Source organism: Uranotaenia lowii, unplaced genomic scaffold (genome assembly GCF_029784155.1).
Source record: "Uranotaenia lowii strain MFRU-FL unplaced genomic scaffold, ASM2978415v1 HiC_scaffold_182, whole genome shotgun sequence".
Taxonomy (NCBI): Eukaryota; Metazoa; Arthropoda; class Insecta; order Diptera; family Culicidae; genus Uranotaenia; species Uranotaenia lowii.
In genome coordinates, this window is record NW_026597877.1 from 1 (window position 1) to 64,749 (window position 64,749).

The following is a 64,749-nucleotide window of genomic DNA, read 5'->3' on the forward strand; positions in this document are numbered from 1 at the left end:
GAAAATCATTTCAATGTTGATATTGATACTTATCAAACATAAATTTTCTTTCGGCAATCTAACACCGGAAGGTATGCTGCAGCAATCGAGTGCATCATCAGTGAACGGGTGAGTTAGGAGAAAAGGATGCTGGATAGTTGGAAAAGGGTTTGCTAGGAGAGGGAGATGTGGCCAATCTATATCACACCCTTAGGGGGTCCACGGGAAATGCAAAATTGTGCAACTTCAGTCGTCATCATTCACATTTCCGGCACGCAGCAAACGAACGAATGAACGAACGTACGAGCAACAGTAGAGAGTTGTTGTGGAAAGTTTTTTTTCCTTCCCTCTGTACCATCCCTCATTCCGAGGTGGAGGATAAATGTGCTGCGTTTTTGTCATTTGAAGCGGTTAGTTTGTATTTATTCTCCTGCTGCTGCTGCTGTTGGCCATGTTGTGTTTTAGCAATGTAACAAATGTCACCGGGAGCATTTTCAAACGCTGAAGGGGAAAGGGGGGATGAAATTGGCGGCACACAATGTATGGTAACTTTTAGAATGCAACATTTTCGGTGTGGCTGTCGGGATGTGTACATGTGGTGAAACTTTTTGGGAAATGCTCTGCTCTGATGATGATTTTTTAACTTTTCTCTCTGATTTGGTTCCATAAAACTGACACAAAGTTGCAGATGAAGGATGCAAATTGAATTTATTATTCCACTTCCGATTGCAGCAAATCAAGGGGAAATTCATGCCGCATATGGATATAAACCGATTCCATATTGAATGGTGGCAAAACAACTCGCCATCAATAGGTTGGCCTAGAGATGATGTCCATTTGGCAGCCCACTTGTTTTCTGTTTTGTGGGCAAGGTGGCATTTGTCGGACTTCAACATCTTCTGAGATTTTGGTGGCCCACCTTGAACGCCCACTTTTGATTTGCGGGTGATTGATGAAGGTCATCTAGGTTGTTTACATTTCGGAAGCTTTCGAAAACAAACTTACTCTCGATGGTATTGCTTTAATGAATAATACACCCGATTCCTGACGTATTCTTTTTGTCTCTGGAAAAAAATTTATTGCTTCATAGAAAATGAAAATAATATTAAAAATAATGAAATAACTTTTGGTGATTCATATTCTTAGATTATTATAAAAACTGTGAAGACAAAGTTCTTCTATTTACATTTTTTTTAAATATCTACATATGTTCCCACCAAGAATGTGTCGATAAACCCACACTCGGCTGATCAAATTTGAATATTCAATTTTATCGCCACTTATAAGAAAAACAAACAAATCGTATTTGTTGTTTCCGTTAGCCGGTTGATAGGCTTATGTCATCTGCCTCACCAAATGCGGTTTTGTTTGTCGCGTGCTGGCATCGAGGCGTCATCACACCAACCATATCAACCATATTCGGTCTCTTGGTTCAATGCCATCATTTCTGTTTGGCCTTTCCGTTTGTCAGTTCGATTCCGCCAATAAACTCTATCGGTCATTATGTTTTGGTTTTTTTTGTTAGCTCCATCACACTAGCATCTGGACCCAAAGGGCCCCAGGTATTGTTCCAAACTGTCATATTGCAGATAATATCGTTAACAGCCGAGGTGATTTTGTTCCATAATCTTTGTGTCGGACAATCGGCGTTTGTTTGAGGCGCCCGGTCGCGATAAGAGACCCTATTGGTAGCTCGCACCCATTCATTCATCTATTGTTGCCACATCCTTGTTGTCATTCATGATGAATGGCAACAAGCACCCTGCTGTTCGAAACAGGATTTTGAGTTATTATTTATTTTTTGGGTAGTGCCTAGTATTACATTTTCATCTATCTCTCTAGCGCGCTTGAAAGGCGTTTCGGTGATTCGATCGCGCGCGGCTGATGGAGGGCCATTATTGTTGCAGTAAAAATTACGCGCTTTCAATGGTTTTGAAGAGAGAGTGATTTTTTTTCCCTCGTTGGTGCCATCGCCCGGCACAGGAAGCATAACGCAATCAATTATTAATAACGGTACACCGAGAGTGGTGAACATATCGCACAAGGGCCATCGAATTCGGACGTGACATGAGAGTGTTGGTACACTCATAAAATGGATGTCATGATTTAGTATCGTTTTTTATGTGCAGTGGAGAGTTTGGACCTGAAGAAAGCATTTAAGGTTGAGGAAAACCTTAGGATCGAGGTCTTCAGGATTTTTACAAAAAGACCGAAGAAGGTCTTCAAGACCGAGGAAGGTCTTTAAGACCGAGGGAGGTCTTCAAGACCGAGGAAGGTCCTCAAAACCGAGAAAAGTCTTTAAGACCGAGGAGGGTCTCCAAGACCGAGGAATGTCCTCAAGACCGAGGAAGGTCCTCAAGACCGAGGAGGGTCTTCAAGACCGAGGAAGGCCTTTAAGACCGGGGAAGGTCTTTAAGACCGGGGAAGGTCTTCAAGACCGAGGAAGGTCTTCAAGGCCGGGGAAGGTCTTCAAGACCAAGGAATGTCTTAAAGACCCGAGAAAGGTCTTCAAGACCGAGGAAGGTCTTCAAATACCGAGGAAGGTCTTCAAATACCGAGGAAGGTGTGCAAGGCCGAAGAAGGTCTTCAAGACCGATGAAGGTCTTCAAAACCATGGAAGGTCAGGTCAAGAAAGATCTTCAAGACCTAGGAAGGTCTTCAAGATCGAGAAAGGTCTTCAAGACCGAAAAAGGTCTACAAGACCAAGGAAGGTCTTCAAGACCGAGGAAGGTCCTCAAGACCAAGGAAGGTCTTCAAGACCGAGGAAGATCCTAAGGACCGAGGAAGGTCTTCAAGACCGAGGAATGTCCTCAAGACCGAGGAAGGTCTTCAAGGCCGAGGGAGGTCTTCAAGGCCGAGAAAGATCTTCAAGACCGAGAAAGGTCTTAAGGGCCGAGAAAGGTATTCAAGACCAAGGAATATCCTCAAGACCGAGGAAGGTCTTCAAGACCGAGGAAGGTCTTCAAGACCGAGGAAGGTCTTCAAGATCGAGGAAGGTCTTCAAGACCGAGGAAGGTCTTCAAGACCGAGGAAGGTCTTCAAGGCCGAGAAAAATCTTCAAGACCGAGAAAGGTCTTAATGGCCGAGAAAGGTCTTCCAGGCCGAAAAAGGTCTTCCAGGCCGAGAAAAGTCTTCCAGGCCGAGAAAGGTCTTCAAGGCCGAGAAAGGTCTTAAATACCGAGGAAGGTCTTCAAGACCGAGGAAGGTCTTCAAGTACGAGGAAGGTCTTCAAAACCGAGGAAGGTCTTCAAGACCGAGGAAGGTCCTCAAGACCGAGGAAGGTCTTCAAGACCGAGAAAGGTCTTCAAGACCGAAGAAGGTCTTCAAGACCGAGGAAGGTCTTCAAGACCGAGAAAGGTCTTCAAGACCGAGGAAGGTCTTCAAGACCGAGGAAGGTCTTCAAAACCGAGGAGGGTCTTCAAGACCGAGAAAGATCTTCAAGACCGAGAAAGGTCTTCAAGACCGAGGAGGGTCTTCAAGACCGAGGAAGGTCTTCAAGGCCGAGGGAGGTCTTCAAAGCCGAGGGAGGTCTTCAAGGCCGAGAAAGATCTTCAAGACCGAGAAAGGTCTGAGGGGCGAGAAAGGTCTTCAAGACCGAGGAATATCCTCAAGACCGAGGAAGGTCTTCAAGACCGAGAAAGGTCTTCAAGGCCGAGAAAGATCTTCAAGACCGAGAAAGGTCTTTATGGCCGAGAAAGGTCTTCCAGGCCGAAAAAGGTCTTCCAGGCCGAGAAAAGTCTTCCAGGCCGAGAAAGGTCATCAAGGCCGAGAAAGGTCTTCTAGGTCGAGAAAGGTCTTCAAGGTCGAGAAAGGTCTTAAATACCGAGGAAGGTCATCAAGACCGAGGAAGGTCTTCAAGACCGAGGAAGGTCTTCAAGACCGAGAAAGGTCTTCAAGACCGAGGAAAGTCTTCAAGACCGAGGAAAGTCTTCAAGGTCAAGAAAGGTCTTCAAGGTCAAGGAAGGTCTACAGAAGACTCAAAAGACTCAAAAGACTCAAAAGATTGAAAAGACTGAAAAGACTCAAAAGACTCAATAGACTCAAAAGACTCAAAAGACTCAAAAGACTCAAAAGACTCAATAGACTCAAAAGACTCAAAAGACTCAAAAGACTCGAAAGACTCGAAAGATTCAAAAGACTCAAAAGACTCAAAAGACTCAAAAGACTCAAAAGACTCAAAAGACTCAAAAGACTCAAAAGACTCAAAAGACTCAAAAGACTCAAAAGACTCAAAAGACTCAAAAGACTCAAAAGACTCAAAAGACTCAAAAGACTCAAAAGACTCAAAAGACTCAAAAGACTCAAAAGACTCAAAAGACTCAAAAGACTCAAAAGACACAAAAGACTCAAAAGACTCAAAAGACTCAAAAGACTCAAAAGACTCAAAAGACTCAAAAGACTCGAAAGACTCAAAAGACTCAAAAGACTCAAAAGACTTGAAAGACTCAAAAGACTCAAAAGACTCAAAAGACTCAAAAGACTCAAAAGACTCAAAAGACTCAAAAGACTCAAAAGACTCAAAAGACTCAAAAGACTCAAAAGACTCAAAAGACTCAAAAGACTCAAAAGACTCAAAAGACTCAAAAGACTCAAAAGACTCAAAAGACTCGAAAGACTCAAAAGTCTCAAAATACTCAAACAAAATTAAAAAAACTCTCAAAAATCTCATAAGACTCTAATAATTCAAAAAATCTCAAAAAACTTAAAAGTTTTAAAAGGACTCGTTTAAGACTTCTGGCATTGTACAATCTTTTCGTATGTGTTCCTGTTCAGTGTTCATGTTGCTTATCATACTATGATTAAAAGCTTAAAGTACCAGGTAGCATTTTTCAAATGCTATTCAACTTCTGGGTGTAACATGGATCGAACGAAAAAAAAAAGTCCACTTTATATTGTGAATTACTTTTACCATGTCCAGTGCGCACTCGAACGTGCTGTTGCCTGTAGATACAATCTTGCACTCGCTCGTTTGCCTGTTTGCAATCCTGCCAATGGTTTTGACGGTTATCTTCCATTCAATTTTTATTGCCAAAATAAAGTCCGACTGACCTTAACTTCGGTGGGTGTCGTTGCATTTTGACACTGGCTGTTTTTTTTTGTGCTTGTTGAACTTTAGAACAATTGAATCCTAGATTTGAATCAGTTTAAACTATTTGTCTGATGTTTACGATGGCTTTTTTTGCATTGAAAAAGTTTGCTTAAATTTGTTCAAAAAATACGGAAGACTTTGCAAGTTTAAAGCCATATGCCAAAAATCGCTCCAAGCTAGCATAATCAAAAGCATATGCATAATCCAGATTTGATGGGCGACAATGATGAGTTCAACTATTTCTACGCTGCAGCACGTAGTGCATCTTTCCGACTACCTTCTCTTGCAACAAGCCGTCTCAAGTTTTGTGCATCCAACGTGAAAAGTCAACTGTCAACCGGTACATTACCTTTCGAGGGTGGGAAGGGGGAAGCACGTTCCATATTTGGCCCACCCCCTTCTTCTCACTTCTTGCCCTCGACCAGGAATCTTGGTCTTATGAAGCAAAAGACGGGAAGACAGAAGAATACACCAAACCGCAGTCACGACGATCGAGGTTGGAAGCTCCAGCAGCAGCATCCCCGAAAAAAAAACCAGTCTGAGATGGTTCAAAAGAGCATGTCTGGTTGTGCTCGAAAATGTTACCACCCGGAGATGACTAGTGATTTTAAATGCCTTTTTCGAGATTCGCAGCCAGCATCCAGACCGTTCGTGGCTCACCTATGCTATGTGAATGTCTGCAATGTATGTTGCTGGTATCTACTTTAATACGGTCCATTCATCTCGAGCTGTTTTCTGAAGGGAGAACATTGGAATCTGGGCCAACTACTGGTTCCTTTTTTTGTACCACCTCTCAGTCTCGTGGATTATAGTAGGTAGTTGCTCCACATTCGGAGAGTCTACACCGGTACATTGGGTTGAGGTCAGGGCTGTTTTTGTGGCCAGTTGCTGCGAGGGTGCGAAATAGCCCAAAACAATTAGCCGTCCCTCCCCGAACCGAAAGTGTCTTCAATTTTCTCGAGATGAGAGGTCGAAGATGTGATGGTCTTTGGCCTGATTGCTGTACCTTTTCAATGGTGTTTTTTTTTCTCAATGTTCCCGGTCCTCCCGTTCGGATATATTTTTGTTAAGGCGTCCATCGGCAAATCGATTGGTCGGCGCGGAACTTGCAACATCTGGACACGAAAGGTCCAAATTGTGGTGCAAATTGTTCGATATACACGGAGTCATTTGAAGTCCAATTACAAACAGTTTGATCTCTCCTCCCCATCCCCGAGTGAAGTTATTTTCCTTTCATCTTCCTCTTACTACAACGCTTCATCGAAGAAAGGTGGATACTTTTCGATCTCAGCTGGATATGATGATGATGATGATTCCCCATCTGATGGGAAAGGAAAAATGAATTGGGTTCTATTAGTCGAAGCTGGATGCTGGAGGCCAGTAGTCGCGGGATGAATGACGATGACCGATGCCTTCCAAGCAGTGAAGAATCCAAGAAACGGGATCGTCTCGTTGTGAATGGATGAAAGTGTACGCGAGGGCAAGCTTCAATTATTCGTCCCAGGCAAGTCGAGCCTTTGTGAACATGTTTAAATAGAAGGTTAGCTCAGTCTCAGCTTGTTCTGTTGCATTGGGTCGATGAATTTTCCACGCCATGCTCGTTCAAGTCCCGTTTGAACTTCTTCGATACCTTCTTGCCGGATTGAGGACAATCTTCGATTAACAAGGTGTTTTGAACAGAGATCTTGTTGCGAGGTTTTTTTCCGATGTTTTTCCCATGGTTATTGTTTTTGCAATGCAACCTTTCTTATCTGGATGCTTGAACTTGTGTATCCCACGTTACAGAGCTTACATTGTTGTTCACTGGTTGAATTTGAATAATTTTTCTGAATTTCTTTTCAAATTTGAATATTTTCAAATTTGTAACATTTTTTAAAACAAAAGTACCGTCGTGTGGATGATTGGGGCTAAAAAAAATTTGTTTAAAAACGAAAAATGTTTATTAATATTGAAATATCAATTTCAAATTTTTACACAGCTGGCAAATAACTTTATGTTTTACAGTATACCTAAGCTAGTTCTCAGAAATTTTAAGTAATAATTCTGAAATACTTATTGTAAACTACAGGAGCATTGAATATTACATTTTTCACGAAGTTTAAAAGAAAAAAAACAGTAACTTAAATATTTTCGAATATGGGAAATATAGTCTTTTCTTGGTCATTTTCAGCCAAAATCAAGGTATTTGGTCGGTGAGTCACTATAAATTTTGATTTTTTGAAGATTTGTTATACATAGTCATAAATTTTCATCTGTTAAGTTATTCCAGTGGAACGGAATAGCAATTTTTACTTTAACGCATAAAAAAAATTTACCACCTGAAAAGATAAGTGATTTGCAATTTTTTAAACACAATTCTCAAATGTTGTTCTCCAAATGTAATATGAATTTATATTCATTTGTGAAAATCATAGAAAACTAATTCTAGTTAAATGAAATTTAGAGATACATGAATATCAACAGTCCTAAATTCTTTGATTGGTTTTCAACGCTTTTTTCAGACTTGTTTTTTTTTTTAAATAATGCCGCAATATTTGTATGCTCAGATGCATATAGATACGCACTTCAGAAAAAAATATTTTTTTTATTATATTACTCGTTTCTTCCTTTAAGATTTTTTTACGTAGATTAAATTCAATCAAATTTCAGCCGAACAATTTTTCAAAAGTGTTTAAATTATAAAATTTAGTTGAGAGTAAAAGTACTTGCACTAAAATTCGTTTATCTTCGGCTACATTTAATGTTCTATTGAATAATAATAAAAAACTACAGTCTACAGTAGAATAATTTAAAAAAAAGTATGGAAAGAACTAAACATGTTGAATTTCTAGCACTTCAGACTAGTTTGCTATTGATCATTTGCTATTCACTTCGGTATAAGATCAACAACACTGTTGTTTTAGTAAATTTTAGATCGATAAAAAGGAAGTGAGAGTATTATGCGAATCTCTTTATCATTGAGCTTTTTAATAAAATTTCTTTGTTTTAATAGCTCTCCAACGAGTTTGAGGAAATTTTTGGAAATTTTCGATAGCTTTTGATGAGATTGTCGAGTTTCCAGTTCAATTTACAAATTTTGAAAACTAACACTAATAGAATTGACATTTGTAAACTCTGATAGGACATTTGTTTAACACATTTATTAATTTCTAATATTTCTATTACTATTTCTATTAAACTTTGAAAACCTTGACTTGAAAGGTACTGTATTGCAAATTTTTAGAATTTTATGGCCAAGTTGAAAAAAATTTCATATCATATGACGGAGAAGCCAAAAATATTTTAATTTTGCATGTTGTATTTCTCACCGATTTGAAGTTGTGACGACTTAACTGAACTGTCTGTTCGAGAGCAATATGATATTGAAAATAATTGGAATCCCTGAACATGGTCTGGGAAAACTGCTTTCTACTGTTCGTACTCTCAAACGAAAACACAAAAACATTTAGGATCACAGCGAAACTTTTGGGTGTTTTCCTACAGACCACGGTGGGCGGCAACCCCTATTTGAGGTTAGATGGTTCTACCAATATAATCACTTATCTCGATATGTGAAAACTCTTTCATGTTCCAAAATTGATTTATTTGTTTCGATTTTAGTCCTTTTACATATTTATGTCATTCGCGACTTTTTATCTTTCTTGCAGTTTGCGGACAATTATTGTAAAACTTATCCGGTACAACTTTATTTGATGTTTCGTCTTAAGCTCGAACTCACGAACATCGGCTCAGGAAGCAACTGACTTGCCAACTGAGTTATATTACAACCAGTCGAAAATTGCATGATGTCTAGGAATTTGGGGGCTTAATCTCCAAATTAAATATAAAGAACATACTTTTATATGGGGCCAACTTAAAAATCATGTTTTGAGGTTCTGCAAATGCAATCTTTGAAAAATGTCAACTTTGCAAAGATTTAATTTTATTAAAATTCAGGGTTCTAAAATTTTTGCAAAAAAAGTACATTTTATGTTTTTTTTTCTGGACGTCAAAAAGGAACCACATTTGTATCAAAATTTAAAATCAATAAGCTATTTTCTAAAAAGCTTTTTTTTGTCCAAAAGTTTTCTATTCAACTGACCAAAATGTATGATTTGCAGGACTTTTTTTTGCATGTCGATGCCATCAAAAGATGCGGATTTTTGTGCACATATACTTTGCTGAACAAAGTATCATCGTGTGAAGAGCTGTTTACGATTCAATCCTTATTGAAAATCAAGATGAAGAATATGTTTTAATTTAATTTTTGAAATTCGACTAAAATTGACTTGAAAATCAAAACACTTGCAAAAAAAGACTCTGATGATTGCAGAAAATTGACAGAAGGCCTACGAAAAATTTAAGGTAAATCTGACAACGGGAAGGGTTTGCACAGAATCTCGAGTGTGAAAGGGATTCTGAGGTCTTGTGTTCTGAACAAGCATAAAAACTGTGTTTATATAATATTTTTTTCTTAACCAATTGATTGTTTATTTTTGTCAATTTTATTGAATTTTTTATCAATACTAACATTTTACTTGAAGACTGTAATATGATTAGCCGTTGAACAAAAAAGTTATTGTGTTTTGGCCGCAAATTGTCATATAACATGTTATTAGGATCTTTTGATGGCTTCGACATTCAAAAAATTTCACGCTTGGTATGCATTTTGGTCAGTTGAATAAAATATTATTGAGCAAAAAAATTTTTTTCTTCAGAAAATAGCTTACTGATTTTGAATTCATCTAGTTTTCTATCCAAACAAAATTGAAAAAAAAAATAAAATATACATTTTTAGTAAAAATCTTAGGACCCACATTTTTTTTAATCAAATCTTTGAAAAGTGGACTTTTCAAAAGATCGCGTTTGCGGGAACCTCAAAACATGATTTTTTTAGTTGGCCCCATAAAAACTTTTGTTCTTCCCACCCTTATCTATCATTTGAAGGTTGTGTCCTCAGATTCCCAGACATGATGCAATTTTGGTACAATTTTGGTACAGGTTGTTCAACCTGTATTGGTTCTGATATTACATGTTCTATTGATTTTGTTAGGAAACTTTTACCTTTAAAAACGGTGAGGATCATTAAATAAAATACAAACATTTGTATCTGTATCATCTCACTTTGTCAAAACTCGTTTGTGATTTTTATTTCACGAACATATCTCAAACATCTTATAAGTTGTGTCGAATGGAAACATTTAGTAAGGAACAAACACCAGTCTAACTTCAACACTCTACTGCATACGAAACCTTATCTACACTGCCGTCCAAAAGTTTGGGATCACCCCCTCAAAAACATGAAAATTTGGATCGACTAAATCTCAGTCATCTTACGATATTTTCCAATTATTTAATTTTAAATTCTAAGCTATATATCCAGGTAGAACTATAATTTTCCTTGCAGAATCTGATCAATTTTTCCAATTAAGATCATGTAAAATTTTAGTTTGCTTTAATGGCTTAGGGCAGGGGTGAGCAAACCGCGGCCCGCGGGCCGCATGTGGCCCGCGAGACCCTTGTGTGCGGCCCGCGAAGCATTTTTCAAATTTTTTTTGACCTTTTTCTACACTGAATAGTAAGGAAAAATTCAAATTGTTAACATCTTTCTGGCATTTTAAGCGTTTATTATGTTCTGTTCAAGGCTTAAATGCAATATTGTTTATTGGCATAACGTAATATTGGAGTGTTTTTTATTCAGCATACTTTTTTCTTTATTATTAAACTCTTACCACTTTGAGAGCAAAATACATTAAAGTGAGTCGAAAGAACAGCAAAAATCGGAACCTACACATGGTCGAAGGAATTTCTAAGCCGGTTTAGTGAAGTCATTACCTATTTTCATTTCAAGCAAGAATATAAAGTATAGAATGATAAAAAATATGCTCACGGTTAAAAGGTTTGTTCTGTTAGCATTCAAATACTGGAAAAAAAATAAACCAAAAACTTGTGATATATTTTTTATTTCTGAATATTGAAGAAAATTACGAAATTTGAATAATAAAGCCTGGATGAACGATTTTAGATTATTTATCAGCATGAATCAACCCACAAAAATTATTAGTTTTTTATAAAAACAATTGATATCTGAAATTCTGTTATCCCACCCAAAATATCTTTGACGATTATCTGTCATGCTTTTTTCAGAAAATTGATAGAAAATTTATCACAAAAATCGATAAGTTAAGTTATATCACTTATAATTCACAATCCACATTACCAGATTCAAAATATAGCTAAAGAAATCCTATCGCAATGATATCTAAACAAGATAAAAAGTAATAAAAATGTGAATAAAGATTCTAAAATCAAGAATATAGTTACAATACATTAAATTGAACATTTTTTTTGTGATTTCCGCCACCTTGCTGAACATCTGAATGCAATGATCCAATGCAGAACTTCAATGTAAAGAAACGAGTTTTTTAACGTTTGTAGGAAAAAAATCTAGGCTTTGAGGACAAGTTTTCATGGTGAAAAAATCACAGAAAGTCAAATAGCGATTCAACATCCAACGCTAAGAAGACTGTGATTTCTTAAAAATATATTTATCACACTGTTAGTTATCACTGTGGTAAGCTACACAATTTTTTTAAATGGAAGTGATAACGAATAGTATCATCGGTTTAAACAAGAATGTTGTAAGAACGAATATTCGCCAAGAAGTACTATTAAAAACTTGATAGAATTAAAAAAAGAGAAAGATTTATTGAGGTACCTATTCAATATCGGGTATTTGAAAAGCCGTGTTGAATTACTGTTTTTGAACACGTGAATTTGTTTTATTTTTTTTTCAGATTAACGCCAAAAATGTGTAGTTATGAAAAATGATGTAAATTTCTGATAATTATCACAAAAAAATTATTTTGAGTGCGGCCCGCCGATAAGATTTCAAATTTAAATTGGCCCGTTGATTCAAAAGGTTGCTCACCCCTGGCTTAGGGAATACCCAGGATGTTTTAGCGTTTCCCGGGACTTGGGAATTTCCGAATTATTTGTATTCCCGGGAATTCCCGGTCGGAAAATCTCGGGTAGGACACTCTAGGTGAGATTTCGAGGTTTTGGACTAAGTTTTCTTAATTTGGTACAACTAATCCACATTTTTGGCACAACTTGTTTGTAAATCAATGCCTATGAAGTTGCTGTGGAAATCACTTGAAACCTGATCGAGATGAATCAAATTTTCTTTTGCTTTTGTATGGATGCCCCCGTTTTAAAAGAGCGAAAAGTCACAAAGAAATTGATTAACTTGTCATGTTAGAACATGCACGTGCTTCACATTTTAGGAGTGTCACATGAAAATTGTATGAGTCATATCGTTTTATATATTAATTTTGTATTGAACCTCCTGTTTCAACTGTACAAAGGGTCATTCTGTATGGTAAATAATCTTTTTCGTCAAATCATACATAAAAATCAATTTTCATATACATTACCAATAAATTGTTCTTGTGGTATCGTATTCTTTGTTGATTTTATATGGGAGCCGTCTTTCAATGTAGTCGAATGGTCTTTGAACAGTTATTTGAACCATCCCTGGCTCAAAAAACTCTCTTATTTTTATGTATATAATTTTACTTTTTTATATTCATTTAATTTGTAATCTCAATATTAAATGAATTTAGCAAATCAAATTATTCAAAATATATTCTAAAATCTACTTAATAGTTGAAAATTTTGTTCCAATTTCTACTCGATATAACCAAACTATTTTAGAGCCTTGAATAATGTCTGATTATATTCAAGTTTAATAATTCAAAATTCAGTCATCTAGCGATTGGAAAAGCCTAAGTGAAATCAGTCAAACAGTCAGATCCTATGATAAATTAGTCATTAGTTCTTCTAATGTTCAGAATAACGTTCTTTAATTTGAAACTCGAAATCACAAGCTCACGAGTTCAAACTCGGATAAATTAGTAAAATTCTTTTTTAATATTTGATCTTTTGTTGGTAGGTTTTTTTTTTTAACTCAGCACATCTTTGACTTTGAACACGATTTAACTTAAATTTTTCAAAAACCACTTATAATTCGGAAACACTAAAAATAAGTTGATTACTAAGTAGCGAAAAAAAACATCTTTTCAGAAGTAAGCATCTGTAAGAAATTCTTATAGGTATTTATGTATGTACATTTCAAGCCTCCCAATAAACCATTCTGATCGGTCCCTGAACTCTTACGAGATAATAATTATATGGATTCCTTTAACCACGGTCGCAATATAGCTGAAGCGATCCCGCAAATCCAGTTCGGATGAAAAGAAGAGATTCTTACGTAAATTGATCGTCTACGATCTATGGAGGTAAGACCTCATCCTCCCATTTCCTTGTTGCGCGATTTAATCGTACACTTAACTGAACCAAATACCGTTCCGGCGAAGGAATGAAAAATGGAAGAATAACTAGATTGCCGTACTTATGTTGTTAATCTGGGCAGAAGATTTACTTATTTCGTTCCTCACCTTTGTCAGCGGTGGGCCGTTTTTTTTTAACAAGATGACTTCGAAAGTCTTTTTCAGATAGTTGGATACTTATTACAAAGTGACTGATGCGTATAACGGCGATAAGATAACTTTGTCATGTTTGAGAGAGTAAAATGTTTATTGTCTTGGTTATCTCGGAATCAGGTGAACCCTGTGTTTTGAAGAGCTTCATCAGGAAAGTATGCTAAATGAGATAACACTATCATCTGTAAATTTTTAGTAGCCACCTTTAGCTTGATTCAAGGGCTTTTTCCAAAACAAAGGTCATGCTCATGCAAGATCTAAGTTTAGTTTAATAAATTAAACTTGTTCCCATTGTTATTAGTTTTCTTAACCACAGGTTCATATCACCAAAAAATAAACTTTTTTGTTTTTACTCACCATTAGTTTTAAAAAAATTGATTTTCTACTTTAGAACGAAATATTTTTCTGTAAGGTATATTCAAGGTAAATTTTTGTGTATTAAACAAGCTAGATCCGAAAATACACCTTACTCTCGTTTGCACAATAATATGCATCTCTGAAACAATAATACTACGACTGAATCCGAACGGAAAACAAGCATAGAATCTAGCCGCAACTTCTATCGTAGGAATAGTTAACGAATAAGTGCAGCCACAAAAGGTAAATGGAATGCAAATAACCTGATCAAAATGCGCCGCAGCACACCCCCTCAAACTGCTGCTGGCTGGATAGTTCCTGCTTAAAGACTAAAATAGAGCTCGCTTCGAGTAAACCCGTAGAGTAAAAAGGAACGGCATGGGCAGAATAGTTGCGTTCACTTCATTGGCGTCAACTTACCTTTTATGGGAGGAACCGCTGCAAACTGCTTGCTTCTGCCACCGAAATTCCCCGCAATCGCAAAGCCCTTCAAACTGTCGAGGAATTTTTGGTTGCTCCAATGCTCTCGGGTTTCGCTTCACGTTTTTTTTGCGCTGCACTCTCACTCCCCGATATACCAACTATTATTATTTCGGTAGCCTGATTGCATTAACACCGGAAAATATGCTAGGCTCACTTGCCCCTCCTCAATTTTCCTCGTTTTCTGATTGCCCTTTTCAGCGGAAACACCCCTCTCTGTGAGGGTGTTGGAATTTTTAGAACGTCGTCGTCTTCTATTGAGATCGACCACACAGACTTGGTGAGGCTGCTACTGCTGCTGATGAACACTAATTAAATTGAAAACTTCTTGCACAAACTACTTATTATTCAAGCTCTTTTGCCTTCTTCACTTCTTTTTCTGGCCCTTCTTCTTGGATAGATTCAGGATCACCACCCAGTGATATGCACTGCACATAGAAAGACGCACGTAGACACATGTACTTTAGGATAGGGCTACGCTATAGTTAGGAGTTGGGCTGCTGTTCTTTTAGTTTGGTAGACTTCAGAGTGTCAGAAGTTTCCGTTGGAATGTGTTGAATTACTTTGGGTGGTATTTAGGGACTTATTGGTCAAAATCTGTGAAAATAAAAGTATTTGATATTCACATTGATTGGTGTATGTTTTGAAAATTAAACAACATCCATTAACCACTATTAACCACAATTTATTCAAAAATAAAAAAATATCTTCGTCTAAGAAACCTCAAAGGCTTCGAGTATTAATTTAAAGAGAAAGGTTGAATCTTGACAAGATCATACCAATTCAATGTCAAAGTTTAACATAGCTGTCGGTTAAAAAGAACCTCTTGTTTAAGCTATCTGTATATGTGTTCAATGTATGATAAAAAAAACAGCCTTGTAAGAGTTTTTCTTCGATTTTTTTTTATAAAATTGAATTAAAAATTGTGAAAATATTTTTTTTGAGAAAACTTTTAAAGTTTGACATGAAAATTGAATGTTATATATATTCATAGAGCTTAAATATCTCAAATATGAATCAATCTTTATCCAACGTGTTCAAATTAGAATCTATAATCTGATGGGCGAATAATGAGAGCCGGAACAATCCGAAGAAATTCTTAGCAAAGGCAATTCCAATCTGTGCTTTCATGGCCGGAACATTCCAAAAATCATTCTCAACAACAGTCTTTCCAATATTTTTCTGCTTCTCTGTCTTTCTTTACTATATCCTGAACATAAACAAACAATCGTTGCAGCAGCCTTAAAAATCTGCGCTCCTTGAGTCAATCCACCTTTTCACCGGTGGTCAAATTATAAACAAAATATCATAGCAGCAGCCTGGACGACATATTGGGTGAGATGTTGTTAATGTCAATTTCAAATTGAATTTTTCAGTCAAATTTATAGACCTTCTTAACCAACAAATAAATCTTACCATGTGAAAACCCAGACAAATTGTTTTTTTTTTGTCAGAAAACATTAAGTATGAATACCAAATCGAAATAAACATCACTAACTTTGGCGAGAAGCAATTTTTTAATATTAAATTGAAATAATAAGTATGACTATCAGATTTAAGTTTGAAAACAAACATTAAGATAATAGAAAAAAATTCAATCAGATATCAGAAATGCAAAAGCCATCAGACGCTTTTTCAGGGCTCTTGAGATTCTTTTGAACCTTTATTTCAAACTCATTGAGGGCTTTTTTTAGGACTCGTGAGATAGATCTGAGACTGTTCTTAATTTGATCCAAAACTTTTTTAGGACTTATTGAGACTCTCTGAGGGAATTTTGAGGCTCTCTGGAGCTCTTTTGAGACTCTAAAGGAAAATTGCGAGACTCTTCTAAATTTCATTAAAGATTGTTTCCAGATTTTTCTGACTGTTGTAAGGCTGTTTCAAAATTCTTCTGAGACTCTTTTGCAGTTCTTTTAGGACTCTTGAGACACTTTAAGGTGTTTTGGAGACAAATCACATCACAGTATTGTATTGTGAATATTATTACAGGAATTCATCCATAACTTTTTTATTTAAATGTGTTTCATGTACTTGATATTTTGGATTCGAACTCATCATCTCATAAATTTCCCAAAACCTTTCTGAGTCCCTTATATTGAAGGTTCTAATGTTTTTAGCAACCATGTGGATGACCACAAAAAGTTATGATATGTGCTTTTAACCCTTTGATGCATGCATGAAAATTTCTTTCAACCTTGCTAATTTGGTGCAGGAAGGTATTTGATTGAGATAAAAAAATAAGTTTAAATTTGTAAACCAGAAGAATGTTCAGTATCTCACACATACATTAAAGTATCGTATTAAAAATACTGTGAGACAATTCCTTTCAATTTCTAGAATATTTTTTGTGAATACATCACTTGAAGATATCCACGGTTCTCCAAGTTATCAGTGTTTTAAAACAACACTATGCATTAAAGGGTTCAATATTAGAGGAAAAAATTGTTTCAATGAGTTCAAAAAATTCATTATATTATCATTTTAAATTGAATGAGGACAAAAAACAGAAAGAAAACTTATGTGAATTGTGATTTTTGAGCATGCACTTGATTTTGAAGCTTCATTTCGAAAAACAGACTAAAATTTTATAGTATTGCAGACAAAATTTAAATGAATTTATAAAGTTCTCTTTTGAATCAAGCCTGGGTTTTCAAAAACTAGAGCTCCTTTAGACAGAGTATGAAAACCTTGTGTTATTTTGGGATTTTTCATCGAAGATGGGAATAATAAAAATTAGAAGCTTCAGAGATATATGAGGCTAACAAATGTGGCTCTTTCGAACATCGGAATTTTGAAAAATTTAAATTTTTCGGCTCTTCTGACTCAAAAAGTTGCCGACCACTGGCCTAGACAATTGGCTAGTACTTTGTACTTTTTCCAACTACGCCATTGTCGTGATTTTACGATTGTTACGAATCTCAATTTAAAGATTAAATCAATAAAAGATTAAATCGACTTCAAAAGATAAAACGTTGCTTTAGAAATTTATTTTGTTCCATTTTTCTTCAGTGTTGCCGAGTTCAACTTTTACTTTATTTAATTTTTTAAATTTAATTTATTTCACCATTTCACCACCACCTATTTATTCTTCATCTCATATATACAGTGTTGAAACATGACAAGAGAAAGGAGTAAGGGAAAAATATAAATATAATTTGAAACAATCAAGAAATAAGCTATGAACTTGTATACGAAACGATTGAGTATAATTTAGAGTGAATAAGAATAAAAAGTGAATTTAAGAAGTTTGATGATTTTTCATTAACAATGTTGAAAAGGTAACATTTTCTTAAAAGATCCAGTTGAAAAAATTGGGAAGAGAGTTAAAACCTCTTTTAAGAAACAACAAAATCCGCATCTTTGAAAATCTACCGCATTGTTTAGAAAATTCTTCCCTAAAAAATCCAACGGGGTGGCAATTTGAAAATTTGCCAACTAATTAAGTGAGTTTTACTAGAAACCATTCCTCGAACTTCAATTCTTAAATTATTGAGCAAAATAATTTTTGGGGATTGAAACGGCTTCGTCAGTCATTTGTGGGAATTAAAACAAATTATTTTTATTATTGTCCAGTAACAAAAATAACTTGTTTTTATTCCAAAAAAGGACTGACGAAGCCGTTTCAATCCCCAAAAATAAAAAATCATCCAGTCGAAAAACAATATCGAATGTTAAAAAAAAAATTATCAATTAAAAAAAACCTGGTTAAAAAGGTGTTTGACAAAAATGTGTAAGATTCAGTAAATATTTTAAAATGAACAATAAAAATCAACAAGAAATAGCAATAAAAGTAACTGCCTACATTTTAAAAAAATCCGGGCAATTCATTTCATAATTTATCAAACCAAATTCTGGGCTAATTTGGTACAAAACTCAGAATTATTCAATAAAAATCATAAATAAAAAAAACTCAAAATTATGTTTAAAAAAACATTAGCAGGTTTAAAATCTTATTTCATCATCTTATCAAAAATTAATATAACTTAATTTGATTTTTATATTTGGTTTTGCAAATAAAGTGGATAAATCCGGGGTTTTTATCGAAAAAAAATCTGGGCAACTGGGACAGACCAGATTTTTTTTCTAAATTTTGTATCAAATATGCCGGCGAATTCACTCAAAACCGGGCATTCTGGCAAGCTTGATTATTAAGGTATTTTCTTCAAGTTAATTACTTATATACACAATGAATTTTTGAGTTGAGAGAACAAAGTTTGTACTTTATATCCAACAAAACTACGAAAATAACATATTTCGTAGTTTTTAATGGATGGTTCACTTTTTACAATTTACAAAATTGTAAAGAAGTTCAAAAAAGCTTAAAGATTTTTATAGAAAATCATTTGTTTCTAAAAATTGGGCGTTTTAAATTCGAAAAACGATTTAAAATATGGATAAAAGGGGTCATACAAGGCTTTTTTTTTAAGTTTTCCAAACACGTGTTGACAAATAACGATAATCTAAATAAATAAATAAAAGAACTAAAACATTCGAGAAAAAATGATGCCAAAGGGTAATAATTTTCATAAATGCAGGCAAAAAAAATCATTCTTTGTAAAAAAAAACAAAAAATATTTTGAATCAAACTATCTATCTGTTCACTATCTATAATTATGAGAACATTCGGTTTCTAAAATGGTTTTGCCTAGAACTACAAATCAAGATGGCCCAAGGGGCATTCATCAACATTGCGATTGCTCGGATATTTGATTCAAAATTTGAGAACAGTCCGGCCCGGATTTTACCGGATCTATTTAATTTTTGGCAAATCAAACAAAAAATAAAACTAATTGTGTTGTTATTTTTTTATTTATGCCTCCAAATTAAAAATTTTTGAAGGAAGTTTTATAAAAATTACCATGAAAAGGTTTTTTGGAAGACAAAAATACGATTTGAAATCTGTTGAAAAAATTTGATGATAGATTTTTTTTCTTGACTTTTGTTGAGAAAATTCTGGGTTAGGACAAAATTTTTCCAAAAATGGCTTGGATTTTTGGTTGTAAATTTTAAATTAAATGCCTGGATTTGGCAGGTTTTTATATAGAATCGCCCTGATTTGTCCGGCTCGAAAACGCGCTGAAAAAAAATCTGGCAACCTGTGTCATGCGTGAATTTTCACTTCACAATATTGCTGATATTTCAAAAAAATGGTCACTGCATGTTCGCTACATGTAACACAAACAATGGTGTGATGATTTCCCATTTGTTTGACCTTTTCTAAGGTATTCAGATTTTGAGATTGCTGTTTTTAGAGAAAACTGACATCCATTTTTATTTAAAAAAATTAAAAAAACATTATTTTGAAAAATATTTTGAAAATTTTGGAATCTTGCTAAAAAGCGGATTTTACATGATTGATGATTTTGCTTCATAGAGCTAAACAAGTTTTGTGATTAATACCAGTAAAGTGTTTTGGGCTCACCAATAATTTTCAAATTATCTTGAAAAGCATGTTATTGATTTCAGCCCATTTATTCTAAATAAAAGATCTGTATCAGGTTTTTTATTTCTTGAACCAAAATTTTAATTTTTAATAATTTAATCTTTTCAATTATTTTTCATTTATTCAAGTTTTTGTTAGGAAAATATATTTTCTCAATTACTCTGCCACATTTCTTATTGCTTCTCAAATGTTGCTTTATCAATTTTTAAGTCAATTGTAAGTCAAATGCGAATAAAGATGGTGGTGGTGGATGGCGGTGAGTTCATCCTGTCGAAAACAAAATTCTTAAAATTAAGTTACTTAGGAATTGCTTCATAATTACATATTACATGTTGCATATCCGAACAATTTCGGACAAAAGCATCAATCAATATTAGAATTATTATTCGCCGACCGTGGCCTAGAGGATAGCGTTTCATTCTTCTAAGCCAGAGGTCATGAGATCGAGTCCCAGTCACGGCATACATATTACTCATTTCGAGGGTTTGTTTTAGCATTTGTAGGATGCTAGCCAATACATTCTTGAAATTTGTACGCTTTAGTCTTAAGTAGAATTTAGATCTCTTTGAAGAAACATGAAGTTTCACTAAGATTCTATGTGTGAGTGTTCGTCTTAAAAAAAAATGGAATCCTAAAAAATCGGAAACATTTCTTGTCTTACTGAAAGTTTAATGTGTAGCGTATAACAAAAGGTAGTTTCCATGATATGAAAAGTTGTTTTAATCGTAATTTTTCCATATTTTAATCATATACAACATTCCAAATACCATCCGATCAAAATTAACTTAATTCCAATAGTGAAAAACATCATTCCAACATCCACAAACAATTGAGAGATTTTAAATTGTCGAACACAATCTAAATTCCCACTATTCAACATCTTCCGCTTGCAGCCAGCAGTAACAACAACAACCGCAGAACACTTTGTATGCTGTTCTCTTAATTATTATCTCGATTCAGGAAACTCATAATTGCTGCTGCCTGCTAGCTGCTCCTTCATTTGCTCGAATTCACACCCAGTTCTTCTGGAAGAAGTGAGCTTCTTCTTCTTCTTCGTTTCCGCTTATTGCATCATTTTTCTTCCCTGTTGTATGATGGTCTTAAATGCCGCTCTTATGTGTTGATGTGTTGTTGTTTTAATCACTTCTGCTGAGCTATTCCCCTATTCCAGTTTATAAACGCAGCATCTTCCATCGAACCGGATTACAGACAGCAGAAGCAATAAGGAGCATCTCCATTAGCACACACATTTGACGTTAAACCTATTGTGTATTCTGCTTGTTTGAATCTTATTATGCCGAGGGTCCTCCGAAAGAGAAGCTCCCCACTTAAGTGCTTGATCACGATATCATATTTCCATTGATTAGCGTCAAACGCGAAAACGAAATTGGCACTTTAATTAATTGAATCACCAGCACCTTGCTTGCTTGCTTGCTTCCTTGCGTTGCACTTCACTTCACACGTGGCTGCCCAAAGACTCTCTAAGAGGTGATCTAATTACCCGGAGCCTTGTCGTTTTTTGCACTCCCCCACTTTACACGCGGAAAGAAGCAAAACAAAACAGAGATAATAATTAATTTGTGACCTGTTGTTGTTGCCGATGATACGGGATCCAAAACTTAAAGAAAAGTTTAAAAAAAGCCGAACCGGTTCAGGCTGTGCGCGTGACAATTTCGCAGTTACGCATCAGGTGAGTCAGTCGGAAAGCCGCACCCCCGCTAGTAAGCAGACGACCGCAAAATTAATCGAAACACATAAAAGCCCGCTGATGCCGGCCAAACAGGTTGATGACGATTTGAGCGTTAGAACGGCTTTTTTCCGTACCCAACATGTACTCTGATTCTGGTAGAATGCAGCAAACACGCGCTTATACGATTCTGGAGCGTTTTGAGTTTTTGGGCTTGCGCGACGCGCCACGCGCATCAACTTTACAGGCGAGTATCCGGCGCAGGTGAAATGCAAAATCCAACTAAACTTACTTCCCCGTGCGCCGAGCTAAGTCAGCTGAGATTGAGTTGTTTTTCCAGGTTTGTTGTTATTCTCCCTCTCAATCACAGTCTCTCGTGCTCTGTTGTTGTGGTAGGCAACTCTTGGTTCAAGAAAGTTAGCAAGCGAAAAAAAACCCACAGGTGTGCACCGTTTTAAGCAAACAAGCCTCTGTCAGAAACGGGTGAAATGTGAATGGGTTGAACTGAAGTGCAATTCTGTTCAGAGTTGCCAGATTCTGAGATTACGAAATTATGAGAACAGTTATGAGTCAGTAATATTCAAAGCGTTTTAAAGTATTTTTGAAGCAGCCTAATTTCAGGCAAAAGTATCTTCTACGTGTCAAAAGTGAACAATCGTCAAGCCGACAACTTTTTATAAAATATTATGAGAATTATGATCATTGCGGCGTGTTGAAATACTAATGCTATGCTAATGCTATGCTAATGCTATGCTAATGCTATGCTAATGCTATGCTAATGCTATGCTAATGCTATGCTAATGCTATGCTAATGCTATGCTAATGCTATGCTAATGCTATGCTAATGCTATGCTAATGCTATGCTAATGCTATGCTAATGCTATGCTAATGCTATGCTAATGCTATGCTAATGCTATGCTAATGCTATGCTAATGCTATGCTAATGCTATGCTAATGCTATGCTAATGCTATGCTAATGCTATGCTAATGCTATGCTAATGCTATGCTAATGCTATGCTAATGCTATGCTAATGCTATGCTAATGCTATGCTAATGCTATGCTAATGCTATGCTAATGCTATGCTAATGCTATGCTAATGCTATGCTAATGCTATGCTAATGCTATGCTAATGCTATGCTAATGCTATGCTAATGCTATGCTAATGCTATGCTAATGCTATGCTAATGCTATGCTAATGCTATGCTAATGCTAATGCTATGCTATGTTAATGCTATGCTATGTTAATGCTATGCTAATGCTATGCTAATGCTATGCTAATGCTATGCTAATGCTATGTTAATGCTATGCTATGCATAGGTTAATCCGCGCAGTGCTCGAGAAACATTGTTAGATATCTCCGGCTACGTGATTCCGATCAGTTGCTGATCTATCTATTTCCCGTTAACGAGTGTGATTCAGTCCGATTCCAGTGAAATGACAGTAAACGATCTACATATGGTGAAGATCATCATATAATATGAGAATAGCATGTGTGAAAAGTGAATCTTGATTGAAATTACGTCGTTGTGATTTGCAATAAAGAACTTGGTTTATGACTAGATTTTAATGTGGTTTGTGCAAGTGAAATTTTTAAATGCATTTATTTAAATTTAATTCGTTTTTTAGAATCAAATGGAACGCATCAAAATCCTCATTTATACGTTAACTTAATAATGCAAGAAAAACACCACTGAAAATTAAAATGTGTTGTATAGTTTTCTTTTCAAATATTTTTTTTCAATTTGATAGTGATTTCAAAGCGTTAAGCTCAGAAGAGCCCCCCTTGAAAAAAAAGATTGAAACTTTTTCCACCCTGAAATTTGATTTCATTCTGGGAAAACAAGTAGGTAACATTCTCACAATGCTTATCGAAACCCTGGGAAAGGACAACTGTTCGATGAACTAAACCGAAATGTTTTCAGAACAAACGTTATCACGCCGTCTAGACTGAAATTTGGTTGTTATTTGCACAAAATCCCCAGAAAAATATCCCTCTTGGTGCCTTGACTAGAATGTTGCTGCCTTCCATTGCTGGGGTTCGATTCGGTGATGATTTTGGATACTGCTTTGTCACACATGCAGCAGCAAAATCACCCACAGGCATCCACACAAAATTCATACGGCATCACACACAACACATGAGACCAGCCAAACCAGACCAGGAGGATTGAAATAAGAACCTGATTATGCCCTGCCAGGACCGAATCGAATTTTGTTTGCTCTGGCTCGGCTCCCGGGGAGCCGATTGGAAGTTCAGCTCTCTAATCGGATGGATTATTGGAAAAACATTTTCCTTTACTTGAAGCATTTTTCGGGTTTGTCATTTGGCCCTGCCAATTGGTTGCTTGAAATAAAAATAGGAACTGTCTATGACAAACCCGTTCACGAATTAATCGTATGAACCAATTTAATAAAAAAAGTTAAGATCCTAAAACTTAGAAAATTATGAACTAATTCTAAATTTCCTATTCTTTTATACAACTTCTAAGCTCTGAAATCAGCATTCCAAACTTAAGTTCTCAGTTCTGAATTTTAATCAATATTAATCAATATTGAAAAAAAAAATGACAAACATTAAAAAAATGTCAAAAATGACAAAAATGACAAAAATGACAAAAACGACAAAAGTGACAAAAATTGCAAAAATGACAAAAATGACAAAAATGACAAAAATGACAAAAATGACAAAAATGACAAAAATGACAAAAATGACAAAAATGACAAAAATGACAAAAATGACAAAAATGACAAAAATGACAAAAATGACAAAAATGACAAAAATGACAAAAATGACAAAAATGACAAAAATGACAAAAATGACAAAAATGACAAAAATGACAAAAATGACAAAAATGACAAAAATGACAAAAATGACAAAAATGACAAAAATGACAAAAATGACAAAAATGACAAAAATGACAAAAATGACAAAAATGACAAAAATGACAAAAATGACAAAAATGACAAAAATGACAAAAATGACAAAAATGACAAAAATGACAAAAATGACAAAAATGACAAAAATGACAAAAATGACAAAAATGACAAAAATGACAAAAATGACAAAAATGACAAAAATGACAAAAATGACAAAAATGACAAAAATGACAAAAATGACAAAAATGACAAAAATGACAAAAATGACAAAAATGACAAAAATGACAAAAATGACAAAAATGACAAAAATGACAAAAATGACAAAAATGACAAAAATGACAAAAATGACAAAAATGACAAAAATGACAAAAATGACAAAAATGACAAAAATGACAAAAATGACAAAAATGACAAAAATGACAAAAATGACAAAAATGACAAAAATGACAAAAATGACAAAAATGACAAAAATGACAAAAATGACAAAAATGACAAAAATGACAAAAATGACAAAAATGACAAAAATGACAAAAATGACAAAAATGACAAAAATGACAAAAATGACAAAAATGACAAAAATGACAAAAATGACAAAAATGACAAAAATGACAAAAATGACAAAAATGACAAAAATGACAAAAATGACAAAAATGACAAAAATGACAAAAATGACAAAAATGACAAAAATGACAAAAATGACAAAAATGTAAAAAATGACAAAAATGACAAAAATGACAAAAATGACAAAAATGACAAAAATGACAAAAATGACAAAAATGACAAAAATGACAAAAATGACAAAAATGACAAAAATGACAAAAATGACAAAAATGACAAAAATGACAAAAATGACAAAAATGACAAAAATGACAAAAATGACAAAAATGACAAAAATGACAAAAATGACAAAAATGACAAAAATGAAAAAAATGAGAAAAATGACAAAAATGACAAAAATGACAAAAATGACAAAAATGACAAAAATGACAAAAATGACAAAAATGACAAAAATGACAAAAATGACAAAAATGACAAAAATGACAAAAATGACAAAAATGACAAAAATGACAAAAATGACAAAAATGACAAAAATGACAAAAATGACAAAAATGACAAAAATGACAAAAATGACAAAAATGACAAAAATGACAAAAATGACAAAAATGACAAAAATGACAAAAATGACAAAAATGACAAAAATGACAAAAATGACAAAAATGACAAAAATGACAAAAATGACAAAAATGACAAAAATGACAAAAATGACAAAAATGACAAAAATGACAAAAATGACAAAAATGACAAAAATGACAAAAATGACAAAAATGACAAAAATGACAAAAATGACAAAAATGACAAAAATGACAAAAATGACAAAAATGACAAAAATGACAAAAATGACAAAAATGACAAAAATGACAAAAATGACAAAAATGACAAAAATGAAAAAAATGAGAAAAATGACAAAAATGACAAAAATGACAAAAATGACAAAAATGACAAAAATGACAAAAATGACAAAAATGACAAAAATGACAAAAATGACAAAAATGACAAAAATGACAAAAATGAAAAAAATGAGAAAAATGACAAAAATGACAAAAATGACAAAAATGACAAAAATTACATAAAAAGTACGTAAAAATTACACAAAAATTTCACAAAAATTACACAAAAATTACACAAAAATTTCACAAAAATTACACAAAAATAACACATAAATTACACAAAAATTACATAAAAATTACACAAATGTTATTCAAAAATTACACAAAAATAACCAAAAATACTCAAAAAATTACACAAAAATGACAAAAATAGCCCAAAAATGGCACAAAAATTACACAAAAATAACACTTAAATTACACAAAAATTACACAAAAATTAAACAAAAATTCAACATTAATCACACAAAAAACACACAAAAAATTTACAAAAATTACACAAAATGTACACAAAAAATAACACATAGTTTACAAAAAAATTACTCAAAAACTGAACTTATTTATGTTATTTGTGTATAAACTATGTGCAATATAACACAAATTTTTCACAAAAATTACAAAAAAATTACACAAAATAAACACCAAAATCACTTCAAAATAACACAAAAATTACACAAAATTAAACAAATATTACTCAAATATTATAAACATACACAAAATCTTACATAAATGGCAAAAAATTTTGTTTCATGACAAGATTTGTATTTATTTTTCTTCGTGACACTAAATAAAACACAAAATAATTCAAGAATTACGCTTAAACGATGACAAAATTCACACGTGCACATCAATTAAATTAAGCCAGAATAACACACAATTACATGAATTTCACAAAAAAATACAAAATGTGATCAGTTAAATTCTACGTATAGGGAGCTTCTGAAGTTTATTTTTGAAAACAGAACATAACCATTTTTTTAATACTCAATATTTTATGTTCCATCCATCGACATCTAATGTCTTTGAAGATTGAGAAATATCTAGGATTTTGAAATTTGTTTTTTTTAAGTACTTTGAAGCTAAAATTTACTCCTTCTAGAAACATGTTCAAAATCATTTGTGAAAACAATGCTTGATTTCTTCACCGGAAAGGATCCTACCTCAATGAAGTAACATTCCGGAGACCATGCTTTGCAAAATTTCCATACCAAAGTGTTGACACAAGCTCCAGATGCAATCGAGCGACTGACTGGCTTTGCCCTTTCGATCTGGTTCGGGTTTTCGAAATGCGTCGTTTGTTGCCTCAAAACGTTTGCCCCTTGGTTTGCCGGGGTGCAAGATTGGCAAATAATGACAAATTCTGATGAGGGACCGAACGAAACTCGGCCAATCTCTGCGGATATCTGATTACTATCGACAAACAGTCACAGTCCGGTCTGGTATGGTCTGCTGCTTGCTTCCATTCAACTCCGCGAGTTTACAGGGCTGGCAAACCACGCCAACTGCAGGCAACAGGCCCATGAATCGAAACCAAGCCGGTTGCTGCTGGTTGGTGGAGGTTATTTTGGGCCCATCACAATGCTCCCTAGAAATGCTTCCCCAGTCAGTGGGTAGCCCTTTGCTGAAAATGTGGAAAAATAATCGCATTTTCCAATGGAATCGGAACAAACCGTAGCATAGGGCATCAATCCACCAACGTGTGTGGGAGGGTGAAAAGAGTGGGAGGAGTTAAAAAGAGAGCGAGAGATATAGTGGTTAAATTTTACAATACAGCAGCAGGCAGTCCTGGGACTTGCTGACTCTAAAGTGACTGCTGATCCTGGCTGGGGGCACAGAAGGTTTCCTGTATTGATTGGGCTAATTAATTGAATTAAACTGTTTTAGGGGTTTTGTACCCGGGATTAAAAGATGCCAAAGGATCCGCAGCCAACAAACTTCCGCCGCTACACTGCGCTGCTGGCCTCAGAATGATTGTGTGGGTGTATGTGAAATGGGGAGTTTTTGGAAAAGGGCCTATCGGGATGGCGGTACCCGGATTCGACAATGTTAAAGCGGTTACCGACGTTTTCCGGGAAAGTGATTAAGTTTGGGAAACGTTCTAGCAGTGGATTAAATTTTCGTTTGCAATTTGATTTCTCAGGAAATGAAAGTTGTTGATAACTTATCTTTCTGAAAAATGGTTTGTCCCTACGGCGTTTGAGATAAGCAGGACTTGGAACATACGCTTGAGAATGTTAACGATGTTTCAATCATGATGTTTGTTTGAATGTTTGAGTAAGAACCTGAATCAAAGCAATCGAAAGATTCCTTTTAATTCAACCACGGTAAATGAAAAGTTCATATACCAGTATTTCGATAGCAACTTACTACCTTCTTCAGTGAACGTTTTCGATTGATGAATGTGTATCATTTCCCTCCCTTATATTATCCGAGTTAGGTAAGCTACTACTAGGTAGCAGAAACCTCCGAATGCTCGGCAGTTGTGCCGTTGTCTGTTTTTTGGGTCTACCTACCCTATTCTGGGTGTTTTCTGGTAGTGCTAAATTATTTACTACCCGTTTTTGGGCATTGTCAGGTAAATTATTGTACAGACCCCGTTCGATTTTGGCAACACGCTCGTACATTTTGTGTTGCCAAAATCGAATGTTGCCAAAATCGAACGGTTTTTTTTTTCTCATCTTGTTTATCAGTTATTATTACAAAAATACTATTATTATTATCAAACACCTTGTTTTTAGTCAATTTCCGACCATTTGTAGTCATTTTTTTATTTTTTTTTGTCATGTTTTTGGTGTATTTTACACTTTTCTTGTTTTGTTTATAATGTTTGTTTACTTTTGTCATATTAGCTGTTTTTGTCATTCCTTATAATTTTTTAGTTGTTTCTAGTCATATTCAGTCTTTTGTTTGAATTTGTTTTTTAACTTTTTGAATTTTTCACCTTTTTGTCATTTTTGAGTACTTTATAAATTTTAAAAAAAAAATTGATTTTTATTGTTGCATTCTATCACCATTTCAGAACATAAAAACGTATTCATGGTGTTTTTCTAAGTTAAATGGGTCCTGTTATAACAAAAACGAAAAGGTAGTGTTGTTTCTAAAAACCGTTGTGCCAAAATCGGATGTTGCCAAAATGGAATGTTGCCAAAATCGAATGTTGCCAAAAACGAGCGGGGTCTGTATTTCTTTTTACCTAAAAATTTGAACAACCAAGTGTGCCCTGGTCCGGTGTCTCCGTTTAAGAGATAAACTGATTTTTCATTGAAGATTTCAATGCTTTCAGCAACATCCAATTTAAGCGAATTACTATTCAAAGACCGGATCAGCGAGACATTTCCTCGATCAATAGAGTGACCAGATTCACACATGTGTAAAGCTACTGCAGATCTAGGATTCTGTGAAGGAAGGATTTTCTTCTTTAAGTCAGATCTAGCTATAGCCATGTGTTCCTCGAATCTATCAATCAATTTCCTTTTGGTTTGTCCAATGTACACCTTATCACAGTCGGAACAACTGATTTTGTACACACCAGATCTATGAAGGAGCTCTACTGGATCTTTAGTCGATCCTAAGATGGATTTCAGTTGATTATTAGAGCTAGTGAACACTAGTTCAATATCAAACTTTGTCAACTTGTCTCGTAATTCGACTGCGTTGACACTGTTGAACTCCATGGACCTTCGTTGAAACTCCTTCTGAATAGGAGTTAAAGTAGTGAAAGATTTCCGTTGAAGCAATCTATCTTTTTCCATATGATGGCTTGAATGGATCTACTTTGGTATCCATTTTATTTAGCCGTTTGGAAAATATATTGAAGTTCCTTTTCTCTTCCTTCAGTTGATAGAGGAATGGAGTTCATCCGATGGATCATGTGGTGGAACGCCGCCATCTTATGCTGGAACTGGTTCGAGGTGCTCGGTATTACCCTCATTCACCCTAGATTTCGAATTGGAATAGGCCATCATCTCTCCTTACCAGAACATTCAGGAAAGGAAACTTCCTGTCTTCTTCTATTTCGCAAGTGAATATAATATTCTTATGCAAACCGCTTATGGATGTTAGAAGTTCTTCAAGAAAATCTTTGTTTACTACACAAAAAATGTCATCGACGTATCTCCACCATTTTTTGGGTAATAAATCTTGATTTTCAAGAGTCTTCTCCAAATGAGCCATAAACAGTTCACACAAGAATGGAGATAAAGGGTTTCCCATTGGTGCCCCTTTCGTTTGTCCATAGAACAAATCTCTAAATTTAAAGAAAGTTTGTCCCATACACAAGTCCATCAATTTCTTGTAGTTTCTAACTTGAGTTTCCAAGTGCTCCTATTGTGTTGTTGAAGCAACCAATCTTCTAACAGATTAGAAGCTTCTTTAACGGGAGCACTTGGAAATAAAGCTGAAACATCAAAAGAAACCATGAGCTCGTCCTCTTCTATGCCTCCGACGCCTGCAGTCTGTTCACGAACTCTAGGGTGTTGGTCACCGATCTCGTTTTAAAGGGTTTTGGCATCCTTTTAAACTCGTTCAGTAACCACTTCGCTACTTTTTCAGTGGGCGCGTTCACTCCCGAAATTATCTCCCTCATCTCATTCCCTGGTTTGTGAATCTTCGGTAAACCTTTGATTCTAGGGACAATTGGGGCAGACACTTTCAGGGCGCCCGGCGCAACCCCTAAAATCGGTCCACAGTCCTTCAGCGTTTTTTCCACCTCCTTTACCATCTCCGGTAGTGGGTCCTCTCTTCGAACTCGATACGGTCCTTCATCGATTTTGGCCTGCATCAAACCGTTGTAATCCGTTTTGTCCATGATGACCACCGAATTTCCCTTGTCCGCCTTGACGTAGAACACCTCCTTTCTCCTAAGTTCTTTCGCTAATTGGACTTCCTCGACGTTGGATTCTCCATTGATGCCCTTTCTCAAGACATCTGCCACTTCGGCTCTGGCGCAATCCTTCTGGGCCGTGGACAGCTTACTGGACCTAATAGCCGTCTCTACATCGATGATTATCTGGTCCATCCTTGGTTTCCTCGACACCGCGTAGTTTAGACCTTTGTTAAGTAGATCGATCTGTTTGTCGGTGAACTCTTCCTTCGATCGATTCACCACAAAACCATCCAGTACCGCCACGCTGGGTTTCTCGTAGTTCCGGGGCGGTTGCCTCGCCTTCAGTAGCTCCAACTTATTCCGTAGCATCCTTTCCTTACGCCTTTCCTCGCACTTTTCCGCCACCTTGACCTTCGTCAGAAACGCAGGGAACTCGATCGGGTAGTCCCTGGCCAGCTTCAAATGCAATGCGTAGCACTTCAACGTTTTGATGTTAAGTTGTGCATACAACTTCTCTACACTGTCTTTTATGAAACCACTTCCGAGTTTCTTCACTAATTTCGATGGCACTTTTTAATTTACCACCACTTTATGACTAACAGGAGTTAGCCTAAGGTGTAAACACTCCTTCAGGAATGCTATGCTTTTCCGTTACCCCGTGATACACTTCTTCAACTTTAAAAACACGTTTGGCTCGAACGGCTTGGATGCCATATTCACTCTGTTGTGTTTGTGAGCCTACTTGGTTGAATGATTCAAATTGAATCAAAGCAATCGAAAGATTCCTTTTAATTCAACCACGGTAAATGAAAAGTTCATATACCAGTATTTCGATAGCAACTTACTACCTTCTTCAGTGAACGTTTTCGATTGACATTCATCAATCGAAAACGTTTACTGAAGAAGGTAGTAAGTTGCTATCGAAATATTGGTATATGAACTTTTCATTTACCGATTGCTTTGATTCAGTTTAAATCATTCAACCAAGTAGGCTCACAAACACAACAGAGAGTAAGAACCAAAATCGATCAAAATAAGAGCAGAATTGATGATTTTGTCGAGCACCAAACTTTACAAAGAGTATGTGGACAGTTAATAGAGTATGTGGCAGTCCTGAGATGACTGGATTCTTCAGTCATATCTCAGAAACGGAATCTCTTGCATCTCTTATTCCCAATTCCTCGTTTATCCCAAAAGATACTAAATTTAAAAAAAAATTGAGAAAATTTAAAAAAATGGAAAAATGGAGGGGCCTAGGGATTTGTATGAAGGTTAAATTTCTTTTCATTTTGTAGCTAAAATTTTAAGAAATGTTTAAAAAAATCCCCTTAATGTATGCAGTATCATTGTTCATCATTCAATTATAATTGTTTTTGAAAGAAATCATAAAAAATCATTTTGGTCTTAACAAAAAAAATTATTGTTAATGGTTATTTTGTGTCTCCATTGCTGAAAAGCACCAAAAAAATAATTTATTAAGATGTTTGTCGTGATTTTACGAATCTCAATTCAGAGATTCACTTAAACACGTCTGTCGCTCGCAAGAATATATCAATGACTGACCTTGTTTTGTTTGTTTGTCAAGTGCTGCTGACATAGCAAATGTTGTCATAGGAATATATTTTATTTTATTCATCTACAGTGTTGCCGAATACAACTATTATTTTATTTTATTCCTAATTAAATATGATTTATTTTCTGTATATTCTTCATCTCATCTCTACAATATTGAGATACGTAAAAACCAAGCTGATGAAGATTACCCCGAAATATGAAGTGTGGTTTTCTGTTAATCATTAAATGGTGGTCACTTATGTTGTTGTTGTTTAGGGACTTTAGGCTAACAACCTACTGCTCCCGATTGAAAGAATTGTTACGGAATCCGAAAGAAATGACCGACCTGGAACTTTGGCGACGACTTTTAGCATGAAAACACGGACACGAATTGGAACTTGGAACGTTTTAACCCTTGCCCAACAAGGCAAGCTGGCTCAACTTGCTAGAGAAACTAGCCGCCTTAAGCTTGAAATTCTGGGACTGAGCGAAATCCGTTGGCCTAACACTGGAGAACACAAGACACAATCCCGGCAAATCCTGCTTTACTCTGGCATACGAGGAGAACATGCTACTCGGGAGCGAGGAGTTGGTTTTCTGTTAAGCCCGCAGGCCTACGAAGCCCTCATTAGACGGGAACCGATAAACGAAAGAATAATCGTAGCCAGGCGGCTTCTTTGGCTGACCCGGTATATGCCGGCTCAATTCTGACTTCCTCAAACTTTACCGAGAGTACTATGGCTCTTCGTGATGAAGGCATTCTTGATTTCACACCACTGTTTTTCGACTGTTCCGTTTGTCGGCAATTCCTAGGCTCGAGACTCTGTTGTTCAACGTATGCCCTTTTCACCTCTGGATTCTCCAACCGGGCGGACGTCGTTTCGACATCCGACTTTCTCCTCTCGGCGTTAGACACGCGCTACTCTCAGTCGTATCTCTTCAAGGACGAGGTTAGGGTCGTTTGTTGCGGACATTAAGAAGGCTCCTTCTCCATTTTCGACTGATGCAGATGTGGTCAATTTGATTTTCTGTTCGACCATCTCGGGATACCCAAGTGACCTTATGTGCTGGTCGATGAGGGAAGAGCGATCCACCGATCACCATGTTTTTGTTGCCACAAAATTCTATAAAAAGCTCACCGTTTTCGCTCATCTGTCCTAGACCATGGCGCCCCATGATGCGCTCAAAGTCCTGATTGTCGGAGCCAATCTTTGCGTTGAAGTCGCTCAAATTTATTTGAATGTCACCCATCGGAATTTAACTAACATAATCTTAAATAAACTGAAATAAAAACACTTCCATCTGTACCGTTGAGCCGTCAACACGTACGCCGGAGCATCGTATCGTTGCTGTGTACCTGCAGGAACATTTTAAATTATTTATTTTATTCTTACCTGTTTTTCCATCAGCACTTTTCAGTGCTAAAATTATTTTCATTTTCTTTTATTCATATTTTCTCTTTTCTTTCCAGCATGGGGAAGTCATCGGCCGGCTCAAGAGCTGGTAGAAAGCGAATTGCCGAAACTAATTCAGGTCCATCGCCCAAAAAAGTTGAAATTTCCAATTCATTCGATGTCCTTTATAACATCGGTGATGAGGAAATATTCATATTTAATTCTGATAAGAGTACTAAGAAACCTTCTTCTTCTTATACTCTTAAAAACGAAAAGGTTCCACCAATTACGGTCACGATTCATGACTTCAATGCCTTTCGGAAAGACATCGTCACTTCTGTCAAGGATGTGAAGATTTCTTTTCACATCGGTCGAAGGGGAACTGCTCGTATATTGGCAGAATCTTTTGATGATTTTCAAAAAATTTTAAATTATTTGCTTAATAAAAAACATCAATTTTTTACTTACGGCACTAGAAGTGATCGTCCTTTTAAAGTTGTACTTCGTGGTCTCACTGGCGATCAGACACCGGATGAGATCACAACTGAATTAAATTCCTTGTTAGGTTTTTCTCCAATTCAAGTAATTCAAATGAGGAAAAGAACCAACACGAATAATATCAGTAGTGTTGGATTTGCTCCTGAGCTTTATTTGATCCATTTTAAAAAGGATCAAGTTAATAATTTGCAAATTCTTGAAAAGGCTCGTCTTATGTTTCATTGTCGAGTCAAATTCGAACCTTTTCGAAAATCTTCAATCAATTTCCTTCAAAATATTACGCAATGTCGTCGTTGTCAAGCTTTTTGTCACGGCACTAAAAATTGTAGAATGAATGCCAAATGCATGCTTTGCGGCTCATTCGATCATGAAAAATCTAAATCTCTTTTTGGTGGTGATATACCACAAACAGAATTTTTCAAGTGTGCGAATTGCGCAGGTAATCACTCCTCGAATTTCATAGACTGTCCCGTTAGGGCAAAAATTATTGCTTCTAGAAAAAATACTAAATTTGTCAGGAAAGTTTCTTCTCCTCCTTCCTCTTTTTCGTCTTCACACGTCAGGCCGGCAAACAATCTGCCTGTTCGCGGTCAGCCTCGGCCTACATTGGAATCACGGCTGGGTAATACCCGAAGTGTTTTTAATGTTACCTGTGCGGATTCTGCGCCACAGACTCGTTGTTTATCGTTCTCAGAGGTGGTTGAAAATGGGTTGCCCTCTCCAGGCATAACTAATAAAAATGGGAAAAAACCAAGTCTCAACGTTCATGCGAAGGCTTGGGAAAATCCCCGAAATTCAAATACTTTTTCTCCTCCTTCATTTTCTGATCCTAACAATTTTGTTGATTTGGGTGAGATTACTGAGGAAAAATTAAAATTTTTGCATCAAAATTTAATGGAAATGATGCAACTTATGTTGAAAGCAAATTCAATGTTTGAAGCTTTCCAAACTTCTTTTAATTATGCTAACAAAATTATTATGACTTTACGATTCCCTCATGGATCCAAATAGATTTTTAAATATTATGAATTGGAATGCTAGATCTTTGCTGGCTAACCAAGATGAATTATTTTTATTTTTGAAAACCCAAAACATACATATTGCTGCCATCACTGAAACTTTTTTAAAGCCAGACAATAACTTGAAAAGCAATGCTTTCTTTAAAATTTTACGAAATGATCGACTTGATCGACAAGGTGGGGGTGTAGCTAATGTCATCAATAGTCGTCTCAAATTTAGACTTCTTCCTTCTTTCAATACCAAAGTCTTAGAAACAATTGGAATTGAATTAGAAACTTCTATGGGGAAAATTATATTTATTGCCGCATATTTGCCTTTTCAATGCAGCGGTGAACAGAAAAATTTTTTGAAGGGAGATTTACAAAAACTCACCTGAAATATATCTAAATTTTTTATTATTGGTGACTTTAATGCAAAACACCGATCTTGGAATAATACCCTAAGAGCTTCTGGAATTTTGTGAACAACATAAGGAAGGAAAATGGCCTTCCCTTAACGATGTACCTCGGGAACAAAAACAGCAACAACGCCAGCGAACATTGCGAGCTTTTCGGGGAGCATTTCTCTTGCGTCTTTTCGAACGATCTAATTCATGATTCAGATATCCAGAAAGCACTCGAAAATCTCCCTGCTGATTCATTCCACATTTCCGTTCCTACATACACCGAAGAGGAAGTTCGAATAGCGATCACGAAACTGAAACCGTCCACTTGCCCAGGGCCAGATGGTATACCCACAATAGTGCTAAAAAACTGCGCCCATGCTCTCTGTAAACCATTGACGATTCTTTTCAACCGTTCGCTGCAGACATCTACGTTTCCTTCACGATGGAAAAATTCGACAATGTTTCCCGCATTTAAAAAAGGAGACAAACAGGACGTTCGGAACTACAGAGGCGTTACCTCACTCTGTGCATGTTCTAAGCTCATGGAAATACTGATATCAACGACAATTCTCACAAATGTCAAAGCATACATATCATTAGACCAACACGGATTCTACCCAGGACGCTCGACAACTACGAATCTTCTGCTGTTTACTTCGACCTGTCTGAAAGCAATTGAGGATGGGTTTCAGATCGACACAATATATACAGATCTGAAAGCCGCCTTTGATAGAGTTAACCATCAACTTATACTAGCCAAGCTACAACGACTGGGATTCTCAAGCGAATTAGTTCAATGGCTAAAATCCTACCTAACAGACAGGAAAATGACCGTTAAATTAGGCAGCTGTGAGTCCAGCGAATTCACCAACTTTTCTGGAGTCCCACAAGGCAGCAACCTAGGTCCTCTGTTGTTCTCAATTTTTTTCAATGATGTACACTTGCTGCTCCCACAAGAATGCAGGATGTCTTACGCAGATGATCTTAAAGTTTTCGCTAAAATCAGATCTGATGTTGACTGTTTCACTTTACAAACTCTCATCGATAAATTCATCAAATGGTGTGAAACAAACTGTCTCTGCGTTAGTGTTAACAAATGCGCTATTATATCGTTCAGCCGAAGAGTCGATCCGATACAGTTTCCTTATCATATTTGTAACACACAAATCGATAGAGTGGTTGCTTTTAAGGACCTCGGAGTGCTTCTAGACTCGAAATTGACCTTTCGCGACCATTATTCTCATATAATCTCCAGAGCAAATCGCAACCTCGGATTCCTCAAAAGAGTATCGAAAGAGTTTCGAGACCCTTACTGCCTTCGATCCTTATACTGTTCCCTAGTGCGCTCATTACTAGAGTATGCCTCGGAAGTTTGGTCTCCTTATACGATGGTTTGGTCCAATAGACTTGAAGCTGTTCAATCGAGATTTGTGAAATACGCACTCAGATTCCTGCCGTGGAACCAGCCCCAGGAGCTCACTGACTACAGCGAACGTTGCAGACTGCTTGGTCTAGACACTCTTTTGGAGAGAAGAGTCACAGCACGAGCTTTACTTGTAAACAAGATCTTCACAGGCACTATCGACTGCCCGGAATTACTCAGCTCCTTTAATATCAACGTTCCGGCAAGAACATTAAGGCAACGAGATTTCCTTCAAATCGACTTCTGACGAACTAATTACGGACAACATGAACCAATAAGAAGCATGAGTCGGATCTTCAACTGGTTTTTTGAACTTTACGAATTTGACATTACAACTAACTGTTTTAGATCTAGAATAAGAAATTCGCCACAACTTAGAAATCTGATTGTCTCGATAGAAAATTATACATTTTAGTGAATTATATTTGTAATGTTCCCGTTAAACTTAGAATTAATCTATCATGTAGACTATTCAGTCAGATGAAATGTGATAATAAATGTAAATGTAAATGTAAATGTAAATACTTCATAAAATTCAAATGGGAATATTTTATTTAATGACTGCTCTGCAGGTTATTACACTGTTGAATATCCTAATGGGCATACTTGTTTCTCTTCGATTAGAAATCCTTCCACAATTGATTTGGTTCTAACGGATTTAGGCGAGCATTGTAGTCAATTAGTTACTCATGCGGACCTCGATTCAGACCACCTTCCAGTAACTTTTTCTTTATCCCAAAGTCCCATTGAAAACCCTTTAAAATCAACTTTTAACTTTCAAAAAGCTGACTGGGAGCGATATAGGAATTTTATTGAACGTAATTTAGATGTAAACGTTCCACTTAATTCAATAGAAGATATTGATTTGGCTATAGAAAATTTGACAACTTCAATAGTCAATGCTAAAGCCGCTTCAGTACCCAAAGTTAAACATAAATTTAATCAACCTTTAATTGATGATGATCTTCAGTTTTTGATACGACTGAAAAACATTCGTCGACGCCAATATCAACGTACTAGGGATCCTTATTTGAAATTTATTTATTGCGACCTTCAAAAAGAGATCAAACGTCGTTTAAATTTCATTCGTAATGAAAATTTTGCCAAAGCAGTAGAGGACATAAAACCCTACTCAAAGCCATTTTGGAAATAAACTAAAATTCTGAAAAAGCCCCAGAAGCCAATTCCTACTTTGAAAGACGGAGATAAACTTCTTTTAACTAATGCAGAAAAAGCTCAAAAATTGGCCCAGCAATTTGAGTCTGCTCATGATTTTAATTTAAACGTTGTTAGTCCAATTGATGCTCAAATTTCCCTTGAATTTGATGATATTCTTGTTGTAATGGCAGAGCAAATAAAAAACGCGTGTGGTTTAAGTGACTAACAAAACGGGAATGAATGCTTTATTTCGGGTTCAAGATTACAATGTGTGGGTGTGTGAACCCGAAGAGAAATTATACACTGCGATAAATTTACTTTTAAGAATGACTTCTTTGTTCGGTCGATTTACTAATCACAACACTCCTCCTCAAAGAAATCATTGTGTTTGATTCGCCAACACTCCGATGGCGGTTCGGTGTCGTTCCAGCTTGACCCTCTCCAGTGGCTTGGTCATAACGTCTGCCTCCATCTTCTCGGTTGGCAGGTAACGGACTTCGATGACACCTCGCTGATGGAGATCCTTGGTGAAGGCGTGTTTGGTATCGATATGTTTTGAACGCCTTTCTACACGGTCCGATTCCACCATCTTGATGCAAGACTGGTTGTCTTCCCAGACAACTATCGGGTGGGCTTGATCGATCTCGATGTCGGCTAGCAGCTTCTTGCACCACAACAGTTCTTGACAGCCCTCCGCCAAGGCCACGAATTCTGCCTCTGTCGATGATAGAGCGACGCATGTTTGCTTTCGTGTGCCCCAGCTAATCAGCCCTCCGCAGTACTTGATCAGGTAACCGGAGTTCGACTTTCGGTCTCCTTCGTTGCCGGCCCAATCGGCGTCTACGAAACATTCGATCGGTCCGCTTCCTATGCCCAGATTCAGCCGGAGTTCTTTGGTACCCATTAGGTACTTGAGCACCCGCTTAGCTTCTGTCCAGTCACGGTTGGTTGGGTTGGTGACCTTTCGACCCAACAATGATGTGCTCAAGCAGATGTCTGGACGGGTGTTTACAGCGACGTATAACAAACTACCCACAAGGCTACGGTAGGAATCGTTCGTTGGTAGCATCTCCTCCTCCTTTTGTTTGACGTACGCTGGATCAAGAGGGATCTTTGAAGGCTTGGCTTCCTCGTGACCGAATCGCTTCACCACCTTTTCGATGTAAGATCGCTGACACAGGGTGTACCGTCCATTCTCCTTCTTCACTTCTATTCCGAGGAACTGACGTAAGTCTCCCAAGCTGGACAACCGGAACTGTTTCTGTAATCCAGTCCTAATTTCGTCGAACTCGTTTTCTGATTGGCAGAATACAACGATGTCGTCCACATAGATCAGTATAAACGACGTCTTGTTGCCTCTTTTGCGCACGTATAGGCACGGGTCTGCGTTGGTTGCCTTGAACCCCATTTGATTGAACACGCCGTTGATTTTACTGTGCCAAACACGCGCCGACTGTTTCAGCCCGTAAATGCGGCGCTTGAGGTGGCAAACCAGATTGTTGCCCTGTGAAAACCCAGGAGGTTGCTTCATGAAGATATCTTCCTCGAGTTCCGCGTACAGGTAAGCAGTTTTTATATCCAAGTGTTTCACTAGCAAGCACCGGTTGCTCGCGATGGTGAGCATCGTGCGAAACGTGGTCTGTCGCACTACAGGGGCGAATACCTCGTCGAAGTCTGTGCCGTACCGCTGCGAGAACCCTTGAGCTACGAGTCTCGCTTTGAAGCGCACAGTTTTCCCATCGCCGACATCCTTCTTCTTATAGGTCCACTTGCAACCGATTGCCTTCTTACCTGGAGGCAGCGCTACCAACTCCCAAGTTTGGTTTTCGTTGAGAGAGTTGATCTCCTCCTTCATCGCGGTATGCCATTCGTCTTTTTCAGGGCTTTTGACGGCATCGTTGTAGTTTCGTGGCTCGTCGCTGCTTTGTTCCGATGAAGAAGTCGTTGCGGTGTACCTTTCCGCTGGTATCCCCTTGTTTGGGCGCTTGGACCGTCTCACTTCAGCTGGAATAGAAGGAGCTTCTTCCCCTTCATAGTTTTCTTCATCACTGTATCCATGGAAATCTTCTGTAGCACTTTCGTATTCCTCTTCTTCATCTGCATTCGGAACTTCGCTAATTTTTTTCTTTAGCACTGAATCGTATTCGATTGTGTTCGCATCACTTTTTTCCACTATTTTTAATTCACTGTTTTCTGGAACCACTTCCGTGAATCTGGCGTCACGGCTGATGACGATTTCCCGCGTTGCTCGATCCAGGAACCTGTAGGCCTTGTGCTCGCCGGAGTAGCCCACGAATGTCATCTTTCTCGCTGTTTCGTTGAGCTTCTTCCGTTTCTGTTTCGGGATCAGCACCCAGGCTTCACTTCCGAAAATCCTTAAGTGGTCGACGGCAGGCTTCACGGTATGCCACAGTTCGAAAGGAGTGGCAATTATCGCTCTTGTGGGGAGGATGTTCTGGAGATACACAGCAGTGTTCAACGCTTCCGCCCAAAAGCACTGATCCAGTTTGGCGTCGAACAATAAACAACGACACATTTCGACCAAATAGCGATTGCGTCGCTCTGCGACTCCGTTTTGCTGCGGACTATAGCCCGCCGTAAACTGCGGCTGGATCCCCATTCGCTGGTAGAATGAGCGAAGCCTCTTGCTGGAGTACTCTCCTCCTTGATCCGAACGCACTATTTTCGGGCACCGGCCGAACTGATTTTTCACTAGGGCGACATACTGCTCGAGCTTGTCGGCCACTTCGCCTTTCTCCTTCAGGAAATACAGGACACAGTATCGAGAAAAGTCGTCGATAACTGTCATGAAGTACCGGAATCCACTTGCTGACGGCACTTCGACTGGACCACACACATCGGTGTGCACGATTTCCAAAGGCGCTTTTGTTTTGGTGGTCGATTCTTTCGGAAAAGGGGTACGGCAGCTCTTCCCTTTCAGACAGGGTTCACAAGATTCGTCAACGACGCACTCGGTGATTTTCATACCTCGCACCAGGTTTCCTTTGAGTAGTTGGCCGATAGCATTCGGTTCTCGGTGACCAAATCGTCTATGCCAAACGTGCCTGCAGTTGCCATTGTGTCGACCACTTGCCGCTAACACCACCTCATTCGGTTGCCGAAGCTGGTACAAACCGTTCTCTAGAGTTGCCACCGCTGCAACAGCACCATCACGCACAATCCGACAGCCAGCCACATCAAAAATCACTTTTGCTTGTTTTTGCACTAAGGCCGGGACAGATAGTAAGTTCAATGCCAAACTCGGTGCGTACAAAGCCTCACTGAGGGTCAAACTTGTCTTTTTGCCTTCGTCATTTACACAACATATCACTACAGGCCCTTCACCTTCTTCTTTGGCTACTTTACCGTCCGCCAATTTTACAGATTTCACATCACTTTTACTTAAATGTCTGAAAAAACTTCTGTCGGCGACAGTGTGGCTTGTCGCACCAGAGTCAACTATCCAACACTTTTTGGTTTCTTCACTCTGTTCCCAGGCCGAAAACGCGAACGAAACACTATCACTTTTCTTCTTCTGTGGCTTTTGCGGCTTCGGTTGCCATCTCCTATCACTCTCCCGCGGCTTTTGCGGACAATCCCGCTGCTTATGCCCGGGTTTATTGCACGAGAAGCAAGTGAACGATCGCTTTTTCTTTTCGTGTTCGACTCGTAGCACCGCGTCGGACTGCGCTCCGTGGCGCTTGGCGGCTTCGTCCAACAGCTTTCTTTTTACGAGCTCCAGCGTTAGCTCGTCGTCGTTACGGCTCTCCAGGGCCGTGGTCAGGGCGTCGTAGGAGGATGGGAGGCTTCTAAGGATCATTGCGACCATTAAATTCTCCGCCAGCTCCTGTCCGGCTCCAGCCAGCCGGTTAAACAATTCCTCCAAGGCGAAAAGATGGTCCTCCATATTTTCCCCGTCCGAAAACTGCTTGTTGCAGACTTGCTTTAGCAGCGAAACTTTGGAGGTTAAGCTCGTTGTTTCGTGGTGCCTTTTCAGCGCCAACCATGTTGCTCGGGCGGTTCTGGCCGTTCGGATCAGCCCGTGTTGGTTATCGTCGATCGATAGCCCGATGGTGGCCCTCGCTTTGGCGTCACCCGCGTCCCAAGCTGCTTGGTTAACAGCTTCCGGCTTTACTCCCGGTTCAACATAAAGCCAAAGTTCTTCGCGCACTAACAACAACTCGAGCTTAAATCGCCAACTCGCGTAGTTGTTGTTGTTCAATTTCTGCAGATTGAACCGGCTACCGTCCATAGTGCGCTCGAAAAACTCGCGATTCCCGACGAAAAACTGTTTTTTCACTCGAAATTAACTTTTTCGCAAAATGGCGTCACTTCGCGTCGCGAACAGGTCCATAACCTGTTGTAATGGCAGAGCAAATAAAAAACGCGTGTGGTTTAAGTGACTAACAAAACGGGAATGAATGCTTTATTTCGGGTTCAAGATTACAATGTGTGGGTGTGTGAACCCGAAGAGAATTATACACTGCGATAAATTTACTTTTAAGAATGACTTCTTTGTTCGGTCGATTTACTAATCACAACAATTCTTTCTAAACAAAATGTATTTGAAAGTTCTTGTGAGACAAATATTGATGAACTTAAATTGATTCTCAAAAAATTTAAAAATATGAAAGCCCCGGGGGAAGATGGGATTTTCTATATTCTTATAAAAAAGTTGCCTGAAAGCACTTTAATTTTTTTAGTTCAAATCTTCAATAAATGTTTTCAGTTGGCTTATTTTCCCAATAAATGGAAAAATGCCAAAGTAACTCCAATTTTAAAACCTGGAAAAAGTGCTTCAGAGCCTTCAAATTATCGACCAATTAGTTTGCTCCCTTCTTTAAGTAAACTATTTGAGAGAGTTATTTTGAATAGAATGATGATTCACATTAATCAGAATTCTATTTTTCCTGATGAACAATTTGGTTTTCGTCATGGGCATTCTACTACACATCAACTTTTGAGTGTAACTAATATGATTAACGCTAGCAAATCTGAAGGTTATTCAACTGGTGTTGCTCTTCTTGATATTGAAAAAGCTTTTGACAGTGTTTCGCACAAAGGTTTAGTAGCTAAATTAGCTCGATTTGATTTTCCTGTATATCTCACCAAAATTATTCAAAATTATTTGACTAGCCGAACCTTACAAGTAAGCTATCAAAATTCATGCTCTGAAAGGACTCCCATTAGAGCTGGGGTCCCTCAGGGCAGTATACTTGGGCCGATTTTATACAATATTTTTACTTCTGATCTTCCTGATGTACCAGAAGGAAAAGGTAGAAGATTATTTGTTGATGATACTTTGCTTTCAGCCAAAGGTCGAAATTTACGGGTGGTACGCAGTAGATTGCAACAAAATTTAAATTGTTTTTTGAATTACTTGAAAATGTGGAAAATTTCTCCTAACGCTTCCAAAACTCAACTTATTTTATTTCCCCATAAGCCAAGAGCAAATTTTTTAAAACCTAATGAAAATCATTCCATAACTTTTAATGGGGTTTCATTAGAATGGTCTGATCACGTGAAGTACTTGGGACTCACACTTGATCGGAATCTTACTTTTAAAAATCACATTGAAGATATTCAATCTAAATGTAATAAATACACTAAATCTCTTTATTCTCTCATCAACAGGAAATCCAAGTTGTGTCTGCGAAATAAGCTGCTTATTTATAAGCAAGTCTTCCGACCAGCGATAATGTATGCAGTTCCGATTTGGTCTAGCTGCTGCGCGACGAGGAAAAAAGCCATCCAGAGGATTCAGAACAAGGTTCTGAAAATGATTTTGCGGCTTCCACCTTGGCACAGCACCGAAGATCTTCATCGGATTGCAGGCATTGAATCGATCGAAGAGATGGCCAACAAAATCATCTCCAACTTCAGAGGCAAATCGATGCAGTCTTCCATCGCAGAGATTCGTTCTCTTTACAATTAAGTTAGTTTTTAGGATATAGTTTAGGCTTAAGTTGATATATAAATATTTTTTTTTCTATACAGGATATTCTCCTATAAATCAAATAATTTATTGCTCTAGCAAATTTAAATCAAATAAATAATGTTTAATATCTACTTAATTAAAGAGTTGAACTGATCATAATTGATCTGAACACTTAATATACTGTAATAATATAACTTGAATGTAATGATTAAAAGGCTAATAAAGACTTATTTAAAAAAAAAATAAAAAAAAACTTAAATAAAATTAAATTCTGTATGTTGCAAAGTGATGCAATTTGATGTAGGACGCCCATTATTATGGAACTGAAATGCATGCAAAAAAATCACTCTCAAAACATGTTTGAGTTCTCAACTTTAGTTTTGACTTTAATTTTTTTTTACTTCCCCAAATAGATGAATTATTCTACCTTCCTACAATAATAATTCAGATCAGTGTCAACGCAAAAAAAAATCGTTACTGTTTCCGGAGAAAGGAGTGACTTTTAGAATGACAGCGTGTGTATTCTTCAATAGAATTTATCTCCTGAAAGCTTCCGCTGGTATGTAGGTACCGCATTAGAGATTGTCATCTCACCAAAAGTGGGAGAAAAAAGGGACCGTTTCGCTGTTGTCGTCCCCGGTGTACTGCCTTGTTATAACTCAATTGTTTCGGAAAAAGTTGAAGACTTTTGTCATCTCAACCGACCACAAAATGCCAAGTTTTGTTTTACATTTCCCCCAGCAGCGGCACGTGTTCATCATCATCTAGAGTCCTAGAGGCTTTGGTTCCAGCTAGCTAAGCGCTTTTGGGAGCGTCCTCTTCTTAGAGAGGTGCGATTGTGTGTGGGAAAAAGAAAACCCAAAGTTTCGCAATGTTTCAACTTTAGACTCCTCGAGGAGCCGAGAGCCGGCGTTGATAAAGTGTTGTTACTTTCAATAGAATTTCCTCCCCTATTTTAAGGGACTTCTTATCAGCTTTGCGTTGGTGAAGGAGAAAAATAGAGGAGCTTATGGAAGCTTTTGAGAGGAAGAACGGGCGTGTGAAAGGGGTTGAAATGAAAAGATTGGAGGGGTCCCCAGAAACAGAATGCGAACTTTAATCTGAGTTGAAAGATCAGTGCCGACCCAAGAAGACGATGACTTCCAGTTTCCGCTTGAAGAAATGTGTTGAATAGACATTCGAAACAGTTTGTCCGAAAGTTGTTGACAATCAGTTGCAGAATTTCTTCGCTAAGCTAGGACAATAATCTTGGGACCGTAGTAGGACTTAGGATGGTAAAGTTTCGACCAGACGGGTATTATTAAAGCCATGTATGACAGCTGAGTTTCTTGCAAATTCCGTCTTGGGAGGAGCAGTCACCTGTTAATAATTTCTTTTCTTACAGCAGTATGCAGAAAGTTTCTATTTGTGTCATTGCACGAGGATAGTTTTTTTTAACTTCTCATGAAAACCACTCTTGGTATTTTGAATCGAGGTCGGTTCTCAGATATGGTGCTGGTTTGGTTAGTTTTGTTTTATCTTGAAGTGTCTGTTACATGAAATCAATTTTTTGTTGATGATGTTTCTGTTCGATAAGAAAAATCAGTTGTTGATAAAATATATAAATCAATCTTATTTGTTTGTCTTTAAACAGGAGAAAGACTAAATCCTTCATCCTTTTGTCATGTGAAGAAAAATCAAACAAAACTTGACGGAAAGTCGGCCCAAAAAACCAATCCGAACGAACTTAATTCAATTTCCACTTTCTGAGTAGGCACTCGATTTCGGAACCCCCTGGAAATAAACCATCTCCGGAAACTGGTTCCCCGAATCCTGGTAGTTGGCTATGGCTGGTACTTTTCAAAGCTGGCGAGAACGGAAAATGGCATAACTCTCCAAAACGGCCTGAAAGCTTTCACGTTTGGACCCTCGAAGAAATGCAAATAAAAAAAAAAACGCTTCCCCCAAAAACAGTGGACCGAAGAAACAAAAAAAAAAACACATTCAACGAACGAATCGGGTCAGCCTTTCAACCCTTCGTTAGCATACCTGAATGAATAGCCAGCCCCTGATGATGAAGAACAGAAGAAGCATAAGTAAAGAACAAAAAAGTATAAGAAGATATCAAAGAGAGTACGAAAAAAAAGTCCAGCCAAGAGATCCGAACGGGGTAAAAAGTCATACTCAAACTGTCACGTAAAGGTTTCTCCATACCGTAGAGAGCTTCAAATGGTGAATTCCATTTCGAAAACGAGAACATCAAAATGTCATAAACATATGTTTCGCTCCTCTCCGTACAGTGCGTTCGATGATACATGGGAGAGGTTGTGCGGGATAGAAATATTTTATGCCCAAATCGATTTAGAGTCGAAGCATTCAAAATTGAGATGGAAGCCTATGAAAGTGCTCAATAATGCATGCGAATGCTGATAGGGACATGCTTTTGAAAAAAAAAGCGATAGAAAACGTTAGATGGTTTGTCATAACGTATTGTATAAGAAACGGTATGGAGAATAATCTAGCAGAGAAACTGCAGAACGGAATGAAGCGGAACAATTTTCGGAGTTTTCTGTCATTTTCTTGTCCAACACAGCTTTGAAATTTTTTTAAAAAGTTTTTGGAATTTTTAAATAAACTTAATCGAAGAACTAAGTTCGTTTCGATGTTACCAGTTTTGTAGACTTTTTCTAAACCGTTTAATTTTCCGTATTAGCTGGCATTGGTTCTTTTTCATTGCCGCCGATTTCGATGGCTTGAAAGGTTTCTGTTTGGCGGAAGCACCCGGTGAAACTAAGATCTCTGGTAGCTTGGAATCTATTTTCTTCTTCTCAACGGTTTTCTTCACCTTTCTCCAGCTTGAAGAACCGCGAGGTCCGACACCCTTCACCCGAATCAGTTGAGCGGTCTCGACGGCCTTCATGGCCGTATACTTTTTGATGTCCTGGAGTGAGGTACCCTTAAGATCTTTGAGGGCCTTTATCACTGTTACGATCATGGTGTTTCGAGGGCTACACTTCTTGCGAGGTTTCCTTGTCGGACTTGGCGGTTGCATTCCGATAATCTTTGGCCTATTCGGTCTTTTTCTTCAGGGATTTCGACGATTTGGTCTTCTTAGTCGCACTATGTGTGACAGTCTTCAGATGCTCAATCGGCCATGCCTTGGTGGTAAGAAATCCTACAGGAGTGGATGCTGTGAAGGGCACGAGTTAAGCTTAACCTAATCGAACGAGATTAAAGGAGAAAGACCCTTTCTCATACAGCTTACCCCTTGCAGTGTCATAGGGTGAAACCAAGGGGCACATCTGACATACGAAGCCCCAAGGTGGTTTCAGTGGCACGAATCTACTCACGGCATCAAGCACCTGGCTGATTTAGTGCAACTTCAACATTTTCACCTTCAACCATTGTAACGACACACACGAGTATCCTGAAACATTGAGAAACAAAAGTACCTACTAGACAATAAATTAAAAAAAAAAATCAAATTTTTTCCTCATTCATTGTCATCGAAGGAATCGAGAAATGTATGCCAGAGTTCCCACGTAAAAGCTTCATTACTAAATTTAGAGATTTACCTATTTTGAGCACGATTTGACCACCTGATTTTGTATATTTTTCAATAGAGGAACAGCTTTTTGACTTGGGACATGAATTCCGGTCTATTTCTTTTTCTGATGAACAAACCAGTAGAAAAACGGCCACCGGCCGAATATCGAATATCGTCCTTTTCAACTGTTCGGCCAAACAGATATTCGCCGCATATTAGGTCAAATATTCTATTGAGTTTTTCACAATATACAAAAGCTTCTTGCCATTTAGCACAGAATGCATAAACATTAATAACAGTATTTTTGTTAGAACTAAACTGATTTTTCTAACGTTTTTTTTCAAAAACATTTCCAATCAAAAAATGGACCATGTTGCTGCATACATCTAGGGGTAAAAATAATAAACATTTCCCAATTTATTATTGGCCTCAAAAACAAATGAAATTTTTCCTTCATGTTATTCCCTGGGTCCTCACACTGTTCCCATGTTCTTTTTTCTTCAAATTTAACTATTTGATAGGGTTTTAGCCGTTTTCAGTATACGGGCTTTCTCGTGGAAAAAGCCCGTATACTGCCGTTTAGCCGTTTTAGCCGGGTTTTAGCCGTTTTTCTTTAAATATCCAAAAATTATCACCAAATGACCATAAAAATAACACTTTTACTAAATCTAAACAAAGAATAAAGTTGAACTTTCACATAAAACGACCCATTTGCTCCTGAATGCATAAATTTGACCAAGAGATATGTTTGTTTGTGAACCTTCGAAAAATAAGATATTTTATGATTTTAAAATGTATTTTAAGTAATATAAAAAATCTTCTAATAAAAAACAAATTATTTAAGCTTATTTGTAACTCAATTTATGGGCTTCCAAACGTAGTTAACAGTTTTCAGATATTTTAACTCTTTACATAGTAAAAGATCTGCAAACATTTCGTGTTGATTAAAGTTCCCCCAGTTTACGGTACATCTCTAGTTTTATCTATCTTCCTCATGATCTGCGCATAGTATTTCCTGTCTATCTTTTGTAAGAATTGTATCAATTCTTGCTCGTTATCAGTGATTTCTCTTTTATTGATTTTTCTTCAACATAACTAATATAAAGCTTTTAAATCATAATATGGACTTTTATTTCAACTGTGTTTGTGATTGTAACATTTCATATAATAACAGTTTTAGCAGAATCAGAAGCCAAATACCAAATATGGTATGAAAATGCGCCAAGATCAGTTTTATTGATTTTTGGGCATTATCTAATGAGTTTTTGCTGTCGGAAGCCAAGCCTTGTAAAGGTTATCTGTTTTCAATTTGTTGCAGTGGTTCAAGAAGCCAAAAGTTATTGGTACTAATTAAGTTATGACCAACACTGTAACATTGTAAATAAGTTTTATTTTTCAATGTAAATGTTGACTTTTTTTGTGGAGAAATGAATCCAACTGTGTAAGTTGAAATTTAAAGGAAAGGATTAAATTGAAATTAATGTTGAAAAACGTGCTAAAAAATTCGCCTTGTCTCCCGGTAGGACTAGAACCCCCATCTTTCGTGTCTCCGGGGCCCATGTATTAACATTCTACTACAGGAGACACCCTTGTGTATGAAAGTTATAATGGTCGAGTGTCGAAGTCAATCGGAATGAAGGGAATTGTTCTCTCATGTGATCATTCCATCTTACTCATAAGTTGCTTGCATAACTCGAGAACTGATGAACCAAATAACTCCAAATTTTTCAAGAGAAGGTGTATGGATACAATAAATGTTTCTATGGTTGAATGAGACCCTTTCTCTCTTTTCAGGGGAGGGATTCAAATGGTATTTTCGAGTTCTCTATTGTTGCCTAAAACCGTTTTCCTTAGGAGGGTTCTAAAACAGCCTTTATTAACGCTTTATGGAGTTGAATTTTGACGATTTGAAGGTATTTCTGGGCGTTAAGGGATACTTTACAGTAGTAACTCTCTTACAATACGAGCGATTCTCTTGGGTTCAATCATCATTTGGCAATCCCAATTTCTTTATGACAAGTTGCAAATCATATTATAGGGTGGTCAAATAATCCTATACAAATATGAAAGCTATTTCAAAGCTTTGACTTTGACAGAGAGGATGCTGTCAGTTGAGTGAAGATTGAGCTTTGACTGTAAAAATTTTGAACACTGGTCGGAATAGTGTGCACTGCACACCAACGAAGTTAATTTGACCAGATCCGGCGAAGAACGTGATCGGTCAACAAATATTGGGTAAGCGAGCTGCAGGAAAAAGCATCTGCAAGTAACATATAGTAAGTGTAAGAAATATTGAAAGAAAGTGTCACATAAGCTTCAAAGATCCAAGGCTAGAATTGGCCCTTTTTCATAATTTGCAATACAGTTACCAGTCTGGACTAAAATGCATCAAAATGCAAATCAAATGTTCACCTTTTAAATCTCGTTCAATATGCTGTAATATGATTATTTTGCATGGCGCGTTTGATAAAATTCAAATTTCATCCATCCAAACATTAATTATGTAGTATTTTACCCCTAAATGTATGCAGCACCTTTATGCTTTTCTTAAAAACCATTTTTGACAGGAAAAATCTGAAATTTGATTCACACGAAATCAAAACTACTGCAATTGATACTTTATGCTTTATGATCCCACAAATATAGCTAAAACTATAATTTTTCAAACGTTTTCATTAGAGTTTTCATTAAAAACAAAGTTTGTTGCAATTTAACCTTTTCTCTTAGTAGGGTGAACATCGTATGTTTTTGTAAAATTAAAAATAACTGGTGGAACCAATAATTTTTCTGGCTGCGTCAATTTGATGTCTTATCAACCTTAAATCTTTTGGAGTAGCGGTATGATCATGAGGTTTTTAGAGCCATTGATATTGAAAAGTTTTCATGATGCGCCAGTTGACGGTGTTGCTGCTGATTGAAATCAATTTCCGGTTTTTTTTTGGTGATTATCTACACTTAAATTGTGATTGGAATAGGAGAGTGAAATTCATCCTCAAAAAACCTAATCGCTCCAATTATGGTTGTCCATATTTGGCTCACTTATAGTTTGAAGATCTTTTCAAAACTGGAACTGGCCAGGCGGGATAAAAAATTATGCTAAACATTATTGTTTTTCTTATTTGGTGCTTGAATTTTTATTGCTGAAGTCTTGATTGCATCTTGGAAGTTTCATAATTTCCAAACCCCCTGTCCCAGCTACATAAAGTGGCCGTAAAGCCGTATTGAACCTTTCTTCGAAATGGAAACCAAAGCTCGAAGAAGGTACCAACTACCCACCTGCAGACAAATGTGTTCGCTCCTTACTCCCGTGTCCGACGATGATGGCCGGGATTGCAGCTCCTTTATGCACACGTATCATCATCACCTTTCACCATTTCAAAAATTGTCGAAATAGAAAAAATAAAGAAGTTGTGCTTGTTCTGTTTGGGATATTTTGTTTTTTTTTTTTATAACTTTCAGTCAAATTTTAAAGGAGAATTTGAAAATAGTTAGAATGATATAGAAATTTCACGAAAAAGGAAAAAAAGTGCTGAACACATAAATTTAAGAGAAAAAGTTTTTAAAATTGGAAAACTAACATTTGGATTGATTTCAATTATAATTTCTGTCACGTTTGAAGAATTTTATATAAAAAGTTTTCATGAAAATAATCTCTTCAGTATAAAGAAATATGATTTTAAAATTGTTGTGTTTTCATATTATAAAGATATTACCCACCGTAATTGAATTTTTTTTCTTTACTTATGGGCCTTATTGGTGAAAAACAATGTTCTTTTTAGTAAGGACATATTAAGGTTATGAAAGTTTATAGACGGATTAAAAGTTAGAAGAAATTAAATATGGTGAAAATGAACGGATAGAATTTATTCAGATACTTAGAAGCATAATCGTGTGTATTCATAAAGTTTTATTTTTAAATGTTCAACTATCTACAAGAACTCCTCCAAGATTGTTCCAAAGCTCTTCAATATTATTCGGCGAGAAGTAAGATCTTAAAGCATCCTATATTGGAACATATAGAAGAGTATATTTCAAAACGTAGACATCCGAATGTAAAATTCAGGAGCTCATAATTCTTGATTCGAAACTCAAACAGACGATGAACAACTTCATAGATATCGATATTACGTCGTCTGTTTCATGCTCCCGAATGTATGTAGAGCTAGCTGCATTTGTTTTGATGTCGACGACAATCGTCAACATAGAAGGCGAAGCTTTTTCTAGCAGCAGCTGCTCACCAGGGTAACTCACCCAGCCAAACATATGGAACGATGAAGTAAACAGCTTGAATGAAGAGCTTTCGAGCAGTTTCCAGGGCATGCGTAGTGAAAGCATTTTTATCGAGCTTCACCTCATTCGCAAGTCCGCCGATGAAAAGTTTATGTTCATTGATGTTGGTTGTTGATTCAGACCACCAGAAGCTTACGCCGAAATCGGTTTTCTCGTTGTGATCATTTTGGGATGAAATTTCTAGATTGAGAGATAGCGTTTTTTTTAGAAGTGGGTAAGTGCTACATACTTTGCCATAGGTTTTCAAATAAGTTTCGGTTGCTTTTATAAAATCTATTTTGAGATGATTTGTTAGGTAGTATTTCTTTTGATTTTCAGAGTTTTAGGTTCCTTTTATTATTGATAATTCTGGATTTTTAGTCTTGATAACAACTCTTAAAATGAAATATTTGTCTTATAAACTGTTCACTGCTTATAATTATTGGAAAAATGTTAATTTATGTAAGAAGACTCCCAGTCACCGGTTAAATAGGTCAGCTTTCGGAAGCAAGACCTATTGGACCTGCTGGCTCTGGGCAAAATGTTTGAAATGTGGTAGGGACGCGGTAATCTCGCAACATGAATAATGGCTAACGGATGAATTTATTCTACGCGCTGCCGGCAATGTTTTTGGCTGGCTGAAGAATGTTCTCGTTTTCACAAAGTTGGGCCATCTGTGCAGTAGATCCAAACTGGCTTACCTTGGCAAGACCACCTAAGCAGGAAGCTACTCCGAAGCAAGGTTGTTTTGGTGGTAGATATCTTGTTTGGTAAATGCGGCTACATCATGCCGTGTTGCGGGAGGCTAAGAATGGCCACATCGGGAGATGCTTTCGATTCCAGAATGGTATCTATTTCGATCAAAGTCTGGCTGTTGCACTACTTTTAGAAGCACAGGATACAGGACTAAACGAAGGCAAAAACGGTAGTTATTAATTTCCTTTTAGGGGTAAGCTCATGAATGGCAAGCATTATTCAATGAAATACAAAAATAACATAACATCGATCGCAACTTTTACAGATAGCTTTCGATGATCTCATGGATTGTAAAGAAATTGAAAATTGTCTTCAAGAATTGACGTTAACTTTTTTAGAATATTGTGTTTAAATTGTTTATTTAGGAACAATTTAGTTACAATACAACGCAAAAAAATCACATTTTTTCAGAGAAATCAAGAATTTAAGAGCTGTAAATGCTGAGGAGCTAAATCCAAGTAAGGAACAAGTATTTTTTTCTTACAGTTCTTGTTTCAACGGTTAAATTTAAAAAATAATTCAACATTTATTTTAAAAAAAAATTGCATTTTATTGGGAAAAAATATAAAATAACAAAGGTTTTAAAAATAATTTTTTTGAATAATGAACATCTTCCTCGAACATTGTGAATAATTTTCATTTCTGAGAAAAAAAGTTACAAAAGTTAAATTTTTCCTGTTCTGTATGTAAAGTATGAGAATTTTGACGAAATTTTTTTTTTCTAAAAAAGAATCCGATAAAATAAGCAATTCTAATAAAGGATCCCAAACAGATTGCTCTATTTTGCAACACTCATCATTTGGAACTTCCGTTTCGACAACTATGTTAAGTACAAAGTCATCAACAACAAAATGACAAATTCAGTGAGCGAAATAAGAATAGTATCAGTTTCTACTCATCTCAACTCACGATTCAATTGCAAATCATAGGAATAATAAATCCATCCATCGAGTCTATCAAGTTCCATAAGAATACTCATGTGGACCTCGATTCAGACCACCTTCCAGTAACTCTTTCTTTATCCCAAAGTCCCATTGAAAACCTTTTAAAATCAACTTTTAACTTTCAAATAGATTACTGGGACCGATATAGGAATTTTATTGAACGTAATTTAGATGTAAATGTTCCACTGAATCCAATAGAAGATATTGATTTGGCTGTAGAAAATTTGACAACTTCAATAGTCAATGCTAAAGCCGCTTCAATACCCAAAGTTAAACATAAATTTAATCAACCTTTGATTGATGATAATCTTCAGTTTTTGATACGACTGAAAAACATTCGTCGACGCCTATATCAATATCAACGAACTAGCGATTCTTATTTGAAATTTATTTATTGTGAACTTCAAGAAGAGATCAAACGTCGTTTAAATTTTATTCGTAATGAAAATTTTGCAAAAGTAATAGAGGACATAAAACTACTCAAAGCCATTTTGGAAATTAACTTAATTTCTGAAAAAGCCCCAGAAGCCAATTCCTACTTTGAAAGATGGAGATAATCTTCTTTTTACCAACGCAGAAAAAAATCCAAAATTAGCCCAACAATTTGAGTCGGCTCTTGATTTTAATTTAAACGTTGTAAGTCCAATTGATGCTCAAATTTCCCTCGAGTTTAATGATATTCTTTCTTAACAAAATGTATGTGAGACAAATATTGATGAACTTAAATTGATTTTCAAAAAAATTAAAAATATGAAAGCTCCGGGGAAGATAAGATTGCATAAAAATTTTATGAAATTCTCAAAAGCTCTAGCAAGCAAAGGCTACCATATTTAAATACTTTTCAATAGATTCAGGTTTTTTATTTTGAATTGATTGCAATTTTTTTTCATGAAGCAGCTAAGTATGCTTGTCATCTTAGTAAAAAATGAAGCTTAAATATAGGCAAAACCAAAAATCAAAGACCAACTTCATTTCAAGCTGACTTGAGTTTTCTGGTTGATTTGATGTGCAAAAATTTCTTCTTCCATACAAATTTGCGTTGCGCTAGCTCAGGAATCAACCAAATCATCTCAAATTTTATACTGACGCTTTGTGACTCAAAAGTCATTGAAAAAACAATTTTTTGCAGCAGTCTAATACACAACAAAAAATCTGAATCATTAACAACACTGAAATTGAAAACCTTTAATATTACATGATAGCGAACGCCATTATTTAATGTAAATTCAAAGATTGATAAAAGTTGAATCTTTAAAAGTACCGAATTCTAATGACATGTATATAACTTGATCTGAAAACTTAATCAATATTACAGTATAACTGAACGATAATATAATGTCAATTAAAATTATAAACTGGCAAGAACAGGACCAGGCAAATATAAACAAAGTGTTTAGTCAAGTCGTGCATTCATTGGTTTTGTTGAATCATATAAATTATAGAAAGATTCAATTATTGAATCATATTTACAACAAATAAATCAAAACAAATTTTAATTGGAAATTTTTTCTTCCAATATTCAGTGATTTTATAATTTGAATCATTTTAATTTAACGCGTTGAAAATGTTACATCATTTTTTATTTTACACGTTGCAAAATTTTACTGGCGTGTAATTTCCAACTAGCACTGAAAATATTATGTTTTTTTTTTATTTACATCACATGCGATGTGATTTAACAGATTTTTTCGTAGTATCACAAGCAAAACACCTAGTGGTACTATTCTTGTTTCGCTCACTGTATTTGCAACAAATGGACAGTTATCTGACCTAATTGTCGATTTTTGATAACAACCTGAAGTGCAACAAACCAACTTCTATTGATAGTGAAAAGTCTGTCTCAGTTTTTTTCAAATAAAGTAGGTAGTAGTCGATTTAGTTCATCATTTTATTAATGCTCTTTGTTTTTCTATTCAAAATTTTCTAGCTACACTGCGCTATTCAATGTATTTTTTTTTCGAACAAAAAGTGCCTTCATTGGCTTTGATTGAAGGTAAACAGTTCCAACTCTGATTTGAATAGTATCAATATTAGAGTGTCCATTTTACGGCCATTTTTGCTATACCGGGAATCGGGAAATCTGAGCATCATTTTTCCAAAGTTCCCGGGAAAATTTTTTGAAATCAAATGGAACCAAACATATGTATGTTTGGTGGATTATAACATGTTCTACTCTGATTCTGTATTAATATTTTTTTTTCGGAATTCTATTTTTTGAAATCCCAAAACACACAAAGTGTATGAGTAAATTAATTTACAAAACTGCTGCAAAAAATTGAAAAAATAAAACAAGATATTTCATTAACGATAGAAGTTGGTTTGATTTGATCTCATAAACTCTAAGGTAACTGTACATTTGTTACAAATAATGTATTTTTTGCGATAATTTTTACCGAATCGGAAGTACTAAACGATGAATATTGCAAAATGGATCATTCCAATTCTTCTCATTTTGTTGTTTTAATTTGAAGTCATTCTTTCTTTTTATGCTAAGTTTTCGGACGAACAAAATCATTTGTCTTATATTAACGTAATAAACCATATTTAAAAAAAATCAAAATCTTATTCATTCCTCAAGGTAGAACTATCATTTTTTTGCAAAATCTGACCCATTTATCAATAAAGGTTGTGTAAAGGCCATGATATGATTGAGTTTCTAGAAATACGTAACTTAGAGAACGCTTACAACACATTACTCGTGACCAGTTTCTGTGACTACATCAATCGCATTCAGTATAACGCTCGTACCGATCCCTTATCTTTTAAGTCTTACGTACGACAAAGAAAGGGTACTTCAGAGTATACCTTTATACAACGTATACAGGTATACAGGTATACTACATACAACGATGCTGTTGCAATCCAATTCTCGATATTTTTTCAGAGCGTGCTTTACATTAACTCACCACTTTTATGCGAATCATACCTAAGTAGCTTGCCGAGTCGTGACTTCAAACTTCCTCGGCTAAATTTCTCCTCGAATGACGTCTTTCGGAAGCTGTCTACAAAAGGACCTGAACCAGATGGTATTCCTCCAATTCTGGTTAAGAAATCCGTTATCCGTGCCAATTGCGATTATTTTTAACCAATCGTTAACTGAATGTACGTTTCCCACCGCATGGAAAATTGCATGACTCCAATCCTCAAATCGATTTCGATTCTAAGCTGTTTGCCTAAGGTATTCGAGAGCCTCGTTTATGACGTGCTTTATCAATCAGTGCATCACTGTATTTCTGAAGATCAACATTGTTACAATTCGAGTCAGTTACCCTATGCCACTCACGAAGAGTACTCATTTTCCTGTTTAAACGCCACGAATGTTTATTTGTTTTATGCTGTATGTCCCGTACAATAAAGTAGAATAAATAAACATTAATAGTAATCTAGAATAAAACTTTGAAATAATATTGTATAGTAAATAAATAAAAAAGATTAGATAGGGAACTCCTAACGGTCACATTGAACACATGCTCCACAAAACACTTACCACACACAACACTTAACGGGAAAAAGGGATGAAGAAAGAAAAAACAGCACGCTAAAGGGAAAATCGCTAACGATAAACGGAAAAAGGGAAAATTATTATTAATAGGAAACGAAGGAAATCGACTACCGGGAAGCCCAAGGTCTTTTCCATCCGACTTCCGTACGATACAGACCATTAGTGGAAAAGTTTCGTGTATCTTCTGCAACACGAGATCAGGACCCATTATTTTTATTATTTGGCAGTTTTGCCTGGATACCTTCGTCGTGCAATAAACCCGACCGTCGTCGTCAACCTGCAGCCAAATCCGTAAGTTGCCAACAATCGCACTTTTCGCACTTACCGGGGGTTGACCAGCGTATGAAAGGGTTTGCGACAACGAGTAGCAACCAACAACACCCACCTTGCGAGCAACAGCAATCGCTCAGCAACATTTGGGACCCATAAAAGTTTCACGAGGTCCGGAACTGAAGGTTCGGCACCGGCATTGTCGCCCGGTTCACCACGTGCGATCCCCGAACCCCAAGACATCCCACAGGAGCAGTTCCCGTTGGCCGGCCACCTCATTGAGTACACACTACACTAATCACAGAGCAACAAAACTGTAAGTTGGACAAATAAACCTTGAAAACCTAAAAGACCGGTGTTTTGGAATTCTTGACTGGTGTCACCTTCTTGTCAAAGCCGACCCGTGGTTCTTCGTAACCTCTGCTCTGCTAGCCAACCAAAAGAGGCCGCATGAGGCACACCCTCACAAAAATCCCCGTGGTTTGACCAGGGATTCGAGGGCTGTTGTAGTAGGCCCTTCTGGTCAGCTAATAATAACATGGTTTCATGAAACGTACATAGATCTTCGACCACCAACCTCATGACGTCATCTGGGAACTTTGATCTTCGTTCTTTTTATCAATGATCTATGCGCTGTTATTGAATCGGAGAAGCTGTTGAACACCGACGATCTCAAAATTTAATTGTAATGTCATATCTTTCACCCGTAAACGTCAACTTTTGAACTTCGAGTACAAAATGTCATCGACTACCTCAAGCCGAAAATCGTCAAAGACCTTGGCATAATTTTGAACACCAAGCTAACCTTCTCGCAGTATATCTCGACTACAACAGCTGAGGGCTTTGCGGTTTTGGCTTCATACGGCGAAACACGCAATTTTTCAACGACTATTACAGCCTAAAAGCCCTTTGTTAAGCTCTTGCACGTAGCATGTCGAATACGGAGTGCAAATCTGGGCTCCATACCAGGTTGTACAGGCAAACCGGATCGAAAGAGTACAAGGATGCTTCCTAAGGTACGCTCTGCCTTAAAAAACCTCGAACTTCTCGCCCTACGAACAGTGCTGCTTGTTGCTGAATCTACCGACGCTGGCATCAAGACGCATTCTCCTACAACGGCTCTTCATTTTCCATATTCTACAGAATAATGTGAACTGCCCAGAATTGTTGTCATTACTTCCGTTCAACGCTCCTGTAAGATCAACTTGGACGCAGGAATTCCTCAGACTTACTGGATACATGCTGTGCTCGTTTCAATGAAATAGTTAGTAACTTTGATTTTAATATTTCTAAGGCTGTGTTCAAAAGTAGAATATGATAGTATCTTTTTGTTATGTGTTAATATCTCTAGATATCTGCAAATATTAAATAAAAAAATAAACATTTGAAAACAGAAACTGAGAAAGCATGAACGAATTTTGGTTTTATTGTGTGCATGTGTCTATTTAAATTAATCATAATCAGCTGGTTTAGCTCTAGTTTTTTTGGTTTTAGAACTCCCGGGATTTACGATCGTTTCCCGAGATTAAGGAATAACCGAATATTCTTAATTCCCGGGAATTACCGATCAAGATGTGGTAAAAGAAGTTATTTTGTGCTAGTTTCACTCATATCCAAAAGTGATTGGACCCTACAATTAACTTAACCAAAATTGTCACCAATGGCTCATAAATATTGCAAAATTACTCAAATCACTTGCACAGGTTTTGTAGGTTCGGATTTTGGAATACTGAATATTCTATTAAACTTTTTATAATAGTTTTTTTTTGACAAACCAGAATGGAACATTTGTTTCGAAAAAGCTAGGGAAAATTGTCTATGATCGGACAGCAAAATTTATCAGAGCATCAAATTTTTGAATTTGTAACTTCTGTTTACTATTTGAGGATGCTGTAGAGATGAAAAAAAAAATGAAAGTTCAAGTTGAAATCATGCTTAATTTGGAATATTTTCATACCCGGTCATAGATAACAATGTGGTGTCCGGGCATTGACAAATCCCTTTTTTTTTAATCTCAATATTGCTTTAGAACTTCAATTTTGTTTAAAAAAAACTATTGGACTTTTATTTTCAATACACATTTTACAAGACAAAAAAATGACCACAGTACAAATGCAAAGTTCAGACGATCCTCTCCGTACTACTAGGCAAAAGCTTTCGATGCCTACCTTTGCAAATTGGGTTGCCATATTTCAAACACCAATTCAGGCTGCTATTTACTTTGTTTCAACTTTTTCGAAAAATTCGAATGTTGTCCGGCCATAGATAATTTCCCCCTTTTGATTATAAGATTATCTGAAATTTCAATGCATTTCTACAGAAATTTACCTCTGTAGAAATATTTTGGGAAAACTGATTAAAGCTAAGATATTTAAAATTATTTAAGAACTGAAATCAATGATGTATTATTTTGCGTACCTACGTAAATGTGTTATTATCCAAAATAAGTTTGTAATGAATGTATAAAAAAAACTTCAAATGCATCGCTTATTCCTTTCCTTCTTGTGAGTCTAATGGCATAGGAAATATTTATCTTATTTTTCCTCTATCAAAACTTAATTCCTCCACAATATGAAAAGCATTTTGTTTCGAGGGCACTTTTTCGACGTTAATTTTTTTTTTCCTCCAACCATACGATCCGTTTAAGCTTTCTTTCACTCTAGCCTTGCCTCTTTCAGCACACACTCACGAGCAGGGATAAATTTTCATTTCGGTTAATGTTTATGACCCGCAATAAACTAATTTCCAATTTTTGCTATCGTTTGCCATTTGGTGCAAAATTCTTATTCGTTTCGATTTTTCGCAATTTTCCATGTGCTTTTCGAGGTTTCGCAAGCTTCTTCGTTTCGTTGCTGTGTTTTTGTTTTTTTTTTCAACCGTCTCGAAACGATTCATTGTGAAGCGAGAGAAAACCGAAATTGGGGAGGAAATTTTTCTGGCACAATCGTTGGCTTTGGGTTTATTTATTTTTAGTTTTTGGTCGGGAAAAAGGATTTCGAACGTGAAAGCGTGAAAAGCTCTTTATTTTCACACTTTTATCGCAGATAATGAGCAGCGAACTGCAATAACTGTAAATAAATCGAGACCAAACAATTCGTTTGTTTATATTTGCTCGGCTTCTGAAACAACTGGTGGCGATTTACTCCAAATTGTAGATAAATATCGTTGATAGGTCGATAACAACATTTAAATATTTTGGTACAAACTTGTTAAGCATTTAATCCGAGAAAACGTTAAACGGTTGATTGCATAACTTCTGGCTAATTGAAAGAACGTGAATCGAAATATGTCTAAGTATTTGAAAATACGCCACATCTTCTGCAAAACGCAGACTTCGAATGTTGACAGTATTTACATTTGTTTTAGCAAGAATCATTTGCTTCGTTCAAAAGGTTTGCTTAACCTTAAATAAATGATAAAAAAAAAACGTTTCTCCAGTTGAGTTCAGCGTTTGTTTCAATCGCGTTGAATACCAAAAATGGAAAGCCAACAATGATCTACCATCGCAATTGCTACCGAGAGTCATTCACCACCACCCAGGGTTACCGATCTCGATGGAAAACTTCCCGCCATCAGACCGCAGTCAAAGACCAGAGCTCATCCGCCGACCGTCGGCCACCGAGAAGTATTTGAATTTCAGAAATTTGGAGTGAAAAAACAAACTCTGGCAAGAAATGAGGAAAAAAAAACACGACCTCCACAACTATGAACGAAAGAAAGCCGTAAAAATGGAATGAAATTTTTTTATTATGATTTTTATGTTTGCTTATCAGCAACACGTTGTTCCTCCTGTTGAAATAGAATCAGATAAACAGAAAAAGTTGCCACGAATCCGACACATACACATAGATACACATTTATACTCCAACCGGCGGAAACGTTCACTTTCCGGGAAAAAGTTCATTGGGGTGTGGAAATTGACAGACTCGGAGAGTCAGGAGGTCAGGAAGGTGCCGAGAGAAGTCTAAAAAAGTGAAAATTTGATTCGGAAGAAACAGCTTATTATCAAATTCATTTCCAATTTTGTGCCGTTTGATTATTGGTTATTGTTGTAAATTTTCCCTTTCAGAAACGATCGGAAGGAAATTCGTGAGTGAAAATTGGTGACAATTTGTAACCAAATTAAATTCGCAAGTTTGTGTTTATAAGGTGGGAGGTTGAAAATCAATAAGATAACTGAAAAACCTTGCCAATAGGCTCGCATTTTTGCAAGGACATGCTAAAAATTTGTTAGTTTAAATTGGACGTACAATTTTGACAAACCGAAGTAATTATTAATAGAATTGAGAATAAACAACATTTATTCCCAGCCATTGGAAAAGTTAAAATAAGAATTTCCTAAAAGCGATCAACTTTTTGACAAAAATCACAAAAATGACAAAAATGACAAAAATGACAAAAATGACAAAAATGACAAAAATGACAAAAATGACAAAAATGGCAAAAATGACAAAAATGACAAAAATGACAAAAATGACAAAAATGACAAAAATGACAAAAATGACAAAAATGACAAAAATGACAAAAATGACAAAAATGACAAAAATGACAAAAATGACAAAAATGACAAAAATGACAAAAATGACAAAAATGACAAAAATGACAAAAATGACAAAAATGACAAAAATGACAAAAATGACAAAAATGACAAAAATGACAAAAATGACAAAAATGACAAAAATGACAAAAATGACAAAAATGAAAAAAATGACAAAAATGACAAAAATGACAAAAATGACAAAAATGACAAAAATGACAAAAATGACAAAAATGACAAAAATGACAAAAATGACAAAAAATACAAAAATGACAAAAATGACAAAAATGACAAAAATGACAAAAATGACAAAAATGACAAAAATGACAAAAATGACAAAAATGACAAAAATGACAAAAATGACAAAAATGACAAAAATGACAAAAATGAGAAGCCCAAGGAGGTTCTGAATTGCACATTCAAAACTGGAATTTTCACACATAACTTTTCTTCTTTTACCAAACTTAGAATAAGTTTCGAATCGTAAATTATATTGCGATTCCAAAAAATTGGCAATATAAGTTTTTTCACTGTTTCAGTAACATTTCGAGCAGTTACTTGGTTTGAAGACATTATAATTTGTGAGGACCTTTTTATGAATTTCGGAATATTCTAAAGGCAGAGAGTAGTCCCTTGAAATCCAGGCTTATCCTGGTTCTACTGCATTTTTTAATTTGTTTTGGTAGTGAGAATGTTGAAAAACTGATTATCAAGTTTCTCAAATTGTAATTTGACTTATCACTCTCACAACTTGCTTGCCTTATCCGAGAATCAACTGGTTGAAGCCCAAGGAGTAATCCTCCTGGGAACATTCGTAATTTGCCCGTACACGACGATGGCTTTTATAGACTTTTTCTTTGTGCTTTCTAGTCCAAATAGCCTATCTAGCTAGCTAGTTGTCCCCGTTCATGACATCGCATGGGGTCGTTAAAATTTTAAGTAACGCTCTTTTGCTACCCGCAATTTCCATAACCGAATTAAATTGATTTCCCACGAGCATTTTCCCGCCATCATGGCATGGCATGGATGGCGCCACGCAGCTCGCGGTTTCGGAAAAGCGCGTTTTTTGAAGGGGGAAACTTTTATTTTTCCCACCTCCCGCCTCATCATCCTTGGCAACCTTTTCGAGGTGAAGGAGGGCAAAGGCGAGGGGTTGATTTGCAACTGTCACCATTTCCTGGCTTAGGGAAGTTTTACTCACTGCTCATCGTTTTGCCCTCCCCCGACATACTGGTAGTAGTTTAAATTTGTCCCATTGGAACTCCAACTCAGAAAAGCTGCTGCGGTCCCATTCAGTTCCGAGCAATGAGAGTGTGGGTGGGCTGGGCTCGGCCTTGCTGATGGTTGACATACATTTAGTCAGTCATTTTATTATTGCGCCCGATCAAATTCTCACCACTACGACGATCAGGATGTTGTCTAGGGATGGGATGTGGACACTTTTTGCATGTTGTTCGAGGAATTAGCGCCCATCAGCGGATGCCGAAAGTTGTGCTCTACATTTTGCTCTCCTCGCTTTATATTTCTAGCCGGAGCTACTCAGCCATGCTAATCTCGCTCGTTCAGGCAGCCGTAGAGGCATTCATTCATTGATGGGTAATGGCATCTAATTTGAATAAATACAAGTTTTACGACCGATGACGGTTTTTCCATTCACTCGGCACTGCTGCTTGCTCTTTACTCTGGCTGATGGCTGACGATTGTGGAAGTGGCGAAAGTTCCGGTCCATTTGTAATTCAACTTTAGGACAAGGCGTCAGAATTTATCTTTCCAGCTAGGTATTCGGCTAAGACTACTGGTGAGGCGCTTTTCGGTAAATATTTTTACTTTTCACGGGGGAACGCTTCCAGCATACGCTATTACGACAATTTTCGGTTAAGCTCTTGAATGGCCCATTGAACTACATAATGTTACATAAACGGTTGATTTTTAGGTTTTTGAATCGGATGATAGAGGACTGCTTTGAAAAAATGCTTCCATAAAAACAAATTTTATGAATCGTTTGAAAAAATAAGGGTGTAAGCTGGTGTCAACATAAGTTTTGATGACATTACAGGATTCTAGCCCATTATATTTTTTTTTACCAAAGCTTCCACTTACAAATCCACTTACACAAATCTTATAATAATCGCGTAAATAAGTCTGTGACCCATCAACACAAAGGCCGTTCTCATCGACGCCACGTGGTTTTTTTCAGTAAAGTTCAAGTGAAAAATTAGCTAAGGTTAAATTGCTCATTATCAAGAAGAAGCACACACACAGGAAACCTTTGAGCATTTCAGCAACACAAAGAGAAAGAACTAGGAAAAAGAAAGATGAAAAAGTTCTCGAGTACCCACCTTCCTTCAGCAGAACAAGTGCACACAGAGGGAGGAGCCAGACGGTAATATTAAAATAATTGGTTTTAATTTGCCACTTGCGCCCGGGTGCGGAAAGCTGCACTTTTCCACTTTCGAAGCCCCGGTGGGTTTTTGAAGTGCGAACCAGAAAAAAGGCCTTCATTTCTGGAAAGGCTTTCAGGCTCTCCTTTTCTGTGATTTTTTGTGTTATTTCTGGAAATTTTTGTGTAATTTTCTAGTCTATCGCCATTTATGTTTTTCCTTTGAAATTTTGTTTTTTTTTTCGTCATTTTTGTCATTTTTGTCATTTTTGTCATTTTTGTCATTTTTGTCATTTTTGTCATTGTTGTCAGTTTTGTCATTTTTGTCATTTTTGTCATTTTTGTACTTTTTGTCATTTTTGTCATTTTTGTAATTTTTGTCATTTTTGTAATTTTTGTCATTTTTGTCATTTTTGTAATTTTTGTCATTTTTGTCAGTTTTGTCATTTTTGTCATTTTTGTCATTTTTGTCATTTTTGTCATTTTTGTCATTTTTGTCATTTTTGTCATTTTTGTCATTTTTGTCATT

General features: G+C 36.5%; 1 protein-coding gene and 1 long non-coding RNA gene across 2 annotated transcripts; both read right to left on the reverse strand.

Moving 5' to 3' along the window:
* Positions 1–14,334: 14,334 nt before the first annotated feature.
* Positions 14,335–21,789, reverse strand: LOC129759529 (uncharacterized). The gene is made up of 3 exons (XR_008740188.1): positions 21,656–21,789; positions 21,250–21,363; positions 14,335–14,985 (listed from the first exon to the last, which is right to left on the reverse strand). It is a non-coding gene; the product is annotated as an uncharacterized LOC129759529 (long non-coding RNA).
* A 24,891-nt stretch (positions 21,790–46,680) lies between these two features.
* LOC129759528 (uncharacterized) lies at positions 46,681–47,067 on the reverse strand. The gene has a single exon (XM_055757000.1). It carries the CDS (start codon positions 47,065–47,067, stop codon positions 46,681–46,683), a length of 387 nt encoding a protein of 128 aa, XP_055612975.1.
* Between the last annotated feature and the right edge of the window lie 17,682 nt (positions 47,068–64,749).

Coding starts and splice junctions, on each gene's coding strand:
- LOC129759528 (XM_055757000.1), bottom strand. CDS start 47,067: ATGCAACCGCCAAGTCCGACAAGGAAACCTCGCAAGAAGTGTAGCCCT.